Source organism: Protopterus annectens, chromosome 3.part1, assembly GCF_019279795.1.
Source record: "Protopterus annectens isolate FY-2018-M chromosome 3.part1, PAN1.0, whole genome shotgun sequence".
NCBI lineage: Eukaryota > Metazoa > Chordata > Ceratodontiformes > Protopteridae > Protopterus > Protopterus annectens.
This window is the reverse complement of record NC_056732.1, coordinates 1,131,545,792-1,131,617,880: the sequence shown is the minus strand read 5'-3', so window position 1 is coordinate 1,131,617,880 and position 72,089 is coordinate 1,131,545,792.

The following is a 72,089-nucleotide window of genomic DNA, read 5'->3' as shown; positions in this document are numbered from 1 at the left end:
CGGTTTGTCATGTCCTTCAATAACATAATGTCAAGAAATTCGCATCTCTCTCGTTGTATATTGTATGTGAACCTTAAAAAAGATGTACTATTGTTTAAGGTTTCAACAAATTCAACAATGTCGTTTTCGCTACCCTTCCAGAAAATCAATATGTCGTCTAAAAAGCGTACATATAGTGCTATATCTTTTTGAAATCTGGAGGTAGCAATAACTTCCTTTTCCCAGTCTATTAGAACCAAATTCGCATACAATGGGGCACACTTTGCTCCCATTGCCACACCTGTGGTTTGTTTGTAATAGTCCCCCTCAAAATGAATGTAATTGTTATTGAGGACCATTTCCAAAAGATCCACCAATAGGTGTTGTTTCACTGTATGAAAAGTGGAAAGCCGCCCCAAACTATTCCTGAACATGTTCAAACCTGTGTCATTTGGAATGACCGAAAATAAATTAATGATGTCAATAGTTAAGAAGATATAATTGTCATCCCATAATGTGTTCCTAATAATGTCCAAAACAATGCCATGAATCCTTAATAACTTGGGGCGCTTTTAAACAAATTTCTTTACAATGAAAATCAACGAATGAAGCCAGTGTTTCTGTTTTAGACTTTTTGGCAGAAACAATAGGACGAAAGGGAGGGTTGACCATAGATTTATGAATCTTAGGTATACCAAATATGGAGGGAATAACAGGTGAATTAACAACAAGATATTCATATTCATCCTTGTCTAGTATTCCCTCCATAAACCACTCATAAATCTGCCAATCTAGTCTAGTGTATGCTTTACAGACATCGTACTTAGAAACTCTCAAATATGTATTAGTATCATTGAGTAGTTCCTGCATACCACTACTGTAATCAATAGATGTCATAATGACTACTCCCCCTCCCTTGTCTGGCTTCATTACTCTGTAATCATTTTTTGTAGTTAACTCCTTTAGACAAAACCTTTCCCCTTGTGTAAGGTTGTCCTTATAGGAAAGGTTAAACTTGAAGTGTCTCCTCAAAAAAGTTTCACACACTTGTTCAAACAAATAAACATTCGGATTATACGAGGGAATAAATGTACTCTTCCTCTTAAGTTGTGGAGTATAGTACATAACTTGGCCTCCCTGCTTTGCAAAAAACATTTTCAAATTAAGTTCCCTGGAGTAAAGTTTCAAAGACATCAAGATTTTAGCTGTGTCATGTTTAAAAGTAGGGACAAATGAAAACCCTTTAAAAAACAAACTAGTAAAATCTTCATTAAGCACCATGTCACTGTAGTTATAAATACAAAAGTTGCCCCTCCTGGTAACAGTACATAGTTGTTCAATTTCAATGTTCAACCTTTCTATGTTTTGTCCACCAGGAACAGGGTTGTTCTCAATACCAACATTATTGATACTACAGTTAGGCATGGTATTAGTCTCTCCTGTAACAAAAGGACAATTTGTAACTTCATCATAATTTAACAAACATAAATTGTGCTCGTTAGCCTCTGTACAGTCACTGATATTAATGTTAGTAGCGTCAAGTTCGTTTAGTAATGTCATCTCCTCACATACTGTCTGCTCTGTCCATTGGATTTGTCGGGCATTCTGCCCCTGCTGGGATAAACTCCTCTGTCGGTGAATTGTCTTTCGCGAATCCTTTCTGAGCGCCTCACTGGCTGAGGCTCTAAAAAAACAACATCATCTTGCTCATCAACTATAGCCATCTCAGTGTCTCCATTATCGTCGTACATGTTGACTGAATTAGATACATAATGTCCTGTATGAACATTAGATCTTTCACATAGCAGCTTATAAGATCTAAAGTGAGCATATGCTCTTTTTTCTGCATAGTCAACTTTGTCTCTGTTAAGTTTACTTAATTTAACATCAAGGCCTTTGTTAACAAACCTTTCAGCCTCACTAATAATAGATTCGTATTTTTGTTTATTGAATTCAAACATAAGATCTTTAGTAATGCTACTGTTGGGTGACAAAAGAGCAATTAAAAGAAGAGTTATTAAAAGGCAAATTGTTGGATAAGGGCTTGTCCTCATGTCTGCATGTGTGTATGTGTCTATAGCTGCTTCCAACTGTTCATAATCTAATAACTCTACAGTATTGCCAGGTAATACATTGTGTTTATCATTATTCTTAATCCAATCAGAGTTTAAAACTGGACTATAAAACCCACTCTCCCTTTTGTTTTTAACCTCGTACTTTATTGGGTATCCACGAACTAAAAACACATTTTTGATAACTATACATTCATCTAAAAAATGTTCAAACTGAAACCATACATGCTGCTCTAACAAACTGACCTTTTACCATGGCACATTTCTTTGTAACACGGTGCAAATTAGTAAAATGTAAATACCCGTTAGAGAAAGTGGGCTTTCAATAGATTTGAGAATAAAATCTCTTGTTGACATTATCGTTACTAAGCCTGATATCAAATGGTTAATATAGTCAATAAATTCAGATAACATATTCAAGTTACCTTCCCATATAATAACTATATTGTCTAGGTAACAGGAATATAGTTAACAAGCTTTGATATATTCTGAATTAAAAAGAAATGTATTTTCCTACTGAAGCAATATTATCGGATTAAGAACAATATAAACACAATGTATTACCTGGAAATAGTAGAGGTATTAGATTATGAACAATTGGATGCAACTATAGACACACACACATGCAGACATGAGGACAATCCCTTATCCAACAATTTGCTTTTTAATAACTCTTCTTTTAATTGCTCTTTTTCACCCAATATAATAATGATAGTTTTGTGCTAAAGAGTATTATTGAGAAAAATTGGGTGATTTTTAAAGAGGATAAACAAATGTTGGAAAGTTTAGCGGACAGACCACAAGTTATATATATAAAACTTTTAATTTGAAAAATATTGTAGAAAAGTTAGTGGTGGTGTCAGTCCTTAGAATTTAACATAATCTAACAACATTCTTATGTCAAAATGTGGATGTTGTACAATATGCCAACAAATTTTAGTCTGTGAGACATAAAATTATGCAGTCTATATTTAGGATGCATGGATTTAACAACTGTAGCACTACAGGGGTCGTTTATGCTGCCATTTGACAGTCCTTCCCTGCTTACTATACTGGAAAAATGGAATGCAAGTTCTAAGACCAGATTAGTGAACATGTTTATGAAATTAAAAGGATGAAGTTATCTAATGCTCTACCTAGACAACTGGTAAATGAACCAAATCATATATTTAAATTTGTTATAATAGAAAAAGTGGTAAGAAATGAATGAGGTGGGGCATGGGCATTACAGCTTGAGAAGCATGAACTCTATTGGCAGCTATTATTGAATGCTAGTGTGTGACCAGGTCTAAATATTCAGGTATCCATTAGTTGTTTGATGAAATTAAAAACATTTGATAGGTGATGAAAATTTATTTAATATATTATTTTTATACTTATTTTATTTGTTTATTTGTTTTGTTTAGATACATATTTTATTGAGACTTTACAGGATTTTTGTGTAATATATAGGTTCATTATAACTGAGTAATGTCTCTTTAAATTTGTTGAATAGTTGGGGGCTTGGCTGTGACAATTTAAGTGAAGAACGTATAAATTAGTGGTTTTAAGTTTGAATTAATAATCTGATGAAGTTTTAAAATTTAATAAAACTAAAGCCCTTACTATATTTTTTGTCATCAAATTTATTTATTTAGTATGCAGTCATTTTGGGATTCAGTCAGAGTCTCTGCAGCGTTAGCGTGTTTTGATTTTTTTGGAGCCCGGTAACCACCAATGAGCCTATGAACCTATAAGCCCTCTCTCTTTAATGTGCTATGAGCTTTTTAAACTCTTTGTGCAAGTCTCATCTGCTGCTTAAACAGTGAACACACCACTTTTAGTCCTTTGCATACACCCTAAATATGCATTGTCCAATGATCCTACTCCTGCTCAGCCTCGTCACTCTGACTACAATCCCCTACCAATTTCTCCATGTATCCTCTTTCCTTTTCTCAATTGACATTTACTAAAATCCTCAGTGTACCATCCTCTTTATCCTGTAACTCTTTGTCTTCATCCAGTTCAATGTTTTGTTTTTGTCACTCCCATTCAGTACATACATAACTCCTTAGCACCCTCAAACTTCATAATATTTCAGCCTTTCTGCTATCCTCATCTCTGACTCCTCCTTAAACTTTTCCCACATCGTATTTCTCAAGTCTACTGAATCCAAGAAATTGTTTTAGCATCAGCATACCCCTCTCTACCCATAATTGTCTTAATACCCATCATGCACTCTTTCAAAACAAACTTGATTCTACCACACCCAATCTGTTTAGCCTACATTCTCAGCATGCAAATTCTACCTGTACTATTTTCTTATGTGTATATACCTAAAACTGCCATTATCATCATTTTAATTCCTCCACACCAACTACTCTCCCATGCTTGCCTTTGCTTTCCTTAATTATTTTGTTTTTCTTTTTCTCTTTTTATCATATTGGTTTTGCTCCCTCTATCTTTTATTCCATATATTGTGCACCCTTCGCCCTTGCTTCACTCTGCATCAGCTTTTTGATTTTTATCACCCATTCTTGTTCTTAGGCTTTTCATCTAAAAGTCCTGTATTTTGTTCAATAGAATGTTGATGAAAGTGGCATGGCCAGCCATTTTTCATTGCTTCACATGTTTCTTTTAAACATTGAATAGACTGATATCAAGTCGCAGTTTGATATGGCAGTTACTGTGTCCAGAGATGCAGGAGCTTGTGGGAGGTGTGGTTCAGGTAACGAGTATCCCACAAAAATTTAGTTTTTAATGTATTTGTTTCAGTCAATTAAATGCATTTCAACTGTTTTTTTAACAATTTTAATTGAAAGGTGACTCAACATGTAGTCAACAATCCCTTTCTTTTTAGGCCCATAGGCTCATAGGAAAGTGCAAGGCAATTAGTCTATAGACCTCTGACAGCATAGTCAATAAATTGCATACAAGTTCACTGCAGCCTCAACAAGGACAACACAAGCTAGAGCAGGGGGATTTTCAGGCTGTCTATCCAATTATTTAAGTTTACTTTGAAGTTCTCCTATGGTGCTGCTCTGTCAGTGTAAGTATGGTACAGAAATGTGTGATGTTGTTATACAACTCTATCATGCTAATGTGTCTTATTTATTTGTTAATGAAAGTTTAGGACCTTTATCCAGGTATTTGAAAAACGGGAAAAGAAGATCAAAGATGATTGGATCAAAAGCAAGAGAAAGCTCAATATTAAAGAGTATTCAAGAAACTGAATATAGACAGTGAGAGAGAGAGAGAGAGACTAAGAGGTATGTCAGTTTGTCCAAAAAAAATGGATAATTTTGAGGCAGTTAATCATTTTATCAAGGAATCTCTTAGGTCTCTCAATTAGAGTGATATATTTAGACAAAAGTATGACAAAAAGGGAATTATATTGTAATGTGTCTGATGAGACTTAAGTAAAAGGGATTTAAGACTTATTTTGGAATTAGATGAGCCAGATACAAGGCCTTCTGACCTTCTATGGAGACATGATGATGATGAAAAGCTAAGGAGTTATCAACAAAGAGTGCCTAGATTCCTTGCAACAGTGTCTGACTGGAGGATTATGTCATCTCTATGGTAAAGTGTGCTTACCAAGATGAAATATGCTTCTTTTTCATATTTAAACTCAGACCATAGTCTTTCCATCAACTGATAATATAGTCTGACTCTTACTGAAGCACTCATGTTCAGTGAAGGGATAAATACTATGACCCAATGTTAGTCATCTGCTGACAGGGATGACCCTAGGCCAGAAGTGTTGGATGAAAATATTCTGAGGCAGATCCCTATTAGGAGAGGGCCCAACATTGAGTCCATTGTGCTCTACAGGCAATTGTTATTGTTTTCAGAAATGACACCTAAAGCTTTAACCACATGACATTTTTCAGACAACCTGTTAGTTATCCACTGTATGACACATGGGTTTATATTCAGATTTACATGTCTTTTAATAATGCCTCTTTGGAAAATAGTATCAAAGACTTTGGCTTTATCAAGATGTGTCATAAGTGATAATTTAATAAAGATGCTTGTTGTAAAACAAAAAATCAAAAGATATGCTGTACTGTACCTATCAACATTTTAGTGCAAGAAATCTGGACAAAGCCCCATTAACTGGGAATGATTTTAAACATTACTTGTTTAAACTTAGTAAGTGGCTTCAATAACAAGATTTGTGTTGCATTTTCTGAAGAATATGAAGTCTGAAAGTCAAATGTATGACACAATTTAGTGATTTCAGTTCTCTATTATTTGCCAGAAAACCACACATTTTATGAAGAGTGGATCAAAAATGTAAACCCAAAATCTGGACATTCTCTGAAAATTTGGATAGATGAGAGGGTGGGTCATACATACTGCATAATCACTATCCACTGTTTTGGTCACTTTTTCAAAAAAAATGTATGAGGTTAAAGAGGCAGGATTTGCTTTTGGCAAAGCCAAGCTGATGATCAGTGTCTGAGATAATACCTTCCGTACCTTTACACTGCACATAATTGTTTTACCTTTTAAGAGTTCATGCACAGCACCTGTTGCTGTCCACTCTCCCATCATTTATGTAATCACATCTTACTTCCAGTAGTTTCTTTCTTTATTTTCCCCTAGTTAGGCTTAAATATGTGGATCTATTCTTTTTATCCCTACATTGCACCTTAACACAGTCTAGTCATCATTTGCTAAGCATTATTTGGACACATCATCTTTGACTGTGACTGTTTAACATAATTCCTTATGTCATAGCATAGTTTTCTAGTGTATTTCTCTAATGTTACGTCTCCTGTAAACTATTATTACTACAATCTCATTTTATCTTTCTATGTTTTTGTCAGAATGCTCCGACCCATTTCCAGGATGTTTATTTCTCCCAGTGTTACCATAATATTTCTTATCTCTCTAAACAATTATGGATATATATATCTATGTATGTTTTTGTATCGTGTTTTTTTTGTTGTCTTTCTACTTCAATTGATTCATGTATGGATACTGCTGATTACGTTCAGTTCAGGCTGAAACCAACCATAAAAATTGAGTTGATTGTTATTACAGATTTGAAAATAGAGTTGTCTCAGTCTGTTGATCCCACATTACAGTGATAGTAGCCCATAGTGGCCCAACTGAATATGTTTGTTTTCACACCAAAACGTAGGTCATAAAAGTACAGTAAATTGGTTTCTGTCATCTCCTCTGAAGCTAGCCCTTTATCTGATAGCTTCAATGTTCATGCATTTCTATGAACCACTGAGAGAAATAATAAAATACATGCATCAATCATTTTATGATATCTTGAAAAATAAAAACATTTCAATTTTCACATTTAAGCTCTATATATTATAAAATGATCTCCAAGCTATTATTCTGATTAAGGTAAAACCAGCAACTTTTTTATGTTCTGTTTCTAAAGAGTATGAGCTACTTTAATCTCATCCAAAAGAAAAAGAGCTAAATGTTTCACAGTTTAGGTCAAGCGGAAGAGTAAGGTTCTTATTGCAATGTATTGCTGGCTCTGAAATGCATATCACCTCTGCATGTAACCCCTTGACATTCAATGCTTCAGTGACTCCTGTAACTTGACTAAACCTAATTTTCAAAAAAGCAAATAGATATCTGTGCAGTGACTGAGAGCTGGTTCAAGGCTCCAGAGAGCACCCCTGCACTACCAGGCTATAATTCATACTACACTTTTTGGCCATGTAACCTGGACCGGAACACCAAATGCAGAGGTGTATACATATTCATTAAGGATATCCACACCTCCAGGCTAGTTGCTCAGCATAATGCAGCCGAGGTTATCCAAGTGCAACTAACTCTGGGCAAAACTGCAATCCAAATTGTAGCTTGCTTCAGATCACCCATCATGCCCCAGGATTCCCACTCCTCTTTTCTTGATGTACTTGAAAATATTAGGGTTCAACCAAACACCCTAATAATGGGCGATTTCAACTACCCCACCATTAACTGGGAAAACTACTCATGTCCCAACTCCTTCGCTCGACGCTTTCTGGAATTCATAAACTACAATGCCCTGGATCAACTTATCCACACCCCCACCAGGGGCAACAATATCCTAAATCTAGTCATTACCAACATGAGTGACCGGTGTTCCACACCTGAAGTCAATGTCTCATTGGTCTGATCTGACCATAAGCTAATTACCCTAGATATCCACATCCTGCCTCCACCCCCTCCTCTCATTAAGGAAACCATAATAAAACATTTCTCCAAAGCCAACTTCATGCTTCTTAAGACAGAAGTTGTGAACTTCATGACACCCATGCTGATGGACAATACAGTTACGACTACTGAATCCTACACAATTGCACTTTATAAGCACTTACATGAGTGTATGGATCGTGCTATCCTAAACAGAACCAAGATGCTATCCTCCAAAAAAAGGAAGCCAATCTGGTGGTCCCCTGCATAAACAAACTGTACAACAGAAGGAAGAAACTCTTGCAAAAGAGAATAAAATCCCACGAGTGGAGGAGCTCCCTGTTCAGCTTCAGTAAGAAGCTGCGATCCCTGATAAAATTCTCCAAAGCTAGTTACGAAAACAAAATTGCCACTGATTCTAAAGACAACCACAAAGCATTCTATAGCTATGTCAAGAATCTGAATGGCAACACTCAGATCTGCTCTGAGTTACAGCACAATGGCACTAAATATACAGACCCAACTGATATTGCCAACATCCTGGCCGATAGGTTCAGTGCTAACTTTACCCCGTCTCACCCCCTAAAGAGCCGATCTGTATACTGGAAGAATGCAAAGTTCCTGTAATCATGGCTACACAGGTAAAAACCACACCATCCAAAGCCAAGAACACAGCATCCATGGGACCAGACAACATCCCAGGCTGCGTTCTACACGAACTACAGAACAAACTGGCACCTCACCTAAGTACCATGTTCAATCATAGCCTCACCTCAGCCTTTTTGCCTGCTGAATGGCACACAGCAATGGTTATCCCACTCCACAAGGGGGGAGCCACCATGGACCCCGGGAACTACCGCCCCATTAGCCTGATGAGCCTGGTCTGCAAGGCCATGGAATGTATCATCATGGAACTTATAAACAAAGACACTGGTAATCTCCAAACTCTGAATCCCACCCAGTTTGGGTTTGTAAAAGGCAGATCATGTCTCCTAAACCTGATAGACTTCTTTGAAGCAGTCACCAAAGCCATAGACAAGGGTAATGTGGTTCACACAGCCTATCTAGATCTTGCAAAGGCTTTTGACACCATCCCCCACTCTGGAATTATAGATAAACTCACTAAACTAGGTATAAATCCCTATGTCACAAGATGGGTTGCCAACTGGCTCACTGACAGAGCCCACACTTTGAAAGTAGCAGACTCCAAATCCGACTTCAGAACAGTGACAAGTGGAGTACCACAGGGTTCAGTCCTGGGTCCTCTCCTGTTTGGTATCTACTTCTATGAAGTACAGGCTAACATAGAAGGTCTTTGGCTAATGGAGTTTGCAAATGACTGCAAACTAGGAGCCATAATCGAAACTCCTAACGATGTGGACATCCTACAAAAGGGCCTCACTGAGACAGATGCCTGGTGTCAAATCCATGGCTTCAAGCTCAATGCCAAAAAGTGCATTGTCATCCCCTTTGGTGAAAACTCTGTACCTATGAACTACAACATAGGTGGTAGTATACTTAACACCGAAAGTATGATAAGAGACCTTGGGACACAGGTGGACAGTAGTCTCTCCTTTGATAATCACATCGCCACAATAGTCAGGAAATCCTTCTACGTGGCACACCTCATCACAAAAGGTTTCTCATCCAGAAAAAAAGAGGTCATTGTTCCCCTCTACTCATCACTCATTAGACCCATTATAGAGTACAATGCCCCTTTTGGTATGTACCTCACAAGACATCTCCAACAACTGGAAAGGCCACAGAAATACCTCACAAAAAGGATTACCAGCCTCAAACAGCTGCCCTACGCTGACCGTCTCAAAAAACTCCAGCTTTACTCCGTTGCATATCGCTTACTCAGAGGTGATCTCTGCCTAACATACAAAGCTATGTCAAACCCAGATCTGTTGGACATGCTCCACTTAAAGAAATCCTAATCCCACCGAGCTACACGGTCTAGGGACCTAAACCTTGTCACCACAATAAACAAAACATGCCGGAGGGATAGATTCCTGTCCCAGAGACTTTCCATACTCTGGAATAAACTACCTATCTATATCAAACAAAGTTTCTCATTAGCACTCTTAAAGAAAAATCTTGATGATTGGATGGGAAATAGGAAATTCACTCCAGGGATCACCTCTGTGGCTCTGCTCGACAGTGGCACAGGAAAATAATTTTCTTGGGTGGCAAAAGCCAGGGTACCTTTTTGGCTGGGCTTGTATAGGCCCCAGGGCCGATAGCCTAGTACCTACCTATGAACTTATGAACCCATTCATCTAAATGAATCCACAGATACTCAGTCCCACAGAGCATTCTGGAGGGACATCAAGAGCATTTCTAATTCATCAGATAAGGTATACAGGACATGGCTAATAGTTTTCCCATTTCCCTTGTCATTATTACAAAACCATCTGTCCACTTACCTGTCCTTATCATAATCCTATTATTTCAGCTTGTTCATATTTATGTGTTTATTTTACATTTCACAACCTAACTGTACTGAACTACATAATTTGCTCTCCAGACATAAACCTTGATCACTTGTAAAATACATTTTTTCATCTCTTTGAATTAGTTGCTTTAGTTACATAAGTCAAAATCGATAACTTATAACAAGTGTAGACCATAATGTTTGTTCCTATCTGTGAAAGTAAGTAATTGTCATTATAATTTCATTGAGAAAGGGAGTGTGAAGTCCCTAAACCACACTAGCCAAGCAGTCTGTTTTGTGGTCTATCAAAATTCTTGATAAGAAAGTGCTGATCCAAGCTGGCCACTGAGTAAAAGCTCTCGTAGGATACCCTCAGATAAATATAAATATCATCAACAATTTTTGAACAAAAAATAATTTCATTATACTGTATATTTATATTTCAGATTTTGTGGTCAAAAGTGAATAGCTAAGGGTTTTAAATTTTTATGAAATTCATGTTACCTATCAACTTGGACAAAAAAAACACATTACAATTGACCAATTTAGTAACAAAATGGTCTTTCTACAAGAAAACTATAGCAAACATCACTGTCAAAAAACATGAGTTACGAGCAGTGGATTCAGTTAAAGAACACTGAAAATGCTCTTCCTGATATTGAGAGGAGAAGTCACATACTAAATTCCTTTATAGACAGAATTTTTATGTTGGACAAACTAGATGAATTAGAAATCTGATAAAGGAGAAGCAACTTGAAAATTTATGGAATACCTGAAAAAAATGAAGGGCAACAACATGGTTAATGTCCTTAGCACTTGGCTTCATAATACTTTAAACATACAAGAAAAACTTTCTTTTATGATAAAAAGAGCACATTTGTGAAACCTTCCTTGAAACAATGATCTTCCCCCAGATCCATAATTGTAAAATTTATGCTGTAATTTTGGAAGCAGTTAAACTGCTAGGTAAAAACTATCTGTCAAAGTTGAGAACAATAACATTGAGTTCCAGAGTGACTTTTCCACTAAGACTATGGAAAAAGAGTAACTTCTCATTTTATTTTATTTTACTTTATGTATGTTATTTTATTTTATTTATTATGTAGGTTTGTTTACCATGTTTATCTGAATGGGTTTAGGGGAAAAAAAATCAGCGAAGGCCTGAGGAGACCTGAGGAGAAAAGCTGTAACATGTTACAAATATTTTAAACAGAAAGCTAAATAGACTACACCTTTGTTCTGATAGCTCCCTGATTTTGGCTTGATAAACATTCATTGGGCATTTGTCTGATTTGGGCTTAATAAAAAATAAGGATATAATAAAAAGGAAACGGTACATTTTCATGTAAAATAATTGATCAGTGATGCAATGGGTGCAGTCCCATGTTTTATATTTAAGATAGCCAGAAATATAAAAAACATGTTAGAATTTATGAAGAGGAAGGAAATTGGCAACAGAAAGTTGGGTAAGGGAATGAAAAGATGTGGATTTTGTAGACAATGCCTTTCCATTTTCTTAGGTAATTCATGGTGCTTGGGAAATGTGGGAGGAATGGTTATCATGTCAAAATCAGGGAAGTGTCAGACTAAAGGCGTAGTCTATTTAGCTTTCTGCACTACTTGTCCCTGTTCCTACATAGGAAAATATAATGGCCTTTTTTTAAGAGAATAATGATGATATTTTCAATAGAAAATGCGAATAATGTCCTATACAAACATTCAAGAACTTTCCAAGTTTTTAAAAGGTTCTTAATTTTTATTCTTCAGAACATAGGGGTTGATCATAGAGGTGGGGCTTAGGAGAACAAGTTAGAATACAGATAGCTAATATGACAGCTCAGGTTGAATACCTTCAGCCTACCAGGATTAAATAAAAATGTTTCCATTGTCCTAGCTCTAAAGATGAGAACAGCAAAATTATGATCTTCAATTCTTTTATTGTTCATAGGTTCATAGGTTGGTACTAGGCTATCAGCCCTAGGGCCTATACAAGCCTAGCCATAACAATTCCCTGGCTATTTCTTCCCACATTATTTACTTTCCTGGACCCCTGTCTAGCAGGGCGACTGACGTGATCCCTGGGGTGAATTTCCTTTCTCCCATCCAATCGTCAAGGTTCCTCTTGAAGAGGTCCAAAGAGGCACTCTGCTTGACATGTATGGGCAATCTATTCCAGAGTCTGGGGAGTCTCTGGGTCAGGAACCTATCCTTCCAGAATGTTTTGTTTATTGTGATGACAAGGTTTAGATCCCTGGAGCGTGTAGCTCTGAGGGATTGGGATTTCTTTAAGAGTAGCATGTCCAACAGCTCTGGGTTTGACATGGCCTTGTATGTTAAGCAGAGATCACCTCTGAGTAGACGATATGCGACAGAGTATAGCTGGAGTTTTTTAAGGCGGTCAGCATAGGGCATCTGCTTTAGGCCTGTGATTCTTTTCGTGAGGTATTTCTGAGGCCTTTCCAGTTGTTGCAGATGTCTTGAGAGGTACATACCAAATGGGGCATTGTATTCTATAATGGATCTAATGAGGGATGAGTACAGTGGGACAATGACCTCCTTTTTTCTGGATGAAACGCCCTTCGTGATGAGGTGTGCCACATAGAAGGATTTCCTGACTGTTGTGGCGATGTGGTTATCGAAGGTGAGACCACTGTCCACCTGTGTCCCTAAGTCTCTTATCACACTTTCTGTCTTTAGTGTACTGCCACCTATATGGTAATTCATGGATACATGTTTTTTCCCAAAGGGGATAACAATACATTTTTTGGCAATGAGCTTGAGCCCATGGCTCTGGCACCAAGCATTTGTTTCTGTAAGGCCCTTTTGTAGAGTATCCACACCATTTGGGGATTCAATAATGGCTCCCAGTTTGCAGTCATCTGCAAACTTTGTTAGCCAGAGTCCCTTAGTGTTGACCTGTACTTCATAGAAGTAGATGCCAAACAAGAGCGGCCCCAGGACTGAACCCTGAGGTACTCCACTTGTCACTTGTCTGGAGCTGGATTTGGAGTCGGCTACTTTTACAGTGTGGGTTCTATCAGTAAGCCATTTAGCAACCCATTGGGTGACATAGGGATTAATGCCCAATTTAGTAAGTTTATCTATGATTCCAGAGTAGGGGATGGTGTCAAAGACCTTGGCAAGGTCTAGATAGGCTGTGTGGACCACCTTACCCTTGTCCATGGCTCCGGAGACTGATTCAAAGAAGTCAATCAGGTTCAGGAGACAAGATCGGCCCTTCACAAAGCCAAACTGGGTGGGGTCCAGTGTTTGAAGGTTGCTAATGTCTTTGTTTATAAGTTCCATGATAATACGCTCCATGGCCTTGCAGATAAGGCTTGTCAGACTGATGGGATGGTAGTTTCCGGGATCCAAGGTGGATCCCCTCTTGTGGATTGGGATAACTGTAGCTCTGCGCCACTCAGTGGGCATGAAACCTGAGGTGAGGCTATGATTAAACATGACACTTAGGTGAGGTGCCAGTTCATATTGTAGTTCATGTAGTACACAGCCCGGGATGTCATCTGGTCCCATGGATGCTGTATTCTTGGCTTTAGAGAGTGCGTTTTGTACCTGTGTGGCCGCTATTATTGTATTATAAATGCTTATTAAAATGTTGTTGTTGTTCTTCTTCTTTTGTCTTTTCCCGGTTAGGGATCGCCGTAGTGGAACTCCGGGCTGCTAATGATTGACAGTAGATTTTCACGGTGTCAAGGTGCCAGCCTAATGCCCAACCTTCAACGAAGGCATGCCCATTCACACATGTCTTTTGAATGCCACTCGACCGTGGGGAGGACATGCAGACGCCACACAAAAGGCGCTCCAGCCAAGAACTGAACCGGAGAACCTCTTGCTGTGAGACGACAACGCTACCGCTGCACCACCACAGCTCATCTGTTTAATTCTATTTTTATGTATTTTGAAAACATTGACATTTATAGGTCTGTATTGATTTTTTGATTATTTTTTTATGTTAATCACATTCTAAACTGTTATTTTTATAATGCTGGGTATTCATTTTTGCATGTTTTTTTTTATTCCACATGTATTTTGAAAGACCTCACAGGTTTATTTATTTTCTGTGTGGGCCCCTTTAAAAGCTTAATTAGGATTGTAACAAATGGCTATACAAACTATGACATAGTTTCTTCATTTTACTTCTGATGAAGTGCACGGAACAATAACAGAATGAAAGCACTTAATGTTATTGAACCTTGGCTTATATTTTTCTGTATTTTTAGTCTCAAGTTTGTTTGGTCTTTTTGAAATTTTAAGAAAAAAAAATTGTTACAAGACTAAGAATGGAAAATGAAAACATAAGAAGTCATTTAAAAAAAGAAATGAGTCATATTCTGTCTATTAAAAAATGTTGCTTCTAACCTTCTTACAGAAGCAAAGTACATAGGTTCATAGGATCATAGTGTGTACTAGGCTAATGGCCCTGGAGTCCTTATAAGCCTAGCCCATAGGATTACCCTGGCATCATGCCACCCAACCTTAGTTCCTAGTGGTCGTTACTGTATATGCATTCAACCTTTTTGTTAGCACCAGTGATTAAAATAATGTATAAATTATGCTCAGAGCTGTTGATTTTCATTGGATTTTAATAGTCATATAAAGAATAATATGCTTCTCACTATCGGTTCATATATTATAAAAACAGATATAAGCAGTTTGTGATAAAAAAAGCAAAAAGGATAAGAAAAATCTAAACAGGTTTGCAGTTATTTCATGATTATAATTTAGATTTATATAATAATGCAAATATACTGGGAATACAGTCAATAAGAAAGTCTATTTTGAGATGTTATTTATTATAAAGCCCTTATTACCACCAGATATTTAAATATAACACATATGTTAAAATCACAGATACAAGAAAATATATTACATGAAATGGAAAATTATGCACACTTGTCCTTATTTCATTGTTAAAGCAATAGAATTTCAAAAGGAAGATAAAATATGAGGGAGTACCATGACTGCTGATAAAAATTATATGTACATATGTCATACTGGAGTGCATAATGAGTTATAGATAACTTAAGGTAGGATACTTCATGGAAGTTTTTTCTCTTCTTCTAAGATTTTCTCTGTAACAAAATTTGGACTTTAGTATTCATTATTAAATATTTCAGTTTAGGTCAAAATTTCATCTATAATAGGTGCAAAGATGTGTATAGTTTGGTTTATATTTAATCCTAATTTAACTAATATCATATTATACCCCTTCCAGAACTCTTCACAGCTCTGATCAGATCATTCTGGACACCTATAAACCAAACAAAAACATTGCTAAACTTCATTACAAATATAGTATTTCCCATGCATGTAACAAACTCCCCCTTAGCATCCGAATCGTTACTAACATGTCTCTTTAACTTTGAACTTAAACATTTTCTCCTAAATGCCAACACCTGTCACTGTAATGATCCCACTTAAATCCCGCCTTACCACCTTGCTACCTCTCACACTTTGAATACCCACCTACCCACCTATTGCAAGTGTCCTATCTCATTTGCATATCTTTCCCTTTTTGTTGATTAAAACAAAAAAAATAATAACTTTTGTAGTGTATGTTTTGCACATTACAATAATATTTATGTAAACTTCATTCTCAGGCCTTTTGTACATTTCTAATGTTCTTATGTAAAGCATATTATTGCAATGTTTGCATAAAACTTCATTGTCAGATGTTTTTCTTTTTTGTAACTTTGTAATAACTGTCTGGAGCCTTTCTCCTCAGGTCTTCGCTGAAAATGGATCACTGGCTCAGTTGGACTAACCTGGTTAACAAATGATAAATAAATAAAAAAAGAAATAAAACCCAGTGACCTTTTAATCAAGGGTTAGATGTTTTAGACAACAGTTAGGCAATTTTGCTTCAGTATTCCTAATCAAATTCAGGACTGTGAGGCTCTGTTGTGGAATAAGTGAGTGTTTCATATTGAAAACAATTCTTTTTTTTTTGTTCTTATGGTGTGCTTTTCCAGCTATTAATGTGCAAAGTTATTTATTATTTAAAGATCCACATTTGAATAGTTTACTGCATGCACGAGTTGTACTACTTATAACAAAGTGTTTTTAGAATAATCTAAATATATATTTTGATATACATATGACATCATTAACAATTAAGCCCTTTAACATTAACAGATTAAATACAATTTGTAAAAGAATGAAACTATCTAGATACTGTAGAACCAATGAATCAGATATGATTGAGTACAACGCCCCATTCGGAATGTACCTTACCCGACACCTGCAGCAGTTGGAAAGACTCTAAAAGTTCCTCACCAAAAGGATAAAGGGGCTCAAACATATGTCATACGATGCCCGACTGAAGAAACTCCAGCTCTATTCAGTCGCATACCATCTGCTCAGAGGTGATCTGTGCCTGACATACAAGGCCATGTCCAACCCAGAATTAATGGACATGCTCCACCTCAAAAAATCCAAATCCACCAGAGCCACGAGAGCAAGAGACTTAAACCTCAACACGGATATAAATAGGACATGCTAGAGGGACAGATTCATCACCCAGAGACTCCCTACACTATGGAACAGAATCCCAGTCCATGTGAGGCAGAGCCCCTCACTGACTCTGTTCAAGAGAAATCTTGACGAGTGGATGGGAGATCGTAGGTTTACCCCGGGAATCATCTCTGTATCACTGCTGGACAGAGGCACAGCAAACTAATGGGTATAGCATTCTCATCCTAAGGGGTGGTGAAAGCCACACACACTCTGGCTAGGCTTATAAATGCCCTAGGGCAGATAGCCTAGTATGAACCTATGAACCTATGAACCTATTATAGCCCAAATGAAAACATATTTATTAGATAAAGATATATAGACATATGCATTTATAAATGTAGTGGTAATAAAATCCTTTTTAAATAAAAAAATTAAGGAAAACATTGCTACTTTTTGACAAATAAGGCAAGAATGCCAAATATTTTTTTTTATTTATATAATGAAACAAATGAATGTTTGCAGTGACAAAACTTGAATATCAAAGTAGACTTACTACACTAACTAATATGAATTGGCTACAATACTTAATGAATGCAAAAAAATACTTAACATATTTTGAGTGAATGTGTAACTGTAACTGTATTTGTAACTGTATACTAAATATAGATGGCAGTTGTGAATTTGTTGAAAATAAAATATTTAAATTATTTTGAAGAACCAAAGTCTGAAGTTTTAGATTTTACATTTCCAATGGTTCAGGTTGTAAAAGTGATAATGTTAGGTAATCCCATGCCTCTTAACAGATCATGATGCTATTGATTTTAATGTATTAATCAGAAAAAAAATGTACTTAATAATATCTCCTCATATATGATGAAATGTAGACAAGTTAAGGATAATATTGTATAGGATGACTTAAAATGAACTTTTATATAGATGATTTCTTAGTGGCAACCTGCCTGATTCCCTTAGTGACCACTTGCCCACATTCACACATCGACTAACTTCACCCCTAAATCTTTCTCACAATTTCATTACTACTTGTTGCCAAAAAAACTTTAACCCCACTACCTTTTCCAACTCTCTAAAAGCAATCAACTGGTACACCCTAAAAACTCTACCCCTGGAACAGGCTGTCGCCCACTTTAACTCAACTTTTCTAAACCTCTTAGAGCAACAAGCCCCCATAAAAACAAAATGAATAAAAAACAAAACTGCCCCTTGGCTACCAAAAAACACACTAGTAACTATGCACCTTAGAGATAAGGCATGGTAATCATATCAGAAACATAGGACTCCCCTAGCCCATAACGAAACACTCAGAAACAAAGTAAAAAAACTTATCATCTCCGATAGACAAAATTACTTCTCCATAAGCCAAAACAACAACAAAACAAACCCTCAAAAATTCATCATCTTCAAACCTCACCATACCCCCCATTACAACCCAATCCTCCCCTACCAACTTTTCACCCTTCACCACTGCTCATCCCCCTATCTCCACTCCATCATCAAGATTCTCAAATTCCCCCCTCCCCCCTCCATTCTCACTAAAACCTATACCCACATCCACCATAAAAAAGCTACTGCAGAAACTAAAACCATGCTCTAATGCCCCTGATAACATTCCTTCTTACTTTCTCAGTATAGCTGTTAAAGCCATTGCCTACCCCATCAGCATTTTAATCAACCGTTCCATTCAAGAAAGCTCAGTACCCCAAATCTGGAAAAAGGCTTTTGTTGTTCCATTGCACAAAGGAGGCATCGATAACAATATTACTAATTTCCGTCCCATCACCATTCTATCTCCTATCTCTAAACTTTTATAAAATTGTGTATTCACCTACAACTCCTACCATACCTCTTAGACAATAACCTACTAACTCCAACACAACATGGTTTCAGACCAAGACACAGTACTATGACCGCCCTACTCTCCTTCCTGGAAGCTGTGAACAAAGCCTGGGACACAGGACACATTGTCTCTATCCTCCTACTAGACATCTCTAAAGCCTTCGATACTATCTCCCACAATTTATTACTAACTAAACTCTCCAAGCTTAACTTGTCACCCTCTTCTCTGAACTGGTTCACTAGCTACTTATACAATAGATATCAGGCAGTGAGATGGAAACAAGCCACCTCCCCTTTCATCAACACCCCAACCGGTGTTCCCCAAGGATCTGTACTGGGTCCCCTGATTTTCAATATATTCATAAACGATTTCCATAACTCTATCCCTTCAACTAAAATTATCCAATACGCAGATGATTCAACTATAATCTGCTCTGCTACCTCCATCTCCACACTGCTAAAGCTTACTCAAGATGCATTCTCAACCACCGAACAATGCATGAAAACAAATCACCTTGTACTCAATGCCTCCAAAACCAAAGTAATGGTATTCACCCCCTCTAAAGCTACCTTTTTCAATCCAAGTAATTTCACTATTACTAGTCACAACAATACACCCTTAGAACTGGTATCTGTGGCCAAATTACTTGGGGTCCAAATTGATAGTCAGCTTAAATTCAATTCCCATCTTCAACTAAATATAAAAAAAAAAACACCAAAAACTCGCCATGCTCTACAGACAGAATTATCTTACACCCTCCACCAAACTCACCCTATCTACCACATTTCTCATCCCATCCCTCCTCTATGGAGCCCCACTTCTAACTAACCTACAATCTTCTCTCAAAACATAACTCTCCTCTTGCTATAACAAAATTGTCAAGTTTGCTACCTCCCATAAGTCCTCCTCACACCACTGTTCAGCTCTCCACAAACTAAAATGGTTAGAACTACCCAATCACCTCACCTAAGTCCAACTGACTCTTACACACAAACTCATCTTCAATCCCTCCCTCTGCCGATCCCTTTCCTCTACCTTCAAAATGCACCTCCCTGATAGAATTCTAAGATCTAACAACCAAAACCTAACTGAACTGTATAAGCCAATTCGTCCCCCTGGAAAAAATCTCTTATCCTACAGTCTTGCTCGTCTCTGGAACTCCTTACCCCCATCCATTCATACCATTACAAATCACTTCTCATTCAAAAAATCCCTTCACTCACACCTAATTTCCCAGTGGGAATGCTGCTGCTCCCACCCAACATAATCTCCTCATACTGAGAATTTTCACTTCTCCTCCCCTATTCATAATGAGAATTTCTACTTACTCTCCTAAACTCATAGATCTTGCTCTTGCTTGTATTAGCTTTTTCTGAATACTTAAAGGTACCTTAGTGTAAATATACCCTCTGATGGAAAAGGTTCTCTGTTTCTATATTGAAAGGTTCTATGTCAGCTCATATACCTTTCTCTTGATTGTATTAAGCTACTCATCCTGAATGTATGAAAGATATCTCCAGTGTAACCCACCCTAAGTTGTAAAAGCCTCTCAGTTTCTATATTGTAAATTGTTTTCAGTGATACAAGATTGTAATATTTGTATATGTGTGTACACTAGTCTACTGTATTTCCAAGTCCATAGGAATTGTATAATTGAAACTAAATACCTTATTGTAACCTTGCTAATTGTTTTTGGAGCTTTTCTCCCCAGGACTCCTTTGAAAACGGGTTATTTTGGCCCAATGGACTATCCTGGTAAACCAACTGCAAATAAAAATAAATAAATAAATAAATATAAGAAGTCTTATGATTTTCTAGAACTAGTTAAAATCTTAAATAAGAAAAAAATTGCATTATATCATACAATATTAGTAACCCAAGAAAAGGTGAAATCACAATAATTTTCTTTAACCTGTGAAGGCTTGCATAGGTTACTGTTTAGACTGAAGTTCAAATTAAACTCAATACAAAAAGACACTAGTAAATAATACAAAGTTAACACAAACTGAAATATTTTATTTGCATTTAAATGATATTGTGAAAGATTAATAAAGAAAATATGAGAGATCTGGATAAAAAATCAACTGGACTTTTTTAGTTGGGAATGGTAAAGGTAAACTGTCAAATGAATATGGTAATTACCTGTCAAAATCAGAGTAAACTATTGAATGAAAATGATAAATCCCTCATAAAATTTTGCATATGTTTCAGAAATAATTAAGTAAATTGCACAAAAATGCAAAAGAAAATGACTTCAAGAACAGATGAGATGATAAGTAAATTTTAGAAAACGTACCCTCACAGTGTTATTTAGTTGATTAGAATGGCTTTTATTAATGTGTACAATGATACTATAATTTCAGTTCTTGGAAATATACATTAACTACCCCAAATAGTACAGAAAGACATGGGTCAGCTATATTCATCTTATAAGCCATAGTCATTCTTATAAATAAATTATCCATTTTAAAATGCCAAACGTATCCAATAAAGTAAACTGAGTACTACCTTCTTTGAAAGATGAGAATCAAATTCAAGTTTCTATTAAAATAATTATAATATTCCTTGACTGTGTAAACATTAATAAACTAAGGTTACCCATTGCTAGGCTAAACATTCAAAACTCTTTGAATTATTTAAAAATGTGAACTATTATGAGTTTTACAAACATTTATTTTCCTAAATTCTTACAAAGATTTACTGCAATGCATTTAGGCACTGATTTAAAACTTTGAAAGGAAATCCACAGTTAAATATTAATAAAAAAGACAAAAATAATATTATTAACTCACCAATTAATCATTGTCTCATGTATTACAAACAAATATAAATCAGATATACATAGAAATATCAACTTATTCATAATAATGCCTCCAGTTTTGACCAAATTGACATTGCCAATATTCTTATAAACAAGTTTAGTGTTAACTTCTCCCTAAGAATTCTATTCAAAGCTCCAAAATATCAGAATTGCATACTTCCAAAATTCTCTCTAAAAGTTATTTACTGAAACTCCAACTAAAACCAAAAATGTTTTCTCCTTGGAACCTGAATAAATACCTATTATGTAATCCACAGTGTTAAACATGCCTTGTAAGACACAGTACTTAAGCTGTTTAACCTAAGATTAGCTACCAGGAATGTCCCTGATGAGTAGTGCAATGGAGAAGGGATTTCATTTCATAAGGGTTACTATATAAATCTCTTAGGTAATTACAGACCTACCAGCCTCACAAGCCTCATCTGCAAAGTCATGTAATATATTAGAACTGACCTTGCAAACTGCCTTATCAAGAATTTTATTAGACTTAAACATCAACCCTTTGCCTTTGTGAAGTGAAGATCCTGTCTATTCTTTAAAAGGCTTACAGAGGCTGTTGATGGTGACCAAGCAATGCATATAGCACATCTCAAAGTGAACATGGCCTTTGTCTCCATTTTGCACTCTGGCAGTATACACAAACTAAATGGTTTAAAAATTGACCCTTATGTTGTAAGATGGATAGCAAAATAGCTGCAAGGCAGAGCCAATGCAATAATAATTGCAAGCCCATCATCAGACAATATGGAAGTGACCAGTGATGTCCCACAGGGCTTAGTACTAGGACCTCTCCTTTTTGAATCTACATCTCAAATCTACAGAGCCAAGACCTCTAGTTAACAAAATTTACAGATGACTGCAAACTGTGAGTTTTTAAGTCACCCTCTGATAACTAAACTCTCCAGAATGGCCAATTGCTAGTAAAAACTTGCTATACTAGTTACAGACTCAAACTAAATTTTAGAAAAGTGCTGTCTCTCTTTTTGTAGACAACCTCTCCTATAATTATACTACATAGACAACACAACACTATAAAATGAAAATCTAGCTATTGAGCTAGGTACATTGTAGATAGTTCTCTTTCTTTTCACCATCATGTGACAAGAGTTGTCTGTCAATCCTTTTTTTAACCTATCCAATTGCCAAATGAATATTATCAAGGTTCAAAGAGGCAATCACTCCATTATAGTGAGCATCGATCATGCCAATTATTGAGTGCAATGACCCCTTTGCAAGGCATCTCATTAAACATATCAAATGATTAAAAATACCACAAATGTTCTTAAGAAAAATGATCACAGGCATAAAGTTGCAAGCTCTGTCCTTTATTCAGCCTCTTTTAGACTTCAGAGGGGATCAAATTGTTCTGGACCTTCTGCATTTCTATAGGTCCAGTATCTCTACAGATAATGGAATCAGGAACTGAAATATTCATTAACAGTTAAATAGAATGTGGTGGAGGGACAGGTTTATAACCCAGTGCCTCACAAACCTCTGGAATATACTGCAGCTTCATGTTAAGTTGTGCATCTCACTATTTCCTTTTAAACATAACAAGGATTGCTGGTAAGAATAATAAAGTTAGGAATTCTAATAGATAGACATCTAGATCATATTACACAAATTATGACATTATTATAACAAGACTAGCAAAGATAACTTTAAAATGGAAAAATTGATTCTTTATGTTAGAAAATGGGCTAAATTTGATTAAAATTTGATTAAAATGAGCTAATTGTCTTAAGTTTTCTATGTAATTAAAACTTGTTTAATTCCAAGTTAAATACATATCAAACATTAAATAAGATAATAATATTGTATTTCAGGTACATAATTAGGGCAATAATTAATGTATATGGGGTATCTTAAGTGAAAGGAAACATAAAATCTCTAATCTCTCTATAAAATGAATAAGTAATAATTCTGTGGATGTTAACTCATTACAGCCGAGCCATGCTACATACAAAGTATTAAAATATTTCATCTTAATGCTTACACAATAGCAAACACAGCTGTATTGATATTTGATCTTTGTCTAGTGCAAGTAAATGGATATTATTTATCATCCATATAATATTTACTTATATTGTCATAAACTTCATGTTTTTTTTTTCTAAATATCTTGAAAACTAAGGAACACAGAAAGAACTTCTTAGCATCAAGTTCAAGCTCTCAGCTGGATGAACAAAATGCTGCTGTCACTATGTGTATAACTTGAGTGGTTACTGACATATTGTAAGTTGTTTACAAAATATCACAAACTTAATAGTTGCTGTGTTTACAGTGACTTATAAAATCCAGTTTAAGACCTAGAATGTAAAAATACTATCACTATAAAATGTTTGTGTTAAAAAGTTTACCATTTACATTACCTTAGTAAACCCTGTAGTTCTACAAATATGAACATTTGTTTGACATGTGATGAGGAAGGAATTTGATTATATCAAAAAGCTTAGGCTCCGCCCATTGGAAGTTACAGTTCAAACTTCCAGAGCTCCATTGGAGAAAATGAGTTAAATAATCTGCATATCTGTAATTTCAATTCTACAAATTGAAGTCATGCATATACTATACTGAAGGCTTCTTTAAAGGTCATTTATAACCATCTACTTAAAACTGGTCAAAATATTAGACAATCTATATCTTCAAAAATACAAAATGTCATAGAAATTGATTTAAAAGCATATTCAGTATTGTTGAATAATATCACGCCTGTATTAGTAGGACATGGCTTGTTTGAGCTGTGATACAAGATATGAATTGCACATACATAGTAAGGCTCTATTAAATTTAATGTTATTGACTGCCAAAAAAGGAATTAAGACAAAATGGAAATCAAAATGTAAACTGAATGTAACTGAAGTATTAGGTATTGTAAAGGAGGTAAAAGACCTGGAAGTGGTGACTTTGGAAAAGGGAAGGAAGAAACTACCTAGAAACAAATGGACTTTGTGAGAACAATATAGCCATAATAATGCTCAGGTAAGGAGAATGATGTTTAATTAAAGGCAGGAATTGAGAAATGTATGTAATATTTTAGTGAATGATAATTGTTAAAAGTAAAGCAGATATGCATGATACATGAAAATAGTAAAAAGTTTACTATGGCTTGTTTTCTTTTCTGGTAATGTGTGTGTATTTGTGTCAATTTTTTTTAAATGTGAAGATTTAATGAATGTTTTAAAAGTAATATCTAAATCAATTTTATCTGAATTATATAAAATTGTTTTATCATATAAATAAACCTCAGGATTTACTAATCTTCCGTGTAAGACTAGATTAGTCTTACATGGAACCGCCGGTCTAAGAGTATGACGGCAGTGTGCCATGCATATTAATGAGGGTGCGCTGCCTCAACTCTAAAGCTTACACGGAACATGGATGAGTGTAGGGGGCATGTCAGACTGCTGAACAGTCCAAAATTCCATGCCCCTGCACTGACAAAACCCAAGAAATGTCAAGTTACATGAGCAAGTCCGCTCATATGTGTACATTGTAACACTACACTCCCCCATATGTTAAACCTTGTACAAATTTAAAAATGAAAATACATTTTTTTTTGTTTTATTTTCAATATAGCTGCCCGTATTTGCACGTGTTTTCGTGGGATTGACCATTGCTTAGCTACAGTTAGCAGCTTAGACACCAAAGAGGATAATAAGAAAAAAATATGTAAATTAAGCAAAATAGCGATAGTGTAGTGGTTAGAGTCTTCGCACAAAGAGGAGGCATTCCTGGTTTGAGTCGCACTATTGTATGTTCCATTTTGTGTTGGAAATCTGTATACAAAAGTATTTCCTGACATTTATCATGTATAAGTCTTGAAAAAGCATTCAAATGTTATATGTAGTAGTGAATGAATTATATATATATATATATATATATATATATATATATATATATATATATGAAGGTGAAATGGTTATGCATTCTGAGGCATGAGTAACTTATTTTAAGCAATATAAAGCACTGCTAAGCACATTTTAGCAGTATTTAGCATATTTAAAACTAATTGCTTGTAGCTGAGCAACGCGTTAACAAGCGCACTGTATTTGCATGTAGCTGCGCACCGTGCTAACCAGTGCAACGTCGGGCAACATCAGGCAACATCGGGCAAAGTTGAGCAAAGTCCGCTAAACATGGCCACACCTCCTTTACTGTACCTTAACCATTCAGGTCTGGCCAGTAGGAAAATAAAAAGCAGTGACAGGGCTTGAACTCAGGATATTGTGCACTATAGTCACAGTTCATAACCACTAAGCCATGACAGCATTTTATAACCATGCACTTTCAACAGACACATATCTATCAAAGGAATATTAAACATTGCTAACGTCAGCTAAGCAGGTGTGCCTACAGCTGAGTTTTTTCAAAACTGGCCAATCACAAATAAGTGTGAGAAATGAGGCATATTTAAGCTCCACAGGCAGGAATACTTGCCATAACTGGTTGTAGCTCCCTTCTGCAGTCAACATGGCTGGTGTTGGAGAAGGCACTCGATTTTGATTGCAATGCTGGGGCATTTAGGAGACCAAAGTAATGGTTTGGCTCCTTGTCCACAATCATGAGGAAAGACTCCTGCAGGGCCAGTACCAGGGCACCCAATATAAAAGGGAGGCCTGGAACAGTATAGCTCGTGATCTCACCAGTGCCGCTGGTGTTCCTCGGACTGGTGAGCAGGTCAGGCACCATTACTCTGACCTGAAGTGACGTAAGGAGGATCTACTAAACCAGTGGATCCAGGAGTCCCATGCGATGCCTAATGCCCCAGTACTGAGTAAGTAGCCATTGTATTAAGTAGTTAAGAATTGTTATGCTTGTCTATACTATGGATAGGTATGTCTCAATATCACTGCATTTACTTCACAGCTGCAGGTGTCCTGGCTATGAATCAGCAAGCCCATGAAGATAGGTTGCAAAGGCTGTGTCATCAGGCAGGTTAGTAATTATTCTGCATGTACTGTTATATAAAATAAATGAGAGCACCTTCAAAAAGTGTTATAACCCAATAAATAAGGTATAATAATCCTTTAATAAAAGTATAATTCCTAGAGTTCGTCTGTGTCATTTTCTTTATTATGTTGTTGTATTGTTGCATTTTACAAATAGTACTGTTGCATTAAGCAGTGTTAACCCACACTTGGGTAGGCCCATATAACGTGGATGAAGGGAGTGCCAGTAGCTTTTATGCATATTTACAGCCCTCGGCTGTTGGTTCATGCCCAGCATGTACAGGTTAATCTGGCACATGAGTAGCTTGGTATTTTGTTCCCCAGAAATGTCAGTGTGCTGCCAGAAATGTAGGGAGCTGTTAACATATAACTGATACTTTCACCTGAACATATCTAGATAATTATATGAAAGTAGAGCTGTCAGTGTACCATCTTAGCAGTAGTGTGTGTGAGCAACTCTCAAAATATTTAGCAGTAACATCTGCATCTTGTACAGTTTGTATGTAAGATACAGCTCATGTATATAATGATCTAGCAAAATCCAATTTCACAATATAAGGACATTGGGTAGTGTAATAATACATGTAAGGGATATATAACTGCAGTTAATAGGAATGAAGTGAAAACTAGAAGGATATATAAGTTGTTAAATGAGCTATCTTTTTACACCCTACTGTATGTGCATAAAAAATGCAATTCCACACAAAGATCGGTATGTCTAATCTCAAAACATTTGTTGGGACATATGTCCTATTGGTTTATAAATAATTGCATTTATTTCTATGCATGTGCCCTGTTAAAATACCACAGTATTGGTGGCCTGTTGCCATCAATTCAACCTGCATGCTGTTGTAAAGTCCACTATTGTTCTATACATGCTTGTGTTATGCTTGCTTTTCAACTGTTGAAAATCTGGTGTGTTGGGTTAATGGGAATACTTCTGCATGCTGTTATAACTAACTTGGAATGCTGTTGACTGTTACTAACCCATATCTTTATTAAACCCTCGAAAACATAGTTTGTATGGGAAGGCCTGTCTCAGCGGACCCACCTGTCCCACCTCAGCTGGCCATGGCACCTGGCATCAGCAGGTCCGGTGCCAAGCCTGGGACCTCCTCCTCCATTGGCCGTGTGCCACCTTTGGGTGGAAGTGCTGCAGGGGATGGGGCTCAGCCCCCCCGTGCAAGCCTGGGCAGAGGAGGGCCACCTATCACCCTTCAATGGTCCGGGCTGTGGTGCGTAGAGAGATTGAACTTTCTGTTGCAGAACCTATACGCCAGCTTGAGGCACGAGTGGAGCAACTCCCAGGTCAGCCTGCCCCTCCTACACAGCCCCCAGCACAGCCACCCTCTGGGCTGTGAAGGTGCAGTGGTGATTGCCCATGGGTGCGGACCTCAGTCCCACTCTTTTCATCTGTGGGCTCATGGGCTTGCGATTTCCAAACATCCCTCCCCATCAAAGGTGTTCACCCACCACATGTGTCATATACCACCCCTGTATGCATCTTGTTTGTCTTGTCTGTTTACCTCCCCAACCTACCTCCCCAAATATATCTACTTCCCCTACCCCACATTCCACTCTCACCTGAAATAAAAAAGGGCAATCTGCTCCAAAAAAAAAAATTACGCCCCATACATAGCTGCCCATTTTGCACACATGTCCACTGGACACATAAAATGTAATTTAATTGGCATTACAACATACTTTGATGTCCTCACCCCTCTCTCAGGGGTTGAAGGTTTTGTATCTACCTCCAAATTTATTCCATATGCACAGCTGTTGCTGTTAAAGAAATGGGCAGCTATGGACCTTCCCTACATCCATCCTGCACATCCCGTGCTACTTTCCATACTGCCTTTCCCTCTTTGTGCCTCTTTTTCACCACATTCCTATCTCCCCATTTTTCTTTTCTTTCAAAGAAATGAGCACGGGGGTTAGCAGGAGTAAGCACCATTAAGCAGTAGTTAGCGGGTTTGCGTGAGTGTGCGCTTGTTTGCACTTAGCTAAGTATTTCTAAGCATTGCACAAACCTGCGCAAACCCAGTTACAACTGTTTAAAAGTGCCTTAGTCAATCTGTATGTGAGGGCCATTGTTCTGCTCAGGCGCAAAATAAAACACCTCTGTCAGTCTCAAACCCTGGACCTTGTACACACTACACAACATGAAGTACCACTACGCCACGGTAGATATGCAACAAGTTGGTGCTAAAATAAATATATCATGCATCAGAATGAGTGAATGTAAAGGAAAAATAGGAATGCCATACCACACAACTTGTTCTGTGGATATTTACCAACAGTTGCTGTGGGATTAAAATACATGACTGTGATAAGAGAAGCAGCCATTCTAGCAGGAAATAATGTTACACCATCACTTTACAACCTCACACAGTATCACAGCAGGACAAACACTGGCATATCAGTTTAGGGCAGAGGCCATACCTCCCAACTGTCCCTAATTTTCAGGGATGTCCCTGATTTGACACACATTTTAGCTCTGTCCCTCTGAATCCCTCCTAAAACTACTGACTTTGGCCAGAAAGGTGGTGAATTACACTTAATGAATAATGACAATAATTAAGAGTTAGACACTTCTTTTACTTCAGAAAAGGTATATTAATTCATATGCTCTGATTCTCTCAATGTTTCAACTTAATGGCACTAACATTTTAAAGGTGTCCCTGACTTTTTCCTTACTTTTCCCTGAGTCTGTTCAAGTATGTACCTGTGTGTTTGAGAGGTCTGGCAGAGGCAGAAACACAGAGGCATATCAGCCTTTCTGCTGTTACACACTGTGCAAATAGCTTTGGAAGGAGTTTCGGAAGCGTACCCTTATGTAGGAATACAACACTGAAATACAAATGGATGTAGTCATGTACTGGTAGCAACCAACTGTAACAATGCCATTGCTCTATTGCTGAAAAGACCTGTGTGGTGCACAGACAAAAAATAACAGGCTATTCTCTGGCTACCATGTGGATAGGTCCACAGTTGGGAGTTACACAGACAGATTATTTGCCTTGATAAACTAACATGTACACAGCAACCCTGTAAGTCCAGCAAGATAAAATTCACACAATATTACTTACGCTCTCTGTACTTCTGCACCCCAACCCAAATGTAGAATATACCTGTGTGTGCAGGGTCTACCAAGGATGTAGGTAAGCATACTCACTGTACTGAAATGTGTCCAGTTTTTCTGAGCAGCTTGTGCTAATGTCAACACTAAAAAAGCACAAACTGTTTAGAACTGAGTAAATGAATATTCACAGTATAGCAGTTCACAAACAATTCTTGTGCCAAAGGAATACATCTCAATAACTAGCTTTGTATGGCAGTTAATTGTAAAAATTGAAAAGAAAGTACATATTTCCATGTATCTTGGGGTAGCATTTTGAGGGGTGAGTAAATTTCTACACTGACAAGTATGTACTGGAAGCAGCAAAATTAGGTCTGAGTACAAAATGTAAATCTCTGGCTACACTCCTGGCTTCTGATATAAGAACTATACCAACATTCTGTCTTAAACAATGATGTCCACAGCAAACAAGGATGATCTCCATCTTGGAAAGCTGAAATGGCCACGCCTACCTGAGTTAGCAATTTATAGTACTGGGTTGCTATGACAGTGATTACTGCAATTACTACACAGCAGGCTGCATGCAATTAGCAAGTGGTGGCCACTAATTGGTGCAGAGGCCATCACATGCTCATGTGCAAATACCTACAAAAGCAGGCTGCAATCTCTGCCAACAAACTCAATCACTCTATTGCAGAGACTGACAGAGAGAAAGACAGGGAGAGAGAGAGAGAGAGAGACAGAGAAAAGGAAAAAGAAAAAGAAATATTACCAAATCATACAAAGGAAAGGTATGTGACAGATATGTATTTACTGGCATGTAGTAGATGTTATTGAAGAATAGTCTACATAATGTGAACCATTCATATGTGGCAGCAGTACTTATTTATGCATAGATGTTCTGCTTAACTACTGTTATGGACAATACAGCATGTACCTGTAGGCAGTGGGACATACCTGTGAAATGTGTAGCTCAGCATTAAATGTCAAAGATCTGATCCATGTTATCTGTGTTCTGTACAGTTGTGTGGCCAATGGCTGTTGGGGGGAATAGCGCTGACATTATATAAAGATGGGTGTGACAGAACAACACATGCATGATAGTCATATTAAAGTGTAGCTTAGCATTGATAACTGCTGTAGCAGTCTAGTATGCTTATCTAGCATTTGTAGCCATATATACCCCCTTAATGTTAGTGTGTGTTCATATGTGACACCTGTTTGTGTTGCAGCAAGGCCCAACAGTGCAGCTGTGAGGTCCAGGGAATTACAACAGTGTGGACCTTGTGTGTATATGCCACACACATATGGAGAAATATATATGTGTCATATATATTCACATCTGTAATATGTGCATAGAGCAGGGGACATATTGCGACTGTTTGTGAAGGGTGGAGATATATATGTTGGTGAAGGTTAGTATGTGCATATTTGTATGTAGTGTGTGACAAACAAGACAGCATACAGTGCTGGTATATGGCATGTGGTGGTTAAACACTGTGGCTGGTTTGTTCAGTTTGCAATGTTGAAGCCAGTGAGGCTTGCTAAAGCTACCTGGGCTGTGAACACCTTCAATGCATTTATCCAAATACTGTGCGATTTTATTACATTACTGTACACCTCACATCCTTTGTATAATTGATATTCTCACTATGAAAGGTGAAATGTATATGTGCCTACATATATATGCATATGTACACCAATGGATGTGTATATGTATAACATATATATATATATATATATATATATATATATATATATATATATATATATATATAGTTATAGTTATGTATACTCAAACACGCCTACATCTACTTGTTGCAATACATTCTCTGTACTGTTAACTAACTGTGATGGTCAATGTGTTTATGAATACGTCAAAGATATGTATCCGTGGGATAGCTTAGTGGGAAAGTGTTTATGTCATGGTATTATGGGTACTTGCTTTGATCCTAGCAAAAGCTGTGTATTCTGTTGCTAGGCAGAAAAAAGTGCTATTGCATACAGTGTGATTAAGTCCCTTGGTTTTAACTAGGGTGTGCCATTGGAGGCTAAAGCACTACATCTATGATTATTGATTGGTACTGATGTTGAATCCAAATCCTGTGTGTACTGTAGTACTACTTGAAGCTCTGGGCCTGTACAGCAAAGTATGTTGTATGTCCACATTGCTTGCATCCCCTGTTTTGTGTGGTCCCTGTATTCATCACAGATTACATTTCTCAAGATTAAGGTTGTGTAAGTACTGACACACAGTACTGTATAGTACACACTGAAAGCTTATCTGGGTTGTCATGCCTTTGTCTCCTGTAATTATGTCTGATGTGTGTGTGGGTATGTCTGTAACATGTCCTTTGACATATGTGTGGTAAAACATATAACAGCATATCTAGCAACATTCATCATGTACTACAGCAGTATGCGACCTATATTCCCAATTGTGCACATATTTTGGACATGGGTTTGCCAGTAAGAAGTTGTGTGGTATAATAGTAATACATTTACTGGACCTTACACTCATTGTGATGGATGATATAATTCTTTACACATCAGCTTGATGTATATCTGCTGTGGCTATGTGGTGCATCGTGTTGCATTCAGTGTGCCAGGTACTCTTGTATAGTCTTATATAGTGATTTTATTTTGTTGCTGTGCAGAACATGGTTCATTAGATTGAGAGTGAGCCAGGCACTTCCAAGCAGTTGTGGGGTGAGCAGTAATAAGTAGCAGTTAAAGTGTTTCACTCTTGGTTAGCTAATAGGTTGCTATATATGGCAGTTCAGTGATATCTGTACTGTATAATGTTAAATGTGCCATATGACTTGCTCAGACATATTTTCTTATTTATGTCTTCCAGGGATCATGGCACATCACTGGAAACTCACTTACAGAAGTGCTGAAGATGACATAATTACTACCAGTATGATTCAGCACTACAGTCTCGTGTTCTCACGAACCAGCCAGGACCAGCAGGAGTGTACTGCAATGTGGCAAGATGTTGTCCACAGGGTAAATGAAGTAGGCCTGCATAACTGGACATATGAGCAAGTACATCACCACTGCAGTGATCTTCTCAGACATGTCTCTCAGCGTGGTGCTGATGTGCAGAGACAACAGCTTGCAACAGGAGGTGGTGTTAATATCCATCCCCACCTCACCAGAGTGGAGGAGCTGCTCCTGAGCTTGGTGGCACCTGCCCAACAACAACAGCAGCAGACATACACCATGATGGCGATTGGAGCCACCCAGCAAGCACACATGGAGCATGCAGGTAGCATGGCATATCTGTAGACTACTGTTATCTGTATTGGTAGATCATGCATATGTGAGATGTGGAGTGTGTTGTTAAAAGATGTGGAGCCTGTTGTTGTGCAATACTGATCATTTGTAACATAATCTGTAGCCCTGTGAATGTAAACTGTAGTTGTACTGCAAGATTGCAAGCACACAGTAGCAATGCTACAGTTGTGGCCACTGACAAACTGTCTCATCTCTATGTAGGTCCCTCTGGGGTGACATCAAGGCAGTGGACAGATGCTGATGAGTGTGTTCTACATTTATTATTGTAAATAAAAAGTGCATGTCATAGTTAAGGTGTAGGCCATGTACACATGTAACACACCTACCCATAATGCATGCTGTGCATGTTTGGTGTAAGACCACACACATCTCACTAATGTGATTAGCTGCCTCAAATACATGCAATACCCAGACCATCTCAAACAAATGTGGCTAGACTGTAGTGACCATTGGATAGGCACAGTTGATACTCAACATGCTCATAACATACACATCTATGTCATACACAGAGCATTTTAACATGCTACACATAAAGGATTCCCAAACCCTCTGTAAAGACACACTCCAGTATCCAAAATCTCATCCACACATTACACATAATATACCTGAGGGGTAGAGGCCTATCATGGGGCATTTAATCACTCTGCAACACACTACACATTGATGTCAGGGAATGCTCCTTATTGGCCTCCTTACAAACTCATGTAACAACTGTCTGTGAAATGGTGAATGTAGCCAAGGAAGTGCAGTTCTGGTACAGCATGAGTAGTGCTGGTTTGGGAAACATTTGTAGCCTTGAGTGACCACATGATGCTTCATGATGATGGCCTATGGTACTATATCCCATCCAGTTATTGTAACTACAGTACTACACATAGCTTTCATTGCTATACACCTTGCTATACACCTTAATGTTGCATGTGTGCACACATACGCACCTCTAAACAATATGGATACCAATCACCATTTGCACAACTGACACATATATGTCTTGTGATGCTATTGAGTTTTGAATACCTGCACAGCAATGTTGTGTCCATGCATGCATTGTGCTCCAGGGGGAGGCCCATCACCTAATAACAAAACACATGCATCAAAGCCATGTATACTGTTAGCAACAAGGACTGTTTACACTTGCACTGCATGCTGTTGAGCAACACATGTCCTGCATGCTGACATGTGTGATATGACTGTTTTGCTTGTGATACTGTTCCCCACCATCACCTGTTATTGTGTATGTTCTGAGATTGCTGATGTTGTGTGTGTCTGCTTTAAGGAGGAGGGTATTTTTGTGTGTGTGCATGTGTGCATGTGTGCATGTGCGCATGTGCGCATGTGTGCATGTGTGCATGTGGTCTGACATCATGTTCAGATCTTAAAGTGTGATTCCTGTTTTCCTCTCACAGATGCCGAAGTGAGGCTGGCTCAGTACAGCAGGGAACCTGATGTCACTGAGACAGACAGTGATCATGAGGATAGGTGTGTTGAAGCACAGGCAGGTTTGTCAGGGTCTGTTGTTGGGCCACCAATTGACAGTACACAAGTTTCCACCCCATCCATGTACACAGTCATACTGCCTGTATATCCATCATCACCATTGCCCTTAGCTGAGGGACAGTGTACGGTTGGCACTGGCCAGGACAGTGTGGTATGTATGGCACATGTATCAGGACACAGCAGCCATAACCAGATGTCTGGAATGGTACCACATAGGCAGATGCCCAGGGGTTCTCGTCAGAGCACTGCTGGTCATCATGCCCCTGGCAGATGTGCCACACCTCTTTCTACCACACGCATGTTCCAGGCTGTCATGGAGGCACAGACATGAATGGAGTGGTACACCAGACAGGCACTAAGGGCACAAAGGGTTGATAACACCTCTGTAAGTGACAGTATCTGTCACCTAGCAGGTGCCATACATAATTACACTGAGGTCATTCATAGACGTTGGGGTGAGACATTGGATGTCCTCCACAATGTCATGTCCATGTGTCAGGACAGTGCAGGATGGTTGAGACGTTGACATGGATGTATGCCAGCAACATCAACAACTGGAGGTCGCCGTGGATGTCCAGCAAGTCACAACCACTCCCGTAGTGCCAGTACCAGCCCCAGCAATGTTGAGGGGGCTGTCCATAGACCATCCTAGAAGACCACGTGCACGTGGCTCTGGCCAGTCCCAGCAGGGACCTGGATCCGGTGGACATATGTCAAACTCTTCAGATAGTATCCAGTCTGGATTAGTACCTGATACTATCTGTAGCACCCCTGCCAGGCACAGGTTCCGTATCCATGGCCAGAGACAGTGATCTGTAAAGCCTGCCAGGTACAGTCTGTAGCTGTCTCACAAATCCCCGTATATGGCAGCCACATGGTGGAACTGTGTGCATGCTGACACACACATATAAACCAGAAACCTAGGGCAAACATATACCCGCACACATTACATCAACATTGGCCCATAACAGTACTCATGGCCCAAACACACACACTCACACACACATGTCGATTGTATGGCTCAGTGTAGGCCTCTGGCAAACCAACAACAAACCCTGTGCATATGATGAAACCTGTGCCACCTCCTATCATCTGTAACATTGATGCAGGAACAGGCTAACATGGTGCTGATGCACAGGGTGGCTTTAATAAAGTATAGCAATGGTTGAATGTGTAGCTTGTTGTCAGCAGTAAAGTATAATGATATCCTTGAAGGTGTAGCTGAGCAGGCATGATGCATTAAAGCTGTAATTAGCTATGTTGTATTGTTTCCACCAGTGTTTATTCCAATTGTGTTTTGTTTGCCCATGGGCCACTTGGCTGATGTGTGTAGTTGTGTCAGCAGGTGTTATACAGTGGAGAGTAAGTGGGGGTGTGTGCAGCACAGGTCTGCAGGTGTACATTTGTGAACATGGTGGAGGTGCACTGTCTGCATGTACGTGCATATTGGACACATGGGCAGGGTGACATGCCCTGTATTGGCCAATGTTAACACTCCATACTTTTTATTGGTGGCCAGTATGCATTGTACTACACACATTTTGGAACTTGAATACACATGTGTGTATGACATGGGTTGACACTGTGCTGTGGGTTATACTGTTGTTACTATCTGTCATTGGTTTGCATTACTAAGGTTAACACTGTCCCAGCTGCATAATCCTTTATTAATGCACACTGTTCACCTACAGGGTTGCATGGACCGTGCTATCACAAACACAAGAAATTCTCACTTATACAGTAAAAGTGCATTAGTCTCATGGACCCCTGCCATAAACTAAATATATAATAGAAAGTGTGAAGTTGTACTAAAAGAGTTACATACCAAGAAGGGATAACCTCTCTGGTCAGTATCATTGGGAAAATACAATTCCTCAATAAACATACAAAGCAAGTTTCAAAATACAAAATGTTGTTCATAATCTACAGGAGAAATCTCAGATTGAGTCACAGTTAATGTAAATGGTCACAAAGTACACTTATCTGATTGACATTACCAATTGCTTGTCAGACAGTTTGAATGCTGATTTCACCACCCTGTCCTTACACAAGGGCCACATTTCCAGACCTGAAGAATGCAAAATCTGATGATTCACAGACACTCTAGTTAAAACATCTCTTTAACAAAGTACAAACCACAGTGGCAATGGTACTGGGCAGTGTCCCTGGCTGTGTCATACACAAGCTGACATATGAAGTCACCACTCATGTAAACGCTCTGTCCAGATGCAGCCTCTATACAGGTTGCATACTTGTGGAATGACACACGGTAATAGTGGTCACAGTCCACAAGGGTTGAGCTACAACGTCTTCTTCTTCTTCTTCTTCTCCATTCAGATGCTCCCATTAGGGGTCGCCACAGTACATCATTTCTTCCTGGCTTCTTCATCTTGCACTATCATACCATCCACCTGCATGTCCACTCTTACCACAGCCATAAACCTCATCTTAGGCATTCCTCTTTTCCTGTTACCTGGCGGCTTCATCCTTAGCATCTATTTCACAATATACACTGCATCCCTCCTCAGCACATGTACAAACCAACTTAACCCTGCCTATCTGGCATGGTCTACTAACCTTCAAACCTGGCCTGACCCTCTAATATACTTATTCTTAAACCTGTCCACCCTCGTCACACCTAGTGCAAATGTTAACATAAATTGATTAAGAGTAGAACTACAACAGGTCTTGGAAACTCCCACTCTATAAGCCAGACCAATGTTATCTGGAAGGCTATGGAGCACAGCATTATGGAACTCATTAACAGAGACATTATGAACCTGCAAACACTGCACCATACCCACTTAGGTTCTCTAAAGGCCAGATCATGGCTCCTACACCTAGTAGACTTCAAGCCAGACAACAAGGCTATAGGTGAGGGAGAGGAGGTCAACACAGCCAAGCTATAGCTCACCAGCAATTCATACCCATCCCATATACTGGTATTATACATAACCTCAACAGACTGACCATAAACAATTGTTAGATGATGGCTTGACAACTGACGCACAGATGTAGGACACACAGTAACATTTGCAGCCTCCATGTACTACTCTATGCCAGTAACAAGTGGTATTCACCTGCACTCAGTCCTGAGACCACTTCTGTTTGGCATATAGTTTTCTTAGGTACAAGCAAACACAGTAGGGATATGTCTGCCCACATTTGATGACAATGCATACTGTGGGCTATACGTTATTCTCCAGATGACACACACATCCTCCAAAAGGGTATCATGCAGACAGATGCCTGGTGTCAAACTCATGCTGTAAAGCTATAAGCTTAAGAAAGCATAGTTATCCACTTTTAGAAAACAAAGTATCCCCAGAGTACCACATAGGTAGTAGCCCCCAAAATGTGGAACAGGTACTAACGTATACATAGAGTCATGTGTTAAGTCATCTCTCCTTTGATGATCACATTACCAAAGGGTTTTGGAAATCCCTCTGTGGAGCACATAAGCAATAAAGGATTTGCATGCAGATCCACAGAGGTGGTTGCACACCTATAATGATTAGTCATCTTTGCCAAACTTTGCTTGCTTTGGAACATGTTTCAAATATACCTCAAGCATAAGCCCTCTCTCACACTCTTCAATAGAAACCGTGATGAGTGGATGTGAAACGAAAGACGTAGCCCAGGTATCACTGCAGTGGCTAAGCTTGTCACAAGCATACAGAAGTGACCTAAGGTCTGGAAAGTGCCAGCAAACTCTGGCAAAGATAACACATGCATTCATGGAGAAAGCAGAGTACCCACCTATGAAATACTTGAGGTCACATGTATGTATATGGATTTGCCCCACAGCTACCTTACATGTGTAATGCACATACAGTTGTCATTGTGATATGTCATACATTAGAAAAATCAAAACCCACTCCACATTGGCCAACGCTGTCATACACCTGGAGCACAGACACACACAGTCAGCAAGTGCGAGATTCAAACTCTTTCCTAACTACATTATGATACTACAGCAGTACGCATTTACTTGATGCGCTATACACATTACTGGGATTAACCTTTCCAGGATGGTGACATCATCAGACTTGACAAAGATGAGTATACCACTTTTAAGGGGTGTGAGTAGTCTCCAAAAAGGTTGTTCCTCACCAGGAAGACACACACACTTGGCAAGTGCAGGATTCAAACCCCTACCTAATTACATTATGATACTACCGCAGCAAGTATTTAGACAATGTGCTATACACATTACTGGGATTTTACCTTTCCATAGGTGTATTTGTAGGATGGTGACATCATCAGACTTGACAAAGATGAGTATACCACTTTTAAGGTGTGTGAGTAGTCTCCACAAAGGTTGCTCCTCCCCAGGGAGACACACACACACAGTTGGCAAGTGTAGGATTCAAACCCCTACCTAATTTCATTATGATACTACAGCAATACACATTTACACAACACACTCTACACATTACTGGGATTTCACCTTTCTACAGTATATTTGTAGGATGGTGACATCATGAGACTTGACAAAGATGAGTATACCACTTTTAACGTGTGTGAGTAGTCTCCAAAAAGGTTGCTCCTCCCCAGGGAGAGACAGACAGACAGACACACACACACACACACACACACACACACACACACACACACACACACACACACACACACACACACACACACAGTTGGCAAGTGCGGTGTTCTTAATCCAAACTAAGTACTTCTTTACACTTCAGCAAGCAATATGGAGTTACAGGGTGCAATACAGACATTACTTTCTGACAGTCTGCACAAAGGTTTTTTTCACATTTGCTAATCTCAGCAGGTTTATCATACTAGGTGTATTGTGAGTGTATTGTATGCATAGGCCATGAACATATCATATATGGGCTGATGCACCACATGCTGGCACACACAGGGTCAAACCTTGAGTAGCATCTTACCTTCACCTACATGACACTGCAATATAACAGAAAGATGATAAACTTCAACAATTGACTGAGCTTCTGGTGTCATTCAAAGGGGATCCAGTCTCTGTCTGCCTGTGATGACATGATAGACAAGCCTTGTTGCTTCACTACAGATGGTTTGCATCTGTTGCCCCTATGCTTCTAAATACTGGCCAAGGCTCTTACTGTCCCCGTATTAACTTTTTTAGGCAAGGCTCAAAGGTTCATAAGTTCATAGGTAGGTACTAGGCTATCAGCCCTGTGGCCTATACAAGCCCAGCCAAAAAAGTACCCTGGCTTTTGCCACCCAAGAAATTTATTTTCATGTGCCACTGTCGAACAGAGACACAGAAGTGATCCCCAGGGTGAATTTCCTATTTACCATCCAATCATCAAGATTTTTCTTGAAGAGTGCTAATGTGGAGCTTTGTTTGATGTAGATAGGTAGTTTATTCTGGAGTATGTGAAGTCTCTGGGACCGGAATTTATCCCTCTGGCATGTTCTGTTTATTGTGGTGACAAGGTTTAGGTCCCTAGCATGTGTAGGTTCATAGGTTTATAGGCAGGTACTAGGCTATCTGCCCAAGGGCATTTATAAGCCTAGCCAGAATGGGTTGGCTTTTGCCTCCCTTTTAAATTAGTTTCCTGGGCCACTGTTAAGCAGGGCCACTGAAGTGATCCCAGGGATAAATTTACAATTTCCCATCCACTCGTCAAGATTCCTCTTGAAGAGAGTCTGCGAGGGGCTCTGCCTAACATCAACTGGGATTCTGTTCCAGAGCAAGGGAAGTCTCTGGGACAGGAATCTATCCCACCAGCACATCCTGTTTATTGCTTTGCTGAGGTTTAATTCACTGGAGTGTGTGGCTCTAAGAGATTTGTTTTTCTTGAGGTGGAGCATGTCCATTAAATCCGGGTTGGACATGGCCTTATACATCAGGCATGGATCACATCTGAGCAGGCAGTAAGCAACCAAGTAGAGCTGGAGTTTCTTTAGTCGAGCTGCATAGGGTATCTCTTTGAGGTCCATGATCCTCTTGGTGAGGTACTTCTGTGGTCTTACCAGCTGTTGCATGTGCCAATTAATGTACATACCAAATGGGGCATCATACTCTATTTCGGGCCTAATGAGTGATGAGTAGAGGGGCACAATGACCTCTCTTGATCTAGAGGTGAACCCTTTTGTGATTAGGTGGGCTATATAGAAGGAATATGTGACCACTTTAGCAATGTGATTATCAAAGGAGAGGTTACTATCTATCTGGGTCCCATTTTCCGTACCTAGTGGATTACCACCTATGTGGTAATTCGTGGGCACTTTTTTTTTTTTCCAAAGGGGATGACTATGCATTTTTTGGCATTCAGCTTGAGGCCATGATTTTGACACCAGGTATCTGTCTCTGTAAGACCCTTCTGGAGGATGTCTGTGTCAGCCAGAGAGTCGATTATGGCCCCCAGTTTGCAGTTATCTACAAACTTGGTCAGCCATAGTCCTCCCATGCTTGCCTGTACCTCAGAGAAGTGTATACTGAACAGGAGGGGTCCCAGGACCGAGACCTGTGTGATGCCACTTGTGACTGGTTTAGAGTCGGACATGGCACCCGCAACTCTGACCATGTGTGTTCTATCCGTGAGCCAGTTGACCACCCATCTCGTGACATAGGGGTTAATGTTCAAGCTGGTAAGCTTGTCTATGATGCCATAGTGGGGAATGGTGTTGAAGGCCTTAGTGAGGTCCAGGTAGGCTGTGTGGACTACCTTCCCTTCATTTATGGCCTTGGTAACTGTTTCAAAAAAGTCAACTAGGTTTAGGAGGCAGGATCTTCCTTTAACAAAGCTGAATTGGGTAGGGTCGAGTGTCTGGAGCTTCCCAATGTCTCTGTTTATGAGTTCCATGATAATTCACTCCATAGCTTTACAGACCAGGCTGGACAGGCTTATACAGTGATAGTTCCCAGGTTCTGTTGTGGCACCACCTTTGTGGAGCGAGATGACTGTTGCTGTACGCCATTCTTTGGGTACATAGCCTGTGGTAAGGCTGAGTCTGGACAGTGAATTTAAGTGAGGGTTTAGTTCATTTTGGAGCTCGTGTAAGACACAGCCTGGGACACCATCCAGTCCCATTGATGCTGTGTTCTTAGTTTTGGAGAGGGCTGTTTTTACCTGCATGTCCATGATGTCTGGAGCTCTGCATTCTTCTGGGATGGACACAGGCCTTTTTGGGGGTGAGGGTCGGGTGAAATTTGCACTAAGCTTGTCCACCAGGATGTTGGCAATGCCAGTTGGTTCAGTGTATTTTTTGCCATTTTGCAGTAGCTCAAAGCATATCTGAGAGTTGCCACCTAAATGTTTGATATAGCTAAAGAAGGCTTTGTGGTTATCTTTAGATTCCTTGACAATTTTTGTTTAGAAACTGGCCTTGGATGATTTTATGAGCGATTGTAGTTTCTTGCTAATAATGATCAGTGATGCCTTTTTGGAATTTTGCTCTATCATGTAGTAGTTTCCTTCTTCTGTTGTATAGCTTATTTATGGCCAAGGACCACCAGACTGGTTTCCTCTTTTTGGAGGAGTGAATCTTTGTTTTACTCGGGATGGCTCGATCCATGCATCCCTGTAGATGCTCATATAATGCACTTGTAAAGGATTCTGCGGATTGGATAGCATTATCCTGTAGCAAGGGGGGCTTTGAAACCTTCCACTTTGGTCTTGAGAAGTGTGAAGTTTGCTTTTGAAAAGTTTTTCACAGTGGTTTCCTTGACTGGAGGTGGGGTCAGGATGTGGATGTCCAGTGTGATTACTTTATGATCTGATCTTACCAGCGAGGGGTTTACCTCTGGTGTGGAACACTGATCCCCCATGTTGGTGATGATCAGGTCAAGTATGTTGTCACCTCTAGTGGGCATGGTGACCAGCTGTTCCAGGGTGTTTGAGTGTATAAACTCTAGGAAGCATTGGGCAAAGGAGTTTGTACTTGAGTAATTCTCCCAGTCAATGTTTGGGTAGTTGAAATCTCCTAATATCATGGTGTTTGGTAGGACCTTTATATTTTCTAGTGTTCTCAGGAATGCTGAGTGAGGGTCCTGACTCAAGGTAGGTGATCTGTAGCAGGCTACAATCTGATAAGCAGCTTTGCTCACTGTTAGTTGCACTTGGATGGCCTCCGAGGCCTCGTGCTGTGCCACTAACCTGGAAGTGTGGGTATCCTTTATGAAAATGGACACACCCCCTCCTTTTGTATTTTGGTCCAGGTTTTGGGGCCGAAATTCAGAGAGATTGGGATTTCCTTAAGTGGAGCATGTCCAACAGCTCTGTGTTTGACATAGCTTTGTATGCTAGGCAGAGATCACCTCTGAGTAGGCGATATGCGACAGAGTAAAGCTGGAGTGTTTTGAGACAGTCTGTGTAGGGCATGTATTTGAGGCCACTAATCCTCTTTGTGAGGTATTTCTGCATGCTTTCCAGTTGTTGGAGATGTCTTTTGAGGTACATACCAAAAGGGGCGTTGTACTCTATAATGGATCTAATGAGTGACGAGTAGAGGGGAACAATGGCCTTTTTTTTTCTGCATGAGAAACCTTTTGTGATGAGGTGTGCCACGTCGAAGGATTTCCTGACTACTGTGGCAATGTGATTATCAAAGGAGAGTCTACTGACCACCTGTGTCCCAAGGTCTCTTATCACACTTTCAGTGTTAAGTATACTACCGCCTATGTTGTAGTTCATGGGTACAGAGTTTTTACCAAAGGGGATGACAATGCACTTTTTGGCACTGAGCTTGCGGCCATGGCTTTGACACCAGGCATCTGTCTCAATGAGGCCCTTGTGTAGGATGTCCACATCGTTAGTAGTTTCGATTATGGCTCCTCATTTGCAGTCATCTGGGAACTTCATTAGCCAAAGACCTTCTGTGTTAACCTGTACTTCAGGGAAGTAGATACCAAACAGGACAGGACACAGGACTGAAACCTGTGGTACTTCACTTGTCACTGGTCTGAAGTCGGACTTGGAGTCTGCTACTTTCACAGTGTGGGTTCTGTCAGTGAGCCAGTTGGCAACCTATCTTGTGACATAGGGCTTTATACCTAGTTTAGTGAGTTTATCTATAATTCCAGAGTGGATGATGGTGTTGAAAGCCTTGGCAAGATCTAAATAGGCTGCATGAACCACCTTACCCTTGTCTATGGCTTTGGTGACTGATTCGAAGAAGTCTATCAGGTTTAGGAGACATGATCTGCCTTTTACAAACCTGAAATGGTTGTGGTCCAGAGTTTGGAGATTGCCAATGTCTTTGTTTATAAGTTCCATGATGATACGTTCCATGGCCTTGCAGACCAGGCTCATCAGGCTAATGGGGCGCTAATTCCCAGGATCCGTAGTGGCTCCCCCCTTGTGTAGTGGAATAACCGTCGCTGTGCGCCATTCAGCAGGCACAAAGCCTGAGGTGAGGCTATTATTGAACATGGTACTTAGGTGTGGTGCCAGTTCGTTCTGTAGTTCATGTAGAACGCAGCCTGGGATGTTATCTGGTCCCATGGATGCTGTGTTCCTGCTTTGGTGAGTGGTTTTCACCTGTGCAGCCGTGATGACAGCAACTTTGGATTCTTCCGGTATAGAGATGGGCTCTTTGATGGGTGAGAGGGGGGTAAAGTTAGCGCTGATCCTATCTGCCAGGATGTTGGCAATATCAGTTGGGTCTGTATATTTAGTGCCATTGTTCTGTAACTCAAAGCAGATCTGAGTGTTGCCATTGTGATTCTTGACATAGCTATAGAATGCTTTGTGGTTGTCTTTAGAATCAGTGGCAATTTTGTTTTCATTACTAGCTTTGGAGGATTTTATCAGGGATTGCAGTTTCTTACTGAGGCTGACCAGGGAGCTCCCCCACTCATGGGTTTAACCCTCTTTTGCAACAGTTTCTTCCTTCTGTTGTGCAGTTTGTTTATGGCAGGAGACCACCAGATTGGCTTCCTTTTCTTGGAGGATAGCGTCTTGGTTCTGCTTGGGATAGCATGATTCATGCACTCATGTAAGTGCTTATAAAGTGCAATTGTGTAGGATTCAGTAGTTGTAACTATATTGTCCATCTTCATGGGTGTCCTGAAGTTCACCATTTCTGTCTTAAGAATCATGAAGTTGTCTTTGGAGATATTTTTTAACATGGTTTCCTTAATGGGGGGTGGGGGCAGAATGTGGATATGTAGGGTAATTAGCTTATGGTCAGATCGCACCAATGAGGTGTTGACTTCAGCTGTGGAACACCGGTCACTCAGGACAAACCAAACCCCATAACCAACACAAATAACCACAAAGTGAGCTAAATGCTACTCACTGCCAGAAGTCTCAGCCTCCAGATGCGCACACTCGAAACACTTCTCAGTATGGAGAATATTGATATCTGTGCAGTAACAGAAACCTAGTTCAAGGCTCCAGAGAGCACACCAGCACTACCAGGATAGTACTCATTCCATACCTTCCAGCATCAGTGGATCATAGCACATAGGGTGGGCATGTATCCATATTCATCAAGGATACTTACACCTCTCTCTACATGCACTCTACAGGATATGTACCCATAGAATGTTGCACAGCAACGTTCTTCCCACTCCACAGGGGTGGGGCTACAAAAGACCCTTGGCATTCATGCTCTATGAACCTGATGAGTCTGATCTGCATGGCAATGGAGCCAATCATAATGGAAGCCAACAATAAAGACATTGGGAGCCTTCACATAGTTGAGCACACCCAGTTTGGCTTCATCAAATGCAGATCACGCCTCCTGAACTGGGTGGATTTCTTTGAAACAGTTACCCAGGCTACAGATGATTGAAATGAGCTCCACACAGCCAACCTATACCTCGCTAAGGCCTTTGACACCATTCCCCAGTCAGATATCATAGATGAACTCACCAACCTGGGCATGAATCCATACATCACAAGATGGATTGCAAGCTGGCTCACAGGTAGATCCCACAAATTAAGAGTTGCTGGCTACATGTCAGACTCTACACCGGTAACAACTGGTGTCCCCCAGGGTTCAGTCCTGGGGTCCCTCCTGTTTGGTATTGACTTCTCAAAAGTACATGCCAACAAAGGAGGGTTGTGGTTGACTAAGTTTGCTGGGAACTGTAAAGTGTTTGCCATAATAGATTTCCCAGATGACACAAATATTCTCCAGAAGGGACTCTATGAGACAGATGTGTGGTGTCAGAATCATGGCCTCAAGCTCAATGTGGAAGAATGCATAGTAATCCCCTTTGGTGAAAACAAAGTACCCACAAACTACCATATAGGTGTTACCCCTTTAAAACTGACAAAGTAATAAGGGGTCTGGGGACACAAGTAGATAGTCATCTTTCCTTTGACAACCATGTTGCCAAAGTGATTGGGAAATCCTATGTGGCCCACCTAATCAACAAAGGGTTTGCATCAGGATCAAAAGAGGTAGTGGTGGCCCACTACTCTTAAGTCATCAGACCCATCATTGAGTACAATGCACCATTTTGGATGTACTCAACTAAGCATATCCAGCAGCTGTAGAGACCACAGAGGTACCTCACAAAGAGGATTACTGGCCTCAAACAGTTGTGTTATGCAACACAACTGGTAAAACTAAATCTGTTCTCCATTGCATACCACCTACTCAGAGGCACACTCTGCCTAACATACAGAGCCATGTCCAACACATAACTGTTGAACATGCTCCATCTACGGATAGCAAAATTGAGTCGCACTACACACTCCAGGGATATGAACCTCATCACAACAATGAATACAACATGCTAGTGGGATACAGTACCATCCCTGACACTTGCCTTACTGTGGAACAGAGTCCCAACGTACATCAGACAGAGCCCCTCACTGACATTCTTCAATAGGAACCTTGATGAGTGGATGGGAAACAGACAATTCACACCAGGCATCACATCAGCAGCCCCACTAGAAAGGGGCTTAGGGCACTAACTATTAGAACTAGGGCTTGGTAGACTTCCCAATGGGGTGGTGAAAGCTGCACAACTTGCCTAGGCTAATATATGCCTTCGTGAAGATAGTCTACTTCATACCTATGAACCTATGTGACAGGTACATGTCTACAGATAGTAGATGTGTACTTCATTGTACAGTCATATTGTACAGCAGGAACATGCACTACATACACTGTAATGCTTACAGATACTGGTGGCTGTTATGTACAGTGGGTGAGTTGTGCACCTCATGTCTTTTGTGCCATTGGGATGTTTGCTGGGTGGGACAGTCCTGGATGGCTCCTTGTCATGGTCACTCTCTTACATACATCTCTGCCCATCCATCTTTGGCTTATTATACTGTGTTCTCCCTACATATATATATAGGTACATAGGTAGGTAATAGGCTATCTGTCTGAAGGCATATATTAGTATGGCCAGAGTGTGCAGCTATCACCACACATGGGGTTAGTTCCCTAGGCTTCTGTGTAGTAGAGCTGATAAAGTGATCCATGGTGTGACAGTTCAGTTTCACATACACTCATCAAGGCTCCTCTGGAAGAATGTCAGTTAGGGACTCAGCTTAATGTAGGTTGGGAGCTTGTTCCAAAGCAAGTTAAGTCTGTGAGTTAGTAATATATCCTTCCAACATGTTCTATTTATTGTTGTGATGATGATATCCCTAGAGCATGTGGCACAGTGAGCTTGGGTTTACTTCAGATAGTGCGTGTACATCAGTTCTGTATTGGACATGGACCTGTCTGTTGGGCAGAGATTGCCTGAGTAGACAGTATGCAACAGAGTACATATTGAGTTAAATTCAGTCTTGTTGCATGGGGCAACTGTTTGAGGCCAGTAATCCTCTTGTTGAAGTACTTCAGTGGTCTTTCCAGCTACTGAAGGTGCCTAGTCAGATTCATCGCAAGTGTGCCGTGATACTCCCTGATGTGTCTGATGACTGATGAGTAGCGGGAACCTCCTTTGACCTACATACAAAGAATTTGGCAATTTGTGGGAACACATAGCATGATTTTCTAACCACTTTGTGAATGTGTTTCTGGAAGTAGAGATGACTATCCACATGTGACCATAGATCTCTTTCTATTACCTCCATATTTAGGGTGTTGGCACCTATGTGGTATTTGTATGACTGTAGTTGGAGGCCAAAATTTTGACACCACATCTGTCTGACTGATACCCTTTTTAAGGATGTCTCTGTTGTCCCAAATATCGATTATGACAACCTTGTTGCAGTCATCCACAAACTTTGCTAAACATAGCCCTCATGTGTTTGACTGTATTTCTGAAAAGTATACACCAGACAGGAGAGGTCCCAGGACTGAGTCATGGGGGACATCAGTTGTTACCAGCTTGAACAGGAGACCACAATTCTTACCTTGTGGGATCTACCTGTGCCCCAGTTGGCAATCCATCAGATGACATACGTGTTTATGCATAGGTTGTTGATTTTGTGGATACGACATGTGTGTGGGATGTTGGAAAAGGGCTTTTCAAGGTCTATGTAGGCCGTGTGGAGCTCATTTCATTGATGTATGTCCTAGGTGACTGCCTTGAAAACTGTCTAGCAGGTTTAGGAACCATGATCTGCCCCTGACCAAACCACAATGGGTAGGGTTGGGTGTTTGTAGGCTCCCAATAGCTCTGTTTATGAGTTCCATCATGATGGACTCCATGGCCTTGCAGATCAGGCTTATTAGGCTTATAAGACTATAGTTCCCATGGTCTGTTGTGCACCGACACTTGTGGAGTGTGCCAAACATTGCTGTAACCCATTCAACAGTTTCATATCCTGTACAGAGGGTGCATCTCAACAGACTGTTCAAGTGCAGGGTCTGTTTGTTTTGGAGTTCACATATGACACAGCCAGGGAAACCATGTCATCCCATAGATGCCATGTTTTTAGGCTTGGATAGAGCTGTTTAACCATTGTATATGTGATTTCTGGGTTTTCACAATCTCCAGATATGGTAATGGGCCCTTTTGTCAGTGAGAGGGGGGTAAATATGTATGAACCTGTCTGACAAGATGTTGGCAATGTCAGTAATCTACATGAATTCATTTACACTTTGCACTGACTCAGAACATATATGAGTTTACATTGATATTTATGACATAGCGAAAGAAAGCTTCATGGTTCTCTATGGAGTATTTGGCAATATTTTTGCCAGAACATGGCTTGGATAATGTTAGGAGTGCTCATTGTTTCTTGATGATACTGATCGAAGATTTATTGATCTTTGCATTTTCACTTTCATTGCACAACTTAAGTACTTGTAGTACATAGTTTGATTATGACAGGGGTCCAATATGTTATATGGGTCTGTTTTCATATCATTGTGTGCACAAGGCAGGATTGGTGAATAGTGACAAGTGTCTGGAGTAAGAACTGCAACTGCCAGATATGTGTGGCCTGCTGCTGTACTCACACATGGCCTAAGTGTGTGAGCATGCCCAGTATGACCTTTCAGTATGTTGTTGACTGGCATTTGCTTCGTTTGTTTAAGTGTGTGAGCATGCCCAGTATGACCTTTCAGTATGTTGCTGACTGAAGTTTGCTAAATTTGTTTAAGTGTGTGAGCATGCCCACTATGGGCATATATACTATATGTATGTGAAAAATCAAGTTGGTTTTTACTTCAGGGCTCACCTTTGTGTTGTATATCGACAGGAAGGACGCTGTGCATGCAGGGCTTCCATGAGTCAATTTGCATAGACTTATCAACATTTCTACATACAGGGGGGACAGCTATTATTTGTACATTTCTACCCGGGGGGCACACCTGATTGTTACTGTGGGTGTACATAAGATGAGGTGTACACCTGACACTTACACATTTGCTAGGCCTGTACTGCTATGTCAGGTACTCCATTTCAGTCTGTACTGTTGCCTATCGTACTGGCTTGAGGCATACCACTGTACTACAGACCTTAGCTTCCAATTGCACACATATTAGTTTGTGACTTCATAGCCTACCCAACCCACATCACACTGCCTGGCCTGCTATCTGTCTGCATAGGCCTGGGGGGAGGTTACTCATATGCCTCTTCAGAGGGCAGGATACAACATTTGTTTGTGTTTGCGTTTGTCTACAATTGTCCTGCTAGCTGTGACTGTTAGGTATGTGACTGCCCCAAATGGTATATGTGAGTGACTTAAGTTGTGTCTGTGCCAGTGAAATGCTGTCATGGCTTAATGGTTCAGTACTGTAACTACAGTGCACAGTATCCTGAGTTTGAGCCCTGTCACTGCTTTTTATTTTCCTGCTGGGCAGACCTGACTGCTTAAGGAACAGTAATGCATGTGTGAGCGTGTTTACCCGACTTTGTTCGACTTTGCCCGACTTTGCCCAACATTGTCCAACATTGCCCAACGTTGCGCTGGTTAGCGCAGTGCACAGCTACGTGCAATTGTATTTAAATATGCTCAATATTGGTAAAATTTTCTTAGCAGTGCTTTATATTGCTTAAAATAGGTACTCATGCCTCAGGTGGTGCTGCAGGGCTGCCTATGTTGGATGCACATATTACACTCCCTATACATGTTTGAAAACAGGTAGTGTCAAGTTAGGCATCCCTTTTACTGTATGTGCGAGTCAGAAAGAGGTGTCATTTCCAGGGTTCCTACTGAGTCAGTGTATGTTCTATACATTGCCTCTTTGCCAAGGCCAGCACATACTGGGCATGCCTCCTCCTGTCTACTGGGGCAGGCTCAGGTTGTTACTCCTCTGAGTCATCCTGTGCCTATGCAGTCCTTGGCAATGGTGGGGGGCTGTTTGGCCTTGCCCCATGTTGTTCCTGCTGCAGCTGTTTCCGCAGGATCATATAGTGTAGCATGGCACATACCATGACAATTTGGGTACATGTAGTTGGTGAGTATTGCAAGGCTCCACCAGATATGTCCCGGCACTGGAACCATGACTTGAGCATCCCAAACACATGCTCAGTTATGTTTCTTGTTTGTGCGTGTGCCTCAATATGGAGTTCTTGTTCGGGTGTGTGTGCATTTCTGATGGGTGTCATCAGCCACGGCTCCAGTGCGTATCCAGCATCCCCCACTAGGTGACCATCAGGGATGTCCCCACTGGCAAATCTCTGGTACAGCTGCATCAGATGCCAGATGTGGGAATCACCATATCTAAATCAGAAAAAGTCAAGTAGTATCCAAAAACACAGTAGTCACGAACAAACAGCTTTAATGAAGCTTTCGGGTCTACACCCTTCATCAGCACATAAAATCAACTTATACAAACCACATTTAAATAGAGGAACATTTCAAAATCACATGAACAAGCCAGCCATTCAGATAAAGACCCAAATTAATTATGCAAATTATTTAAAAGCACATCATACCTAAATTTCTTAAATAATGGGTCAGTAAGTATAAAACTAGTGCTAGTTAAGTGACAAAGGGAGAATTTATGAGAATTGTTTTGTCTTATCATTTTTTCTAATGTTTCTTATATTTTATTTTAATATGGATGATTTAAGTATATGTATATATTTTTTATATATGTATTTTATAAGTATAATAGAGTATTTAAGAAATTTAGGTATGATGTGCTTTTAAATAATTTGCATAATTAATTTGGGTCTTTGTCTGAATGGCTGGCTTGTTCATGTGATTTTCAAATGTTCCTCTATTTAAATGTGGTTTGTATAAGTTGATTTTATGTGCTGATGAAGGGTGTAGACCCGAAAGCTTCATTAAAGCTGTTTGTTCGTGACTACTGTGTTTTTGGAATCACCATATCTTCCAGGCAGCCAGCACACACATTCATTATTATGCCCTGGGCATCACACATGACCTGGCAGTTGATGGAGGGGAAGCCCTTGCGGTTGATGTAGACCCTACCCTGCATACTAGGTGGTGCTTTGATGTGTATGTGTGTGCAGTCTATTGCACCCACTACCTCAGGGTATTCTGCTATTTGGTGGAAAAGATGCATATTGCTGGCCAATGCCTCACGGGAATTGGGGAAATATACGTGCTCACCAACATGTGCTGACATGGCATCCAGGAGCTGGTGTAGTACCCTGGATGCTGATGCCTGTGAAATCCCCATCATATCACCAGTTCATCTCTGAAAGGTACCTGTAGCTAGTATTCTTAGGCCAACACATACCTTGGTATCCACTGGGATGGATTCCCCTCTGTTGGTTCTATGTGTGAGGCGTGGCCAGCACAGCTCAACAATTTGCTGCAGGAGGTCTCTGTCCTCTCTATTGCACTCCACTATCTCCAGCTCATGTAGCCCCTGGTAGGTTACCCTGGGTCTGTACACTCTTCACCATCTCCTCACTGTGGGTTGCTCAGCAGCATTCACAACATCAACACCCCCACCTTGCACATGTTGGTTTATGATAGCAAGAGCAGCCCCTAACATTTTGTCTGACTTTAAAGTTTTTAAGCTTTCCCTCTTTGTATACTGCAGTGTTGCAGAGTTCTTTGGAAAAAAACAGGGAATAATGCTGTTTGCAGAGTTTAAAGTGCTGGGTTGGGCTGGGCTAGTCTGCTCTGCTACCTGTGTAATTGGCTGATTCTGATATATTTCACCTGGCAGCTCTGCTAGTTCTCCTTGGTTAACTTCCTACTACTTATTTTCCTTCCTTTTCCCTTTCTGCTTCTGCCCAAGGCAGTGCCACGCAAACAAGCTCACACGTGCACACGAGTGCACACAAGCGCACACACTGTGTGCATGTTTGCAAGAAATTTCAGATATATTCACGGCGTACGCCTTTGGTTTCTGGTTTTCAAAAAGGACAACTGCAGACACGCCTCTTGCAATCCTGAGTAACTCAGGGCAAACACAAGACACTGTGCTCTAATAAGCTTACAGCCTTTCTGATACACCCCCTCATGATGTTACTTATATTCTACTCTACTACTCACCTACTCCTACACTTACACTCTTGGGACATGGCTCACATGCTGGGGAAAATTGGGATTCACTATCCTTATCCTCATTTGCATAGGATTGCCTACTAATGCATGGTTACATCTCTCACACTGAGCTTCCGCCCCTTAGCAACCACTACTCAGTAACTATTTTGTCTTCACCCTGCCATTCACCTGCATGGCAGGATAAGCTTTTTAGTGAAAATGGCTATTTTTGGCTATTTTTTAATTCTTTTCTTGTTTTTTAAAGCATCGCACATTTGCATGGTGCTGCGCTACGCTTAAACATCGGAGATCGGGGAAAGAAAAGTTAGATTTTAATAATTTTAAAGATTTATAAATGCCAATGGCCTTATATTTGGCCATTGACATGCTTCCTCAACTGTATGCATCCTTTATTTGGAGCTGTCATAGCTCTGTTTAGCTATTTGCAGAACGGTACTCCGTTACCAACGGAGTACTTTTCTGCAGATAACACTAATCTTCCACGGACAGGTTAGTGTTTCCTGTATTGCAAATTTACCTCATTTGCATAGCTTTCAGCAGCAGATGAGGTAATTTGCATACCATGATGCAATCCGTGCAAGAGTAGCTTTAGCAGCTCTCGTGCACACCCCTGCTGGCTGTACCTGGATCGCATGGCAGACATATTGCCTCCGTGAGCTCCTACACTCTTCTTGCACTCCATGCAAGCTTTCGTAAATCCTGCCCAAAGTTTACAGAATGTGTACCTGAACTATTTCAGTATAATTACATCTCTCTAAGTATGTGAGAGATGTTACTATACCATGAAACTAAAACTAATCCTGTAACATAACAATAAACAAGACATCAACAGGTTGTCAGCACGCACACCTCTCCACTTACACAAGATAAGGTCAAGACACATAGATATACATACGCGGAGGTACTCACTAAGAGCCTATCAGAAGACCAGAGGCCTCCCAAGCATAAACAACCTATACATACTCGTACACAAACAGAATCCACCACTACACATAACAGCACACATATCAGTGTCTGAACAATTAAGTCCCTAAGGCAAAACACCTCAAAACCTAACGTCCTACTCATAGGCGACTCAATAGTGAGACACACAGATGTGCCCTTCACCAGGCTGGACAAGTGGACGGTCACAGTCAGCTGCCTGTCAGGTGGCAGGATCTGTCAAATCATGGATGCACTGAAGTCACTCAGCAACAATTACTGTTATGACTCTGTCATAGTACATGTTTGAGTGAATAGCTTGAGACATACCTCTCTGGACTATATGAAGAGAGACATGAATGAACTCTCAAATTATATGTCCCAGGCAGGTATGTTCCTAGCCCTAAGCAGCATTTTACCTTTACCTAGGATGATGTCACAATACAGACAAAAAATGATTTTTTTTTCAATAATTAGCTTAGCTTCTGGTGTCACTTCGGGGGAATCCAGTATGCTGCTTTGCCAGAGATGGCCTTCACCTGTCTCCTCAGGCTTTTGGATACTGGCAAAGATGCTTGCCTACCCCACAGTGCCTTTTTAGACAATATCAAAAGAGCAAAACTTCCAATGTAAAGAAATCCACTACAGATAAACTCACGGTCACGCTGCTTAATGCTAGGAGCTTATACAGTAAACTGCACTCCCTGGAAGCACTCCTCACTTTGGAAGATGCTGATGTCTGTAAAGTCACTGAGACTTGGTTCAAGGCAGGACAGACCACCCCAGCCTTACAAGTCTACAATGCCTTTCACATGTTCAAACCTCAAAACAAGCATGAAAGAACCAAAGGTGGAGGTGTATCCATCTTCATTAAATCCAAATACACATTGAGACTGGTAAAACAGTGTAACTTTTTTGAACTACTCTAGGTTCAAATAACTTTAGGCAATGTATCCTACCATTTCATCGCAGGTCTCCCACCATGAACCAGGAGAAACACACCGCCTACCTGGACTTACTAGAGTCACTCAGTACACAGCCAAACACCTTTGTCATGGGAAATCTCAATTATCCTTCCAGTGACTGAATGATAATTATGAGCACAAACATGATCACTCTTAGGCTCCTGCATTTTGTTAATTCAAATGCCCTGCAACAGCTGGTATGCACCCTACAAGGGACTCAAATGTCCTCAACCTAGTGGCCATCAACATGGGGAGTCAATGCACTAACCTTTTGTGTTGCCCTCCTTAATTAGGTCAGACCATAAATCAGTCAGACTTGACACCCCCACAGGAGCAAAAAAATTAAAAAATGTCTCCAAAGCAAATTATAGCCTAGTAGCCAATGGTATAAAACATTTCAAAGTCCCTGCTAACACAGTCAACAATCACTAATATGCAGAAGAATACAGAAATGCCCTATATAGCCACTTAAACAAATATATTCACTCAGCTGACTCAGCTGTACCTAACAGGACTAAAATCAGGTCCTCTGGAAAAAAGAAGCCACCCTGATGGACTGTAAGTATAAATATGTTATATAACAAACAAAATAAACTGATATCTAAGAACAAGAGGGAACTTACTCAACAGAGAAAGCCTCCACAACTTGAACAAGCAAATCAGATATCTTGTAAAGTCCTGTAAGGTTAGTTATGAGATTAAATTTGCATCCCTAGCTAAAGACAACCATAAGGCATTCTTTAGCTACATCTGAAATATGAAAAAGAATGCTCAGCTGTGTGCCAAATTTATAGTAGGCAGTACCACTTACACTGAAACTGAGGAAATTGCCAACCTTCTAGCTGACAGATTTGGCAATAACTTCAACACCCCCTATCCCCACCAGCCATACCCCAAAGCATTCCTGACACTAGTCCACTACTGACTATCTCCAAAGAGCATGTCATACAAGCACTCTTCAAGGCCAAAAACATGGCATCTGTGGGCCAGACAACATCCCAAGTTTCTCACTAAACAATCTAAAACATGACCTAGGGGACCAACTTTGTACTCTCTCCTTAACCATAGCCTCAACATTGGCTTTGTTCTGGCAGAGTGGAAAACAGAACTGTAACCCCTTGCAGAAAAGGGGTCCATCAAGTGACCCAGGAAACTATCGATCCATAAGTCTAACTTATCTGCAAGGCCATGGAAAGAACCATCATGGACCTTATCAACAAGGACACAGGTGACCTTCAAACTCTTGGCTTGACCCAGTTTGGCTTTGTCAAGGGTAGATATTGCTTATTAAACATGGTGGACTTCTTTGAGAATGTCACTAAAGCCCTGGATGAAGGCAAAATAGTACATACCGACTATCTTGATCATTGAGAAACTCTCTCAGCTGGGGATTAAACCATACATCACTAGATGGGTAGTCAACTGGCTCACTGACAGAATGCACCCTGTCAAAGTTGTAGAGTCCACCTCCACCAATAGACCAGTTACCAGTGGGGTACCACAAACACCTGTGCTGGACCCTCTACTGTTCAGAATCTATTTCTCTGAGGTCCAGCCAAAAGTCAGTGGCATGTGGCTTACCACATTTGCAGATGACTACAAACTGGGTGTAATCACTGAGTCCCCCAATGATGTAAACACATTACAGAAGGGGCTGACACAGACAAATGATTGCTGCCAAAGTCATGGACTAAAACTAAATGCAAAAAATGCCTTATTATCCCCTTTGACAAAGAAGTAGCCCTTGCTAATTGTTATATATATAGCACCCCTCTAAGCTCAAACCCAGTAGTGTGAAACTTGGGAACATAGGTTGATAGCAAGATCACCATGTGTCTATAGTGGTAAGGAAAGCTTTTGCATTGCATATCTCATAAATACGGACATTGTAACCAGGACTAAGGAGGTTATAACTCCACAGTACTCAACCCTTATCAGACCAGTAATTAAGTACAATGCTCCCTTCTGTACGTATCTTGCCAGACACTTGCAGCAACTGGAGACACCACAGAGGTTTCTAAACAAGAAAATCCAGGGCCTTCAAAATGTGACTTACATAAAAAGACTGAAAGCTCTTTATCCTACAGGCTGCAGAGAGGTGACCCGTGCCTGGCTTACAGAGCAATCTCTGACTCTGCCCTAATGTAAATGCACATCCACAAATCAAATGGAACAAGAGTTACTCACTCCAGGGATCTCAACCCAGTCTGTGACATTAACAGAATATGCTGAAGAGATAGCTATATCTCCCAGAGATTGCCATTCCTCTGGAATAAGCTCCTACTTCATGTGAAGCAGAGCTCCTCAATGACCCTATTTAAGCACAACCTTGACAACTGGATGAATGACCATAAATTCACCCCGGTGGTGGCACCTATGTCCCTCATGGACAGGGGTAGTCAGTGCTGATCATAGAACTGCTCTGTTAACAATGACTTTCTAACTATGCTCAATTAGGGTACATGGGTTTTTACATGGCTAGCCTTGTAAAGACCCTAGGGCCATTAGCTTAGTAACCGCCTATGAACCTATGAACCTATGAAACCAGTTATTCAAACTTTAAAAAAAATAACTAAAGCCATAATATTAGAGTCATGTGTAAAAAGGATTATGCCATCTTTAATTAGAAATATTTCTTTCTTGGAATATAGGCATAGAGTATTTTTTATTTCTGGCATGCTTAAAAATGTATAATATGATAGCATTTCTGTATGGAGATATAATTTACAAAGTAAGACTGATTTGCAATAGATATTTTATGGCTATGTGGTATTAAAAACTGTTACAATCTTTCTATCCTGCTGCCTGCTAACTATAAAAACTCCACAGTCAATTAGTCCATTTGTTCCATGTAGAGCAAGAGTTGATTACAAACATTGTCACTTATACAGCCATTAGAGTTTTTTTTTTTTTTTTCTGTTAGGCACTAATGTGCACCTTGGTGGCAAATGGGATCAGTCAAGAGACTATAATAACCTATGGCCTCCTCCTGCATGTGACTGTCCCGCCCACATGGCAATAATTACTACCCCTGCCCATGAGGGACATATATGCCACCACCGGGGTGAACCAAGCCTGTATATCTGGTTGTGGCTGTTTCACATGCAAGCCTGTTTGCATGTAATGAAACATTCACTGGACCACCAGTCACTTCCCAGTAGTAGGGGACCTAGCATTCGCCATTTACTCCTACAATCTCCTTGCTGGATGTTCTAGCACCTGTGCTGTTATCTAAACTCAAGTTATCTGGATTACTCTCAGGCATTCATCCCACTATGCCACATCAAGTAATGTTATGATTAATTAATAAATTGATCACTTAAAGTACTGATAAAATATTTAAAAAAAATCTAGAGAAATGTTTCATTAAACAGTGCATCTCTTACCCGGAATCAAACAGGCTAATACATAACTGAAAGTATGGTGTACAAATGAGTCAGAGGATCATCAATCCCTTCCTGACCCTAAGTGAAACTCTTTGCTCCACTTTACCCATGGAAGGTATGTTAGCCTTATTTTTGTTGGTCTTTTTAAAGATTTTCACACAATACCATCCCTGTTTTCATTAAATTCTTACCTGAGTTATTGGAATAAAACTATCCAAATGTTATCAAAATTAGCTAAAGACATGATATTATTATGAAATAATAATAATAATACTAACAATAATAATGAAATAGTTATGAAAAATGACATTTCAATATTCATGTTACTGGTATTGTATATATTATTAATGATAACATTTCTATAAAGCCAGTTTTACAGGTTAGGGGACTGCCCAGATGACTACTGTTTTTATTACTGTTCTATTACTTTTTAAATTGTTCGCATTTATATGTAATATGTTTATGTTTTTGAATGTTTACTGCCTAGAAGATAATTTTTAAACTGATAATAGATATGCTTTTGTATATGTCTTTAAACAAGGACTGCACTTTTTACTCCATGTAACTGAACAAATGATTTTACTGGTTGTTTTTAGTTTAAAAGTAAGGCATTGCATTTCTTGTGTGTGATGAAGCAGCTTGATATGCTGTGAAGGTGGTAATTTCCGTATGCACTGCCTTTATTGATTATAGTGGGCTGCTAGTATAATTCCCCAAGTCCAGTATATATATATATATATATATATATATATATATATATATATATATATATATATAATTTGGAAAGGATTCAGAGAATATTTGCAAGACAAGCATGTTACCTTCAAGGAATAGATTATAAGGCTAGATTGTATAAATGTAAATTTGCCTATGTCACAAGTGATAATTAAATACAGGCATTTAAAAAAAAGATAATAGTAATAATATTAAAAAAAGGTCCTGAAATTACACTATGCAGCATGTGGATTAAGGTGGTGAGACATAGTATTATTATACAAATGTCTGAATGATGAAGTAATGGCATCAGTTTATGACACAAAATTTTCAGATCAAAGCATAGATAACAAAAATAAAAACTGTTTGACAAAGTTGCCGACTACATCATCAGCAATTAGCAATAATTTAGTTATTCACATGGTAGGTAAAATCTAGAATTCCACACTATTATAAATGAGTTTATCTCATAGTCTTCCATCTTTCCTGAATAAATTTGATCACTAGGCCGGCAAATCTGCTTATGAAACAGGGTTTTGTACTAGCAAACTCCCCTGTGGCCTAAGCTAAGGCTTTGATTTACCCTTTGCAATATATTGAAAACTGAACATAGGTTGAAGTTGCTTATACAGTGGCAGGACAGTAGATTTAATATTAAGGAAATATTATTTATTAAAGAATGAGTATGTGTCTTTCTTTCTTTCCTCCTTTAGCTAATTGATCATAATGTATGAGTAGCCTGAATAAGAGTAAATAAGGTTGCTTCCTTCTATGAGCATTTAAGATCATTACATCTATCCATATCTATATCTATATATCTATATATGTGTGTGTGTGTGTGTGTGTGTGTGTGTGTGTGTGTGTGTGTGTGTATATAAATATATATATATATATATATATATATATATATATATATATATATACATATATATGTTGTTGTGTCTTTTGGCTTTTAGCGGTCGCCACAGCAGAACGCCGGTCTGCTAATGATTGGCAGCAGATTTTTACATGACGAGTTACAAGCCCTGACACACAACCTACAACGAAGGTACGCCCATTCACGCATGTCTCGACACAGAAGACGCTGTAGTTGAGAATCGAACAGGACATCGTCTTACTGTGAGGTGACAACGCTACGGCAGCACCATCACCGCAGCATGTGTGTGTGTGTGTGTGTGTGTGTGTGTGTGTGTGTGTGTGTGTGTGTGTGTGTGTGTGTGTGTGTGTATACATATATATATATATATATGTATATATATATATATATATATATATATATATGTATATATATAGATATATATACATATATATACATATCAGTAATCAGACTAAGTGTAGGCAATGTTATTCATGTTTCAGAAATCTACTGGATTTTTTAATCATAATGTAAACAAGTCTGATCAGATGTAATGCTCTTCCTTTTTCAATAAGTCCTTAAAAAGTTGATAAATGGTGTAAACGAGGTACTGCCTTGCTAGTAATATGAAATTGGTCTTGTCTTTGCGCTTAACAAATGTTCTATAAGAAAGGCAAATAAAATATTTATATCAGGATTTGTTTGTCTGGGAATTTCTGTCAAATGTAAAATTATTTTGGAAGTTATACATCACATGCAAAACATAATTCTCATATAGTTTATTTACTGAATGATTAAGCAGTCTATCCAAAACTTATAAACCCAGAGAAGAAACCAATGCATTCTTCATGTAATTAAAAACAAACTCACTCCTTTTTACTTTACTTATATCAAAAAGCAGTTACATTGTCTTGTATATTAAAGCAAATCTGTCTAAGACAGGTTAGTAGCATTAATCAACAAAGCAAGCAACCAATGTATTTAGATATAGTTCTGGGAATAACTCTGTCTAAAAGTGCATATTATAAATATCAGATAACATGATATATTTACTTTTAAGCCATGGAGTTGTTAATGAAAAGCATTCAGTAGTCCAGAAATCGACTCCCACATCCACTGTTTACTTACTGTGTGCCTCTAAGCAAGTCACTTAATCAGACAGTGCTCTGGAGTAATTGAGAAACTTGGCTAGGCTCCTCAATGGTCTTCTGGACCACATGCCTACTAGTTTTCTATGAACACAAGAGCATAAAACTTGCTTGTTGAAAATTGTATTATATAAGTCAAAGCTGCATAAACCGCAGAAAAAAATGTAATTTTTGTTCAGATAATTGCTATTTTTGTACCTGAATAACTGCATACAGTATTGGGCTTGAGGGAAGTAAGTTATTATTTCTTTTTTTTTGTGAAGAAACTATATATATATATATATATATATATATATATATATATATGAATTCTAAAAGCTTCAAGAAGCATATCTCATCCAACATGTAATGCAGAACAATGGTAGCTAAAAGAACTTTACATTTGGTTACTGATAAAAATGACAAGCAGGACTATTTATAACAGACTTTTTATATGTAGAATGTGATTTAGTTCCTGAAGAATTTGATTCTGTCATATTTAATGATAACCTGCCACTCTCAGGTTCGCATTGAGCATCATGTAATGGTGTACATCAGAAGTGGGTCAGAAAAAATACATATCGCTTAGCTTTGAACCTCTAATGTTTATGACAGTGTGCTTAAAGTGACATGTGAAGTAATGTAACTTATCCTAATGCTTGTCAGCTTCTTGTAAACTTTGCTATGTGAATGCAAAAAGAAAATATGACAAAACATTATTTCTGGCCCTGAGATATAAATGAATAAATCCTGATTATGTTCCAGATGGCCTATTTATGATTAGTATGAGCACCTGAGGGACTTGACAAGGACAAGATGAGTCTGAATGACCCACAGAAGCTTGATCATCATCAGGAAACCTGCTTGTTCTGTGACATTTGTAACACTAAGATGTGGCTGGTGTAATGTCAGATTTTAATAAGGTATGTTGGTGCATGTCTTGTCAAGCAATGACCTCCCTGCTGAGTTAAGTAAACAAGAAGCATGTATGCGTCTTTTCATTATTAATTGCATCTTTTCTCCACGGTCTTTCATTAAAAATAGGATACATCCAGTTGAACAACATGCTAACAGTCATAAATGAACAAAAAAAAGTAAACAAACAAATGCCTGCAGTTAGTATTGTTTTTTAATCTCATCCAGTAGTGTAGCATTCCATGATCTGCAAACAATATCTATCCATCAGCCCCCTCCCCTCTTTGTTCCCTGCAGCCTGATACATGTCACATGCTTTTTTGTTGCACCCTTTCTGCATTTTTTCATTTCTCCTTCATTGAGTAGTTTATATGTAGCCCTGTCTTTTACATGATGTGTTCTTGTTTTGCCTGACGTTTTCCTCCACCATGAATTTCTACATGGGAAATATAATATTCGTTTCCCATTTTCCATTTCTCCATGCTTCAGTTATCCCTTCTAAGTGTAGCACTTCTATCAGAAGCGTAACATGTAGCATACTAAATGCTAATACTTGGAAGATCAGAAGGCTCTGCATTTTATTCCAACACTTACAGTACATACCTAGACTTACTTTCAAGTGTCAACACACAGTGCAAGATAAGAGGTGATGCTACGCTTCTAATGTGCTTCCCTCTGGATGATGCATTACAATGAGTTCTCTTCTACATACCCACACTCTTTTTGCCATACCAAAATCTTATTTTTAACCCTTCATTTAAGTGTGACTTAAATCTTATATAAATCTTCCTCATTTTAGAAAGTTCACATATATAATATAAAATTATATCTCCAGTATTTTTCTTTAAGTTTTCTGATTTAAATATCCTTGCTGTGCTAACTCAAAAATCATCTAATTTTTATATTGTACAAAAAAAAAGTAAGGTAGCCTCTTCCACACTGCATCCCTTTTTCTTCCTAAGTTCACAAGTCTGTAATACCAGTGTCCTTTCCCAAAGACCACAAGTGGACACTCCCTGAGATTCAGAAATATGCTGTTATTGATCAAGCCAAGTCAGCCGCTGTTTACCGTTTGTGCACAATGTGGCTCTAAGATTGTTAACAGCTAACGTAGTGAAAAAGCTGAGAGAAAACAGAAGGTAATTAAGAAATCCAGTCATTGTGAGAGCAAGACCTGTGTTAATGGCATGTATTCACCAGTGGCAGCTAAGAAATGTGATGGCAAAATATTTGGAACGTGGCATGTGTACATGCATCAGTGTGACTCACGGTGTTCACATGAGCACAAAAAGCCTAAACAGGAAAGGAAGCTATCACCATCAAGGGGCTCACTTCAGCTTTTAAATTTATTTTTTAACAGATTAAAGGGCGGAAAAGGGATTGTAGAACAGTAAGCAGAGGTAAACATGCAAGGAGAACTACTAAGGAAGAAATAAAATTGGGGGAGGGAAAGATAAGATAATATTTTTTATGACAGGTGCCCATTTTTTATATATCAAAAATGTTCAGTGGGGCAGGAAATAAGAAAGGTTGAAGGGATAGTAAGAAGGTTAAGGTTGTAGAAAGTGCACATGCACAAATATAGAAGACAGACAAGACTGAAAGTGGCGATGCTTACAAACTGATGGAGGAGGAGTACAGTGATTTAGGTGACATCAGACAATCAGAAAGAAGACAGTGGCTGAGGAAAGGATTAGACAATAAACAAAGGAGGGCATAAACAAAAAAGGGAGGGGAATACCAGGATGGGCAATAGCATGGGTATGACCCACCCCCAGTATCGCCTTGTCCATTTGTGATGCCATGTAGTCTAGATACCACCTTGTACATCGTCACCATTGGGTCCTGGCTCTAAATGAAAATCCATTCATGGACAGGGATGCAACTCCCTAAGATGCAAGAAAATTCTTTCCAGACTGCCAATGCAAGCATCTAAATGGCAGCCCACCATCTCCCCTACCACCTCTGCCAGCTGCCTCAGGGTGACATTTGATCACTACCCTGGCAGAGCTACCTGAAGTAACAACAACAGTCCTGACCAGTAAAGCCCCAGCAGGGGACAGGGATAGAGGGCTTTTCAGCCTCTGTCAATGATGTCTCTGGGGAGGTAGCCTTAGCAGGCTGAACTGCAGATGTTCCTGGTGGTGGTGGACAGTAGAGGCGTAGAGGCAAGTGGTCCGCAGTAAAGCCAAAGGCATTTTTGTGGATGCTGCGGCATACCAAAGGAAAATAAATGGAATGAAATAACAAAACAGCTCCCCAAAAATTGTAATAATTTTCGGTTTACGTTTAGATGTGCGTATTGCACATAGGTGAATGGCACTTGTGCAAAAGGTAGTCTGCAAGATTTGCAAACGCCGAACGGAAAAAAGGTTTGAATGTGCAATGAGCGAATGCATAGTAAGATTCACTCATTGCACATTCAACATTCTTGGGCGTATTGCACTGTAGTGGGGATCGGGAAATGGTTCCTTTCCCCACTGTAGTGTGATCTCAAAGTTAGAATAATAAAGTAGGGAGGTGTGGAGAGCACTTTTTTTTTGTTCGCATTAATCTCCGAAAAACAGCAAATCTGCTTTTTGATTTGCTGTTTTTCAAACATTACGGACTGTCGATGTTTACACTTTTGTGGTTTTGAGTCACTCATATGAGCACTCAAACCACTGTGATTCGAGTTTTTAAAGGTAAATCTAATTTTCTGCTTGTACTTTAAGATGAATGTAAAATAATTAGCAAGTTTATGAGTAATTCTTAATGTATGTTATTTCATATCTGTTCATGTATATATTGAATTTTGGTTTAAAATGTTTCTAATATGTTGGAGCTTTTCTCCCTGGACATATGCTGAAAAGTTTTTTTTTCAACTAAAGCCAGTTGTAGAAACCTGGGTAAACAAAAGCAAAATAAATAAAAATGAAATGTGTACTTGGATGGCACACGCAAGCTGTCACTAATGTTTCTGTCAAAATGAATGTAATGCAAGTATGTGACCCAACTATTACTATTATTTCTACTTTAATCCTGACAAATAAAAAGCAGCTACTGTAGTTAGGTAATGGGTGTGTTTGTGAATGAAATGAGTTGCCTGGCCTTGCTGTTTACTGTTGTAATTGTGGCTTTGCAAGATTAAAGTGTATTTGGGTAAAGTCAGCTGTCATGCACGCCTGTGACTACTGTTTCTGTGCATCAGACTAAATTAATACAATCATTGCTATTTTCCCTTTAATCCTGGCAGGGTCAAATCAGATAATTTAGGCCGGCAATTGATATGATGGCTGTTTATGGATGAAATGTTTGGCACTGTAGCTTTGGTGTAATGAAGATTACTTCATAGAGTACAGTGTATGCTTACTGCATAACGTGTAGTCATAATAGTTTTATTCAGTCAAGACCAACCACTTTTTTACTGCTTAGAGGTGTTATTGCAGAACTTAAACTCCTTATTAAATCTGAAATGTGCTTTAGTCCAGTATTAGCTGACTATTCAGCATGTGCAATAGTGATTGAGCACTTTTTTATGTAAATTGTAAGCACGGTCAGTGTTGATCCCACTGTAACATAGCTCCACCCCTTTCTAGTCAGCCCCACCTCATTTAGCTGTCTCCTGCAGCCCCCTTTCATTTGAAGTCACTAGATGCCACTGGAACACAACAATACATCAAAAAGATTAAAATGAATAATACTAACCAGGGAAAAGGGTGAAAATAGGAGGATAAGGAATGTAATAGACATTTACAGTAAGTATTTTCTGTTTGCAAATAATATTAAAAAGCAAAAGAAAGACACAAATAGCTTTGAGTATTGATCAGCAGAAATGGGGATGTAGTTAGAAATACTGTGCAGTAGGTTGGCCTGAGTATATTGTTAAAAAGCATAAATGATATAAAAAATAATTGAGAGAAAGGGAAGAAAAATAGAAAAGAGAAGAGAGGATTATGAAGGTTAAGGAATTGGGAAGATTAAGGAATTGGGAAGATTAATTACAATGGTGTATATGCTGCGGTGGTGGTGCTGCGGTAGCGTTGTTGCCTCATAGCAAGATGTTGTCCCATTCGATTCTCAGCTAGAGCATCTTCTGTGTGGAGGCATACGTGAATGGGGTGTGCCTTCGTTGAAGGTTGTGCGTCAGGGCTGGTAACCCGGTATGTAAAAATTCACTACCAATCATTAGCGGACCGGAGTTCCGCTGTGGCGACCCCTAACCAGGAAAAGCCGAAAGACACAAAAAATTGCAATGGTGTATATAAAGCATTGGGATTAACAGGGGTCTACAACTACAGAGATGTATCCTGATATATAAGAACTCTATAAATTGAACCAGATACATCATTGTGAAGTTATGTCCTGTAAGTAGGATTAATTACTGTAATGTCACTGAGTAGAAATATTTAGGCATGTCTTCCCCATGTACTACAGACGTTAACCTGTATACATGTGCATGTATGCATGTATGTATGACCACATAAGTTCCATTAGACCAGTAGTTTCTGTTTTCAGGGAGGACCTGGGTAGAATTTCTACTGTGTGTGCAATTAAGGAGGGTACAGGTGAAGTTATTCTACTCATTTTAATAAGTTCACTGGAATCCTGTACATCCTTTGGAGCTACCACGGCAGATGGAGCTGCAGCACAAAGTCTCATCCATAGGACAGCACACTCAAAACATGTGTCTTCCCCATGGGAAACTGCATTGCCTGTAATGAAAAAGAAATAAAACACAATCAGTCTTCTGATTTGTCAGTATTATAGGTGAATGTGCTTCCTTTTGAGCCAATGTGGCATCATTATTACACCCAAACACACTGTGATGAACAAGCACTAATGCTGAGTACTGCACAGGCATAACTAACTTCAACAGCTAACAGGCTCTAAACACTAACCTAAAGATGATAACATGTCCCTCACAGTTAAGATGACTAAGATGTCTGTACCGCTTTATGGGTATGTATGTCCCATAGTTATACAGAGGCATGGATAACTATAACTCTAAGAGCACTGGGGAAAAACAACAGGTGTACTCACCCCTTTACCTAGATATGCAGGCCAACCTCTTTTTTTCTGAATATTTCTCATTTGTGTGAAAAAAGAGAGATATATTAGTACTGCACACTGAAAACTAATAGGACAGAATAAAAAAAAAAAGGTATAGTCACCCCTTTACCTGGATGGCATTCTGAGGAATAGCTCTCTAAGTTGTGGAAAAAAGAGAGATAGATTAGTAGTATACACTGAAGACATGTCACTGATAGGATACCCCCCCCCCCCGAAAAACAAAAAAACAAAACAAAAAACAAAAAAGTACAATACTTACAGTACCTCTCAAGCACTCTCACTCTGACCTCTTCTTTCCATTGCTGAAGAAGGTCTGGTGGCACCTCTGCAGATCACTGTAGGGTTACCTGCACTGCTTGCCAGTTTGGGGAATCCCAATGTCATGAATAACTGCCCTGGTGAGAAAGTAACAGGCATTTATCTTATACTGGTCACCCTCATAAGGGTCCCCAGCAAATAGATCTAGTGGTCTCTATGTTACAGGAACAAAAAGATCTTGCTATCCTGTGAGTGTCCTGCAATTCCCATTGCCCACAGAATGGCCATATTCAAGGTCTCATGACAGAAAATCATGGCTGACATCTTGTGGTCACACACATTTCCTTTTCTGAGAATTGCCATGCAATGAAAGCAAGTCAGTAGCATGACCAGTTTATGTACTTTGATTTTTATGGATGCTTCTGGTTTTATCTCAAATTTTAACTATGTGCCTCTTAATCCCTTCTAAAACTGGTGACTTTTGGCAAAAAAGGTGATAATAAATACAGTTATAGACTTCTTTTACTTCAGAAAATGTATGTTAATTCAGTTACTCTTATACTGTCATTATTCTGTCAATGTCTCACTTTAAAAGTACTAATATTTTAAATGTCTCCCTGATACTCCCTGATTATTTCTTCATTCATCCCTGATTCAGCTGAGATTTGTCCCTGATTGGCTGATAGCTATGCCAGCAGATGTATATAAAAAGGGAAGGGAAGCTGTGAAATATGGCAGTCACAGTTCAGCTTTACAGCATGTACTTTAGTGTAAAGATGACATTCTTTCGTGACTCCATGCCTTGCAGGCTTAACCGGGACCTGCTTTTCACATGAACACATCCATGCATGAGCAATACACCTCAGAGGTACTCAAGCATGTGTATGATGCTTGATGTGCACAGGATGCTACTTCTAAGCATGATGCATAGGATGAGCAATTCAGAGACATTTGTGGGCTGAGCCCTTGTCTGTATAACCATCCTGTTCAGTAGCCTATATCCACATAATATAAACTCTTACAGCTGCAAAGAGGCTCATCATGCTATGAATGAAAACATAAGGCACTGATGGGGAAAGGATCTTCATCTGTTGAATATAGGTTACCTTGTGGAAAACAAAAGTACTCCTTGTTGAAGGTATGTGCCACATTTTCCTTACACATCCATGCCTGTAGTTGTTAAGTAATATTTATTTGTAGTAATACTGGATGCAGGGAACTATGCAATGGCTGTAAAGGTTTTTAACAAAGTTCAATTACTCAGTGGAAGCACAGAGAGCTTATACAGAACTGCTGTGATGGTTAATGGGAGGCATACCCCAAAGCAACTGTGAAATGCAGCGATTAAAGGTGTCAGGCCAGCACTGCCTTGTAATATGCTGGGACATGAATACGTGTTTATAGCATTAACCTGGGATACACATAGTTGATTATGAACGTGAAACTATAACAGTAAATGTACATGAATATAGCTTCATCTTACATCCTTACTGTGTTGCTGCAGGACTGCCAACTCATTGGCTGATAGATGCTTCGGCAGGAGACTGCTGACTGGCTCTACCATGACTATATCTGTCTAGATATTCTGGCAGATATTAATGCTGTTAGTGGACAAGACCGTACTTATAAAAATGTTAGACAGGTCACTAACATGATATACGATGCTGAAAATTGTGCTATTGCACTGAACTGGAAGGTAGGACAATAGCCTTTCAGTTGAGCCACTGCTGCCTGAGATGGAAGAATTTTAAGTTTTACTGTTTGGGAGATGAGTCACCATATTCCCATGATGGGGTGCTAGATCTTGCCGCTGAGATGCGGCATGCTATGACATGCATGGGGTCTATATTAGAAGATCGGAACTCCAAAAGAACAAATGCTCTTTAATCGAACTCTAATAATCGAAACCACACAATATCAAAGGTACGGAACAGTGTTTTTTTTCCCAGGAAAAAAAAAAATCACTGAGTCGTTGTTGGGACTTTGCCATTTCCTTCACTGTGGTGCGATGTCAGAGTTGGTATATTTAACTAGGGGGGGTGGGGGCACAGCCCCCCACATCTGCAAGTGTGGGGGTCAAAGCCTCCCACTTTATTTTGTCCTTGGATTCTGTACATTCGATATTGTGTGGTTTCAGGTATTAGAGTTCGATTAAAAAGCATTCGCTGTTTTGCAGTTTCCATCTCCTAATATAGGCCCCATGAATGATTTTGATTGCATCCCTTTATTACTTAACATGGCACTGTCATTGTGTCCTTCCTGTGCATTAGGTGCATCACCAATACAAACATTTTGCTTGTAAAATTTTCCTTTCGCACTTTGCTTGTGGTTCTCCAGAGGTTTTCCATGGCCCTGCTCTACTGTCAGGTGGAACACTAAGCCTAGCCTCAGAGGTACCAACACACATCTCACCCATGAGCCATTCCTAAGTGTAACCTCTTTTCCTGACCATATAAATTTACCTAACACTATAGATGGACAATTTCCCACAGTTTCTCCAGCCTGGTTGGTCAACATGGGCATCCTGAGGCAGTATAGCAACTGCTTCATGTTCACCGACAACCCTCTATCCCTAGTCCACACAAACTCAACATGTGAGAGATGCAACTATGTTAAGAACCTTGAATCCATGCTTTCTCATACACCAGTCAGTACATATGAGAATGAGTGGGTTGTTAGCATACACACGTCACCTCCTACTCCACCCAAACACATATCACACATACCTACATATGTGGAGGTCCTCACCAGAAACATACCTAAACACCAGAGATATACCAAACACAAACACAAACATGCTACACAAAATACACATAATAACTCATGTACCAGTGCCTCACCCATAAAGTCCTTATGGTAATACACAAAACCAAACAAAAACATAATATTAGTCATAGGTGATTCCATTGTGAGACACACAGATGTCCCTCTCACCAGGCTGGATAAGGAAAAGGTCATAGTCAGTTGTCTGTCTAGTGCTAAAATCCACCATATCACACATGCCCTCAAGACTCTCAACAACAGGTACTGTTATGACCATGTCATAATCCATGTTGGTGTGATGAACTTGAGACATACCTCTCTGGACTATATGAAGAGAAACATGGCTGAGCTCTTGGATTATATGTCTCGGGCAGCTATATCCCTAGCCTTAAGCAGCATTTTACATTCTGCTAGGATGATACATATGCGAGAGATGCAATTATACAGCCAAACTGGAAACTAAGCTGTCTCCACCCAAGACTGAAACAGACTGTCAAGAGGAGAAGGTTAACACTTGCACCACAACTCCAGCCACACACAGGCCTACTAAAACAGCACTGGCAAAAAATACACATAAATACGCAAAATCATACTCGGAGGCTCTAAATAAAAACCTGCAAAAGCATCAGAGACCTCCAAAGCAGACACCCAAATAACCTGCATTTCCCATCACAAACCAGACAGCACATAAAACACAAAATCAGTGTGCCGCACAATGTCAGCCCTTAAGGTGAAATAACATACCTAACACACTAGTAATAGGTAACTCTATAGTCAGGCACACTGACGTCCCACTCACTGGGCTGGTCAAACAGAAGGTTGCTGTTAGCTGCCTGTCGGGAGCCAGAATCCGCCACATAACACAAGCACTCAGGTTACACGAGAACAAGTACAAATATGACTCTGTCATTGTTCATGTTGGTGTGAATGACCTGAGACGTACCTCCCTGGACTGCATGAAAAGAGACATGGAAGAGCTCTTTGATCATGTAGCCCAGGCTTGTATGACCCTGACCCTGAGTAGCATCCTGCCTCACAAATGATACCTCAGAATAAAGAAAAAATGATCAATTTCAACAATTGACTAAGCTTCTGGTATCATTCAAAGGGGATCCAGTGTCTATCAGCCTGGGACGACATGTTCGACAAGCCGCGTTGCTTCGCAAGAGGCGGCTTGCACCTATCACCCCTAGGCTTTCATATACTGGCCAAGGCTCTTGCTGCCCCCATAGTGCCTTTTTTAGGCAAGGCTCAAAAGTCAAACCCACCTCCATAAACAGCACAATTAACAAAAAACTGAGGGTTATGCTACTCAATGCCAGGAGTTTAAATCTCAAAATGGACGCACTCGAAGCACTCCTCAATATGGAGAATGTCGACATCTGTACAGTAACTGAAACCTGGTTCAAGACTCCAGAGAGCACCCCAGCACTACTGGGCTACAACTCATACCATACATTTCGGCCACAGAACACGGACCGAAACACAAAAGGAGGGGGTGTATCCATATTCATCAAAGATACCTACACCTCTAGGTTAGTGGCGCAGCATGATACCTCTGAGATCATCCATGTGAAACTAACATCAGGCAAATCTGCAATGCAAATTGTGGCCTGCTACGGATCACCATCCATGACCAAGGACCACCACTCCACCTTTCTGGAGACACTGGAAAACATGAAGGTCCTACCAAACACCCTGATATTGGGCAATTTCAATTACCCTACTATTCACTGGGAAAACTACTCAAGTACAAATTCCCAGGCCCAGCGCCTCCTGAAATTCATCAACTCAAATGCCCTGGATCAGCTGGTAAACTCCCCTACCAGAGGTGAAAACATATTGGACCTGGTCATCACCAACATGGGCGATAGGTGTTCCACACGGGAGGTCAACCCATCACTGGTTAGATCAGACCATAACCTAATCACTCTGGATGTCCACACCCCACCACCACCACCCCCAACTAAGGAACCACAGTAAAAAACTTTTCTAAAGTAAACTTCACCTTACTTAAGACAGAGATGGTAAGTTTCACAGCCCCCACGCTAAAAGATAATGCTGCCCAAGATGCAGAAACCTTTACAAATGCACTCTATGAGCACCTACAAGGATGCATGGATCATGCCGTCTCTAGCAAAACCAAGACTCACTCCTCTAAGAGAAGGAAACCAGTTTGGTGGACCCCTGCAATAAACAGGCTATACAATAGAAGGAGGAAACTAGTTCAGAAAAAAAGCAAATCCCAAGAAGGCAAGACATCCCTGATCAGTATCAGTAAGAAACTGAGGTCCCTCATGAAATCATCCAAGGCTAACTTCGAAAGAAAAATAGCCAAGGATTCAAAAGATAACCACAAAGCCTTTTTTAGCTATGTTAAGAATCTAAGTGGCAACTCGCAGATATGCACTGAACTAGTGCAAAATAGCACAAAATATACTAAACCTACTGATATTGCCAACATCCTGGCAGATAGATTCAGTGCAAACTTCACCCCCCTCTCACCTCCAAAAGGGCCCACAACATTACCGGAAAAGTGTAGTGTCCCAAAAATCACAGACACACAGATGAGAACAGCCCTTTCAAAAGCCAAAAATACAGCATCAATGGGACCAGATGGTGTCTTAGGCTGCATCTTGCACGAACTACAGAACGATCTAACCCCCCACCTAAACACGCTGTTCAACCTCAGCCTCTCCACATGCTATGTGCCCATAGAATGGTGCA